Consider the following 72,089-nt stretch of genomic DNA (forward strand, 5'->3'; position numbering starts at 1 on the left):
CAGAAACAGGATGATTTTTAAAGAGAGCATGACATGCTGAGTGCACGTGTGGAGAGAAAGGGACACTCCTTCCAGTCCAAGGACAGCATCCTGGTCTCTGAGATGGTTGCTCAGTTTGGTTTCCTTTGTCAGCCTCCACTAGACTGAACCAACTTTTGGATGTGCCAGATACAGATTCTACTGGCCTCTTGAGCATCTGCAGATACCTCAGAAATAAATTAGAAGAGACATTTGAGGTAGGTTGTTTAACAATCACAAATTCCTCCTCTTCCTCTGTGTGTGCCCTGTGCTTTTCTGCTCCTTCCTTCAAGAGATAGAGTATGTCTGGGACTTCCCTGGTGGTCCAGTGGCTAAGACTTGGCACTCCCAATGCAGGGGGCCCAGATTCATTTGATCCCTGGTCAGGGTACTAGATCCCACATGCTGCAACTAAGAATTCACGTACCACAACTAAAGATCCTGCATGCTGCAATTAAGACCCAGTTCAGCCAAAGATCTTAAAAAAAGAGAGAGAGAGTATGTTTGCTCCCTCCTGAAATAGAGATATGGCCATACGACTTGCTTAAGCTCGTGGGACATTAGCACACGGGACACAGGTTGGCTCAAAAAGCACTTGTGCATCAGAGTTCGGTCTTTCCTGCTCCCCTAGACCTCCCCTAGACCTCCATGTACAGAAATCTGGACTGGTCTCCTTAAGATTGAACGAGCACACGGAGAACGGCAGACAGACATGTGAAGCTACCATGGAGGAATCATGCCAAACAATCCATCAGATGACTGGGCCTCGTGAGTGACTCTAGGTGAGACCAGCAGAAGACCTAGCTGAGCCCAGCTCAAGTTGCCAACCAGAGAGTCATGAATAACCCACAAAGTTCTGATATTTGGTTATACAGCAATAGACAACTGATACAATAAGGGGAATCTCACTGTTAAGAAGATCACAACTGATGCTAGTACAGAAGAAATCATCAATAGAAACATAACAACCCTGCCTCCATTCACTCAGAACTCCCAGTGATGCCACAGAGCAGCTGCTAATATTCTGTTTGAATATATGGGTTTATTTTTCCACAAAGCTGAATGGAAATAATTTCCTTTAGTCACTCCAGTTTTGTTTCTATTATTTTTTTGTCCTTCTATTTTTGTCCCTTCTCTTCTTTTTAGTTTCTCTTGTGAGGATAGTCTTATTAGATATTTTAACTCCACATAAATTCCTCTCTGTACTTGGGGTAACACCAGAATGTTGAAATTTCCTTTGCTTTGTGGATGCTCATGGTTCTTCCACATGTAGCTTCAGTTACTTCTTCTTTTCAATTTCTTGGAGTTTGCACTTAATTAAGAAAGAAGAATCTTCTTTAGATTTCTTAAAGTTTTCCTTGATTTCTCTCCCAAATTAAATATGTAATCTTTGCATTACAATTATCTGAAATTCTCAATATTATTTATATAAATCTCTGTATAGAACCCTGTCTCCTATATGACAGCAATTGGTAATATGAAAAAAAAATTCAGAATTGCACGATAGGGAAAGTTATTAGCTATAAAACACTTGCTCACCAATGGTTCTTTAAATTTCATGAATAGAATGCATTTCTTATTAAAGATTCATCTTTTCTATCTGAAAAGTCATATCTTTCAGTCAAAACTTTAACATCATTGTGGTTTTTCTGTGACATTCCTGCATTTAGTCACTAAATATTCAATATAAGTTTTCTGTATACTTGGCTGGGGCTTAGAGATATAAAGATGAATACAGAACTCTGCCTTCAAGATAGAAAGCATGTTGATAGATAATAATACTACTTCAACAAGCTAAGTGTCATAATAGACACACACAGGGCGTTCCAGGAGTTCAGAGGTTTATGTGTGTGTTTGGGGCCAGTTGTGAATAAGAAAAGGTCTGAAGAAGGAGATACTGGATTAGGTTGTAGGTTACAAATAGGAGTAAGTCATGAGATGCATGTGTGATGTCAATGGGTTGCTGAAGTTGGGGCCCACAGGCTGAGACACAGTTATGGGAGGAAAACACACAGTGTGAAGTAGGGCATGATGAGGAGGCAGATGCACAGAGCCTGGACACTGGTCAGAGACTCTAAAGAACCAGGTTGAGGAAGGGACTTCATTGCGTAAAGCAGAGAGAGCCGCTGGAGGAGTTCAAGTAAGATATGATGGTGGGTTTGGAAGGACAAGGAGACCATCAGAGCCCATTACCCTTGCATATCTGATAGAGAACAAAGAACTGAAATAGGATAGTGCCAGCTTTGCTGTTGTTATGGGGCAAAGAATTTACTAACTTTGTTGCAAACTTTATTCCCAGGCTTCTTCAGCCTAGTTGGCTGTAAAGAATAAATTTTATAAACGAAAGGTGAAAAGAAGTGCAATGTCCAAGGGGCAGGAATGATAAGAGATAAATGAAGAAATGGTTAGAAAGTTGAGTTGGGAGAACTTGCAGTCGACTGGCTGTGGAGGTAAGAGAGAAGGAGTGAAGGGTAACTTCCGGGCTCTTGTTTGGTGAGGGAGTGGGTGGCAGAGCCCTGACATGGGGACACAGGAAGGGGCGCGGGTCACCACTACCAGCCTTGGAGGAGACTGCTCCAGCCTTGGCAGAACCCTCTTAGCGTGACACCAGAGTCATTAGTCATTGGTTTGGTTTGCTGGACAGATGACCAGTCAAGTTCATCCTGTTGGAATTGGGCTTTCCCTTCTTGATTTTTGTGCAAGGTGAGGATTTTGGCTGAAGGATGAGGAAGAGAATCAAGCCTTGCTCAAAAACGTGACACCATCATTTGAAAAGTTGTCAGTTTACAGCAAGTGATAGATACATGGCCCAGAGGAAATTTCGCAGAAGTTGTTATTGCCGTGTGCGGAGACTAAGCCTCACTTCACGATCAGACTGGCCTGGCGGGCTTCTCTCCCTGCTTCAGAGGAAGGGAACCCGTCTGCTGCTCTTTGAGGGTGGTCATTGACACAATGGAATATGTAGTTGGCATAACAATTTTGCTTAATGGGCTGTACACTTTTTAACACAGGCAGCTCTTCGTGTAAATATTAGTCAGGAAAGAGGTTTTTTTTGTTTGTTTTTTTTTAATGTTCAAGAGAAGCTGTTTTAGTTAAACAAAGGGCAGGGAGTTCCTTCCTGAATGGTTAAAGTCCTCCTGATTGTATTAGCAATGTGCTGAATACAAACTGCTCCTTGGCTACTTTCATGACATTTATCAGAATTCTTGTTAAATAGCATTTTCCCAAAAATGATGTGAGGAAAATCAAACAATGGAGCATACAGGTGATTAACCAGGAAAAACACAATGAATAGAAAAGTTTTTATGCTTCTTCACTTTGACATAAAGGGAAAAAATATACACTTTTCTCTTTAAAGATATAATTTGTAGGTAAAAACTCAGTTTCATTGTCACTATTATGTATGTTAACTTTTCATGCTCAATGCAATCTTTTAAAAAAGTAACATATTTTAAATAGATGCTTATATTATAGAACATTCAGACAATACAGGTAAGAACAAAGAAGAAAATACTCATCTCTCACAATTACTCCATCAGTTTTCTTTCCTTATATGAAGAGAACAGCATTCACCAGTTTGTTGCGGGGAGAACATGGTCTGTGACTGGAAGGAACATACAGATGGTTTGATCACTGGAGGCCATGAAGGATAAACTCAAATACAGACACCCAGTCTGCTGGGGGCCCCTAAGCAGAGATGAGTTGGAGGATGGAGGTGTGTCATTTTGTGCTTCAAGTTGCAATGAATGGAATCTGCACTTCCAGATTCACGGGATCAAAAGCTGAACTCTTCTATGTAAAAGAGGGGAGAGGATTCTGAGGTCTCTTTTGGGAAGGAGCAAGATGCCAAACTAGGAGGAGGAAAATAGGATCAAGAGAGGTGACTGTGGCAGGAGGGACAGGGAGATGAGAAATTTCTCAAAGCTGTAGTGTCTGGAGAGGACTTCTGGTTTAGTGTGAGATACATGGTGCATCCCGTGTCCTCTGAGATTCTTCCCCAAAACCCAGGATATTCTTCATCAGTCACTAATGCTTTTGAGGGAGTAGGTTTTTTCTTCTTTAAACATAGGATCCTTGCTACCTGGCTATTTATTATGAGTCCCTCCAGTTACTGTTTCTTTTCTTTTCCACTATGGTTTATCTCAGGATATTGAATATAGTTCCCTGTGCTATACAGTAGGACCTTATTGTTTATCCATCTTATATATAATAGTTTGCATCTGCTAACCCCAAACTCTTAATCCATCCCCCCTTCCCTCCTTCTTGGTGACCATAAGTCTGTTCTCTATGTTTGTGAGTCTGTTTCATAGACAAGTTCATTTGAGTCATATTTTAGATTTTGCATGTAAGTGATATCATATAATATTTGTCTTTCTCTGTCTGGCTTACTTCATTTGGTATGATAATTTCTAGGTCCATCCATGTTGTTACAAATGTCATTATTGCATTCTTTCTTGTGGCTGAGTAGTATTTTATTGCGTGTGTGTATACACACACACACATATATATATACACACACATACATATACATATATATATATATATATAATCACATCTTCTTTATCCATTCATTTATTGTTGGATATTTAGGCTGTTTCCATGTCTTGGTTATTGTGAATAGTACTGCTATGAATTTAGGGCTGCATGTAGCTTTTTGAATCATAGTTTTGTCTGAATATATGCCCAGGAATGGGATTGAAGGAGTAGATGGCACCCAGTTGCCTGTTTGTTGAAGGAAGTCCAAGCTAACTAGCGTTAACATTCCCTAATGCAGTGGCCAGAGAGAATCAGTCAATGCTAAACCACCTCTCCCCATTTTTCACTCCAGAATTATGTTTTGTATTTTGTCTTAAGTAGGCATTTTCTTTCTACCTAAAATGAAGAAGTAGAGTTGATCCCCACCCATTTTTCTCTTTTTCTACGTGATTGATGTGGTCAACTTCCGGAGAGTGTGACCTCAACAGAATGCACATCACTGCAAAGTGGATTTCAACTCTTGCAAAAGAGGTTGGGATTTCATGAAAGTTTGCAAGTGGTATTGGAAGAACTACTCAAAACATCTGCCAAGTCACTGACACGTGAGGACCTGGCTGCATTAGAGCAGTTGGTAATAGAAACCAACAAAGAAGACCTCAGATGCTGCATCAATGAGTGTGACTTTACTATCAAAGAATTAGGGAAGGCTCCTGGGGAAAGGGATGAAACACTTGCACTGGGCAAAAGCACCCAACTAGCTTTCTGGATTCACTGTGAAACTCAAGAGTGCAGCAAAGCACATCATAGATCTATCTAGGATTAACTCTGTTCTTTCGGAAAATTGGTGCGTGGATAGTTTTAACCTACATCATGTAGGGCTGGATTCCCTGGTGGCTCAGGTGGTAAAGAATCCACCTGCAATGCAGGAGATCTAGGTTTGATCTCTGGGTCAGGAAGTTCCTCTGGAGAAGGGAATGGCAACCGACTCCAGTATTCTTGCCTGGAGGATTCCATGGACAGAGGAGCCTGGCTGGCTACAGTCCATGGGGGTTGCAGAGTTGCACATGAACTTTGTTGGATTTATGAACAGATTATGAACGACTAGCACTTTGCTTTTGTTAAGTGTCAAATAAACTTGTTTTTGCCTTTGTTAGTTTAGTTTTCCCAGATAAAGTTTGAGTCAAACCTCATTTTCAGACTCTTGACTATAAAAATTTTAGCTCATAATAGAAAATCTAAAACATGAACGAATATAGAGGTAATTGTGTAATAACATCCCTTGTATCCATTATCCAGCTTGAACAGTTAAGTCCCCTACATACAAACCTTCAGGTTGCAAATGTTCAAATGTGTGTTCCATCAACGTCAGGCATGAGTGAAACTGCATCTCGCCCTCCGTCTCCTATTGCTGATGACCCTTCAGCTCTACCATCTCCCACCTCCTCTCCCTCCTCCAGTCAGTAACTCTTCTTGCCTGTCCACTCGATGCCAGCCCTGTGTGCCAGCTGTTGTACTCTAGTACTGTACTTCAAGGTACTGTACTGGCAGATTAAAAATGTTTTCCTTGTTTGTTTTTTATGTATTATTTGTGTGAAAAGTATTGTAAACCTATTACAGTACAGTACTGTATAGCCGAACATGTTAGTTGGGTAGGTTAACTTTGTTGGATTTATGAATAGATTAGACTTATGAACATGCTCTTGGAATGGAACTGGTTCAGTTGTAGAGGGCTTAACTGTATACATATAATACACTCACTCTACTCTCCTCATCCCCAACTCTGTATCCTCTTGCCAATGAAAAATTAATCAGTTGATCTAGGAAAGAAACAGGAAATTTTACTTGAGCCAAATACATGTATATATTTGTATGCACATATATATATATATGTGTGTGTGTGTGTGTGTGTGATCAGTCTTGTCTGACTCTTTGTGACCCCATGGACTGTAGCCTGCCAGGCTCCTCTGCCCAAGGGATTCTCCAGGCAGGAATACTGGAATGGATTGCTATTTCCTTCTCCAGGAGATCTTGACCCAGGGATCAAACCCACGTCTCCTGTGTCTCCTGTATTGGCAGGCAGATTTTTTACCACTGCACCACCATGGAGTATAAAACATGTAAATCATATCTGCACAGCTTGTAAATTTCCACCAATTTAAAATTATATTTATTAATCATACAAACCAAGAGATGCAGTATCACCAGCACCCCAGAGGCATGCTTGGGCTCACTCCAATCACTTTCCTCCCAAAGGAATGACCATCCTGACTTTTAGCACTGTACACGAGGGCCGCACAGCCAATTTTGTCCCCTCCCAGCCCACTCCACCCTCCTCCGCCCAACTCTGTATCTTCTTGCCAACAAAAAATTAATCAGGTGGCCTAGGAAAGAAATGGAAATTTTTACTTGAGCCATATTGAGGATTCTAACCCAGGAAGAGCCTCTCAGAAAGGTTTGAGAACTGTTCCACCCATTAGAGGTCAAAGCACAGTTGTCTGAGTTTTTGGAGACCGAAGGCGGCACATTGGATGACATGTGATTGACAGTTTACACAGCCCAGATCTGTAAGTACAAAGTGATGGGTCATTGCGGCCCCTATAATATGGAGGAGGAATGTTTTCTTTAAGGAGTTGTCTTGTTGGTGCTGGGAGAAGGTTGCCCTTTGCGGTTAAACAGGTATTTCTGCTGATGGGGGAGTCTGCCTGATGCATAACGCAGATACAAAATGCACAATGTGGGGAGAGAGTGGGCCAAAGGGCAGAGAAAATTCTTTCATGTTTAAATTTTTCTTGTCTTGCCATAAAAATGAATTTTATTTCATGCTACCATTTCATCTGAAAATATTTCAGTATGTAAGTCTAAAACACAGAGACCTAAAATATAAGCATGATGCCATAATAACATTTTAAAGCTTAACCATAATAACTGGCAGCAAATATCCTGAAGATAGAAATTTCCTTGCTTGTCTCATAGGCGTGTGTATTCAGTTGTGTCTGACTCTTTGCAGCCCCATGGACTGTAACCCACCAGGCTCCTCTGTCCATAGAATTTTCAGGCAAGAATACTGGAGTGGGTTGCCCTTACCTCCTCCAGGGGATCTTCCCGACCCAGGGATCAAACCCAAGTCTCTGGTGTCTCCTGCTTTGGCAGGAGAATTCTTTACCACTGCGCAACCAGGGAAGTCCTGGTTTGTCTCAAAGATTTAAGATATTGGAAGTTGCTTGAATTATGATCTAAATAAGATCCACAGGGGTTCTGAAATGTTTTTTTAACCTGAAGGTTCCCCTTCTCCCTTTCCCAGTTCCTAGCACTTTTCCCTCCTGTTTTCTCTCTTCCTCACTGAAATATTATTTTATTTTTTTGGTTGTTGAACTGGATATTTATTCTACAGAACTTCCCATGGTCTGACCTTCATCACTGCATGCTGTGGTGGTGTTTATTACCTCTTTCTGTCTCATTTTGATTCTGTAACTTGGTAGTTGTTGGGTTTGATCCGATTCAATTTTGATATTTTGGCAAGAATCCTTCATAGGTGGAGTGGAGTTCTTCTAGACACACAAGGCTGGTTGTCTCCTAGTTGTGATGTTTGCAGCCATAGATTATCATTGTTTAGACCCACTGTCATTATGGATTTGTAAAATGGTAATATTCTATTATTTCTTTTTCATTTATTAGACATAATGCTTCTAAAAAGAGAAAATTACCCTGAGGGTCAGTTTATATAGGAAATGAAGAATAAACGCTCAATTTTTACCTTTTTATTTACAGCAAAATAAAAATGAGTTGGTGGCCTACTACCTTTGACAGGTGACTTTTGATTCCTGGGTCGGGAAGATATCCTGGAGAAGGGAGCGGCTATCCGTTCCAGTATTATTGCCTAGAGAATTCCATAGACAGAGGAGCCTGGTGGGCTGCAGTCCATGGGATCTCAAAGCCTTGGATACAACTGAGTGACTAACATTTGCACTTTCCCTTTTCATGAACTCTTGTCATGCTTTGAAACATTTTTTAAAAATGTAAACCTACTTAAAAATTAAAAAAATTTTTTTCCGATGTTGGGGGTCAAAAAGGGAGGGGGCGCCAACCTACAATATGTCTTGCCAACCTCTTAGAGACCTTGGCACTGGAATCCATCTTGGCTAAAAGATGTGCACATACATCAGGAAGGACTTTGAGTCAGATCAGAAATGCGCAACGAGCAAGATGATTGGCCAGAGGGAACCTAGAGAGCTGCCCTACAGAGACAATACAAGCCATCCTAAAAGCACGACGTCCTCCAAGCCCACTCATCCGCATGTACTTTCTCCTGATAAACACTTAACCTGTTACACTACTCAGTCTTTTAGTTGAATTTTTAAATCCTTTTTATTTTAGATTGGAGTAGAGGTGATTACTCTTGCCTGGAAAATCCCATGGATGGAGGAGCCTGGTAGGCTGAAGTCTATGGGGTTGCAAAGAGTCGGACACGACTGAGTGACTTCACTTTCACTTTTCACTTTCATGCACTGGAGAAGGAAATGGCAACCCACTCCAGTGTTCTTGCCTGGAGAATCCCAGGGACGGGGGAGCCTGGTGGGCTGCCGTCTATGGGGTTGCACAGAGTCGGACACGACTGAAGTGACTTAGCAGCAGCAGCAGCAGCAGAGGTGATTAACCATGTTTCAGGTGTATAGCAAGTGATTCAATTATACATATACATGCATCTATTCTTTTTCAAATTATTTTTCCATTTAGGTTCTTACATAATATTGAGCAGAGTTCCCGGTGCTACACAGTAAGTCCTTATTTTAAATATAGCAGTGTGTACATGTCCATCCCCAAATCCTGATCTATCTCTTCTCCCCCACCCTTCCCTCAGGTAATCGTAAATTTGTTCTCTAAGTCTGTGAGTCTATTTCTGTTTGTAAATAAGCCAAGGGATCTATGTTGAATTTTTTTTCTCCAAAGAAGACAAGGACCAGGGAGAGACTTACATCACACCCAGAGGCCCTCATCGACTAGTGGCTAGGATTTGGCACTCTAAGTGCCACAGTCTGGGCTTGATTCCAAGATAGGGAACTGAGATCCGGATTTGAGCTGCTGTACCCCAAGCCCCACCCATCAATCAGAACTAGCTTGCAAGGCAGAGCAGCTGGAAGGCTTTGAATGGATGTTTCCGATTCTCTGTCAATATGAAGATTTGAATCTCAAAGGTGGGCTTCCTGTGCCTCCCCTTTCTCTGGCAGGAGACCACCCCCTGCCAGAGAAAGTGATGGGGAAATGTTTGTAGAAGAGAGACTTCATTGAGATTTCATTTTCAAAAAGACTATGATTTACTGAGCTTGGACGATGTGCTTTTATTCATTACCCACTTATCTCTGGATATCACCTGGGTTTGATCCCTGGTCGAGAAGATCCTTTGGAGAAGGGAATGGCAATCCACTCCAGTATTCTTGACTGGAGAATCCCATGGATAGAGAAGCCTTTGTGGGCTACAGTCCAGGGGGTCACAAAGGGTCAGACACGACTGAGTAACTAACACACACCCACTTATCTCAGAAACATTGTGATGATATGAACTCAGATCCCTTTTTATAGAAGAAGAAAATGAGGTTAGCAAAGCCAGAAGCTCATCGGGACCACCTGGCTTGTCAGAAGCCCACAGGGCCTCTCATCTGTCTGTGTGGCTTCTAGGCAAAGTGGTTTCATATCCCCCTGTTCACAGCCCTCTGTGCTGGGCTTTCTGGGGCACAGAGCCCTGCCTGCTCCACAAGACACCTGCGACACCCTTTGAGGACCACATTTCAGGCTTCCTCTTGACATGATACCTCTCCCACCTCCCTCCCCCCAAGAAAGGAGGCCTTCTAGGACCCTCTACGTAAAATGGCAGCCCCCACTTCCTTGTCCTGCCCCCTTTCCTGGTTTTGCATTAGTGCTTTCTTCTATATAAATATTTTGCATATTTATTGTGTTTGTTGCTTGCCTGTCTCCCCATTAGAATTTATGCTCCACGGGAGCAGGGATTTCGGCCTGTTTTGTCCACTGCTGTGTCTCTGTGTAGAATAGTCTCTCAGAGTGCACGCAGAGCTGTGTACCCAGGGCTCCGGGTTGTCTGCTACCTGTGTGGGTTGGAGATGCGTCTAACCTTCAGGTGGACTCCCCATCAGCATTTTATCACGGTGATGCCTTCGGGGCCCGAATGATCTGCATTTCCCGGTTCCTACCAGGAGGTGGCAGTGTACTCGCTCAGCCGGAACCGGCTCTGCTGAGGTTTCCCTGATGCAGCAGCGGCTTGGTGCCTCTGGCCCAGGACTGCCCCCATTGCTGCTGCTGCTGCTGCTAAGTCACTTCAGTCGTGTCCGACTCTGTGCGACCCCATAGACGGCAGCCCATCAGGCTCCGCCGTCCCTGGGAGTCTCCAGGCAAACACACTGGAGTGGGTTGCCATTCTCTTCTCCAATGCGTGAAAGTGAAAAGTGAAAGTGAACTCGCTCAGTCGTGTCCGACCCCTCAGCGACCCCATGGACTACAGCCTTCCAGGCTCCTCTGTCCATGGGATTTTCCAGGCAAGAGTACTGGAGAGAGAATTCTCTGTCGATCTACGCCTGAAAGACCTGTCATAAAACCAGATGAAAAGCCCTTCTCTATTTATCCTGCTGAAGTCAGAACAAATCGTTAGTAACACTTAAACATAGATCACGGGGCCTGGTCAAGTATACATTGAAATTACCTGCAAGAAATTCTTGGGGGGCACTTTCATTTATCTTGGGATGTTTCTTCGTTGTGATTGTTTAAATATCTCCCCTCCCCCACCTTCCCAAACACCTCTATGCCAGTTGTTTACTGAGCTAAATTGAACAACTATTTCTTATGTGCCAGACAATTTGGGGAAAACATAGAAATTTTCTTTTGGGAAAATGTTCTTTGTTAAAAATTAAAAAGCAGAAAAATAGGAGCACAGTTCATGTAGCTTTCAACATGAGTAAATATATTTTGATGCTACTGCTGCTGCTGCTAAGTTGTTTCAGTTGTGTCTGACCCTGTGCGACCCCACAAGAGGGCAGCCCCCAGGCTGCCCCGTCCCTGGGATTCTCCAGGCAAGAACACTGGAGTGGGTTGCCATTTCCTTCTCCAATGCATGAAAGTGAAAAGTGAAAGTGAAGTTGCTCAGTCGTGTCCAACTCTTAGTGACCCCATGGACTGTAGCCTACCAGGCTCCTCCATCCATGGGATTTTCCAGGCAAGAGTACTGGAGTGGGATGCTAGGCATGTTTAATAATCATGCAAGAAGTATTACAGATTAAAGAGCAAGACAATTTAATAAACATTTCTTGGGCACCTCCTGTGTGTCTGGCACTAAGTTCAGTTCAGGGAAATAAAATATGAATCAAAAAAGGTCATTGCTTCCAAGGAACCTAATCCCTAGTGAGAGTCAAAGATATTTGTACAATAAATTATGATACAAACAGAATAAAATATATGATAAAAAAATAAACTGAAAGTGTTCATAGACTATTCACCAAGATTTTTTCTTTTTTTTTCCGTGCAGTCATGTCTGACTCTTTGTGACCCCATGGAATTCTCCAGGCCAGAATACCGGAGTGGGTAGGGAATCTTCCCAACCCAGGGATCAAACCCAGGTCTCTCACATTGCAGGCAGATTCTTTACCAGCTGAGCCACATGGAAAGCCCAAGAATACTGGAATGGGTAGCCTATCCCTTCTCTAGGGGATCTTCCAGACCAAGGAATTGAAAGTCATCTCTCAAAGATACTACGGGACCAACTCATTTTTATTATGCTGTAAATAACAAGGTAAAACTTGAGCATTTATTCTGTATTTTCTGTATAAAGCAGAGTCTCCTGCATTACAGGTTGATTCTTTACCAGCTGAGCAATGAGGGAAGCTCGTTCACCAGGATAGACTGTATATATTCTGAGTCATACAGAGACTTCACTTCAGGTGAAAGAATAAACTTGGATCTGTTACAACTGATTGCTATAAGAAAAACTAGTTCCTCATTGATATCAAAAGGTGTTATGTCATTAAAAACTTTGGTATGAATACAGTGATAAAATTAAAAACAGAAAAATTAGGATCTAAAAGAAAGTACTTAAGGATTCCAAGGCTAAAGTGTATGTGTGTTTTGTGAGTCAATCAACTCCCAAAGAAGTCTATCAATAATAGATAGATGATGTTTTGCTGATGTTTTGATGATGGTATTTATGTAAATCTACAGTTATATATGTGGAGTTAATAAATAAATAAATATTGATTAAAAATAAAGTTGATACCAGCAATGTTGCACAGGAATGTAGAAGCTGGAAGAAATAATTTTGGTCAGGGAAATCAGAGAAGACTTCCTGGAAGAGGTGGCTTTTACACCATCCCTTGAAAGATGAGCAGGACTTTGGTAGAATGAGAATGGGAAAGAAGTGTATTCCAAGCTAAGACACAGGCAAAACCAGAAGCCCAGAAGTGTGATCATTTCGTGCTCTTGTGTATTTGGAGTGTGGGGCTGGGGTTAAATGTGGATTGTGTGGATCTAGGAATGTCCAGTTCCTAAACAGGCAGGAAGCCCAAAAAGGAAGAAAGAATAAAGGGGAAAAAAAGGGTCAAGGTCTGGCAAATAGATGCTTACTGTGGATTATGAGAACCAAGAAGTAAATCAGAACGTGTGACAGCAGTGGCCCTCTTCCCACCTCCCAGTTCTTCCCATTTAAACAAAAATTCTTCCTTTACTTATTTTCGGCTGTGCTGGGTCTTTGTTGCCACACAGGCTTTTCTGTGGTTGCGGCAAGTGGGGGCTGCCCTCTAGTTGCGGTGTGTGGGCTCCTCACTGCGGTGGTCTCTCTTGTTTTGGAGCACGGGCTCTAGGGCGTGTGGGCTTCAGTAGTTCTGGCACATGAGATTCGTTGCCCTGCAGCATGTGAGATCTTCCTGGGAGAGGGATCAAACCTGTGTCCCCTGCATTGGCAGGCAGAGTCTTAACCACTGGACTGCCAGGGAAGTCCTCCCTTCTTATTCCAGTTTTACTGGAAGAATAAAATGGAAATAGCAAAATATTATCCCTTCTTCTTCCACCTCTTGACTGTCTGGAAAGAGTAGTTAATAACTAAAACTACAGGCAATGTTCTGTTGTTTGGATGTACAGTTTATCTCTCCATTCCCCTACTAGAGGGCATCTTGATTTCTTTCAAGATTTTAAAATTATGAATAAAAGTAGTATAAACATTCATGTTCAGGTTTTTGTGTGGACATAAAAGTTCAGCCCTTCTGGGTAAATACCAAGGAGTTTGATTGCTGGATTGTATTGTAAGAGTACGTTAAGCTTTGTAAGAAACTGCCAACTGACTTCTCAAGTGTCTGTACTATTTTGCATTTTCACCAGCAATGAATGATAGTTCCTCTTGCTCTGCATCCTCACCAGCATGTCAGCATTTTGAATTTTGGCCATTCTAATAGGTGTGTAGTGGTATTTCACTATTGTTTTCATTTGCAATTCCCTGATGACATAAGGTGTTGAACAATTTTTCATATATTTATTTGCCACTTATCTCTCTTTGGTAAGCTATATGTTCAAGTCTTTTATCTTTTTTAAAATTAAGGGTTTTTTTTTAATTGTCGATTTTTAAGTATTCTGTATATATTTTGGATAATAGTCATTTATCAGAGATGTCTTTTACAAATACATTATCTCAGTCTACAGATAGTCTTTTTCTTTTGACAGTGTTTTTCTCAGAGCAGTTTTTAATTTTAACGAGGTCCTGCTAACCAATTATTTATTTCATGGATTGGGCTTTTGGTGTTATATCTAAAAAATCATCAGCTTAACCAGAGTTATTTAGATTTTCTCCTACTTTTATAATTTTGCATTTTAAATATAGATCTGTGCATGAGAACAGACTTGTGGTTGCCAAGGGGGAGGGGGTGATGGTTTGGAAGTTTGGGGGTAACGGATGCAAACTCTTATATGTAGAATGGATAAGCAACACATTTCTACTGTATAGCATAGGGAATTATATTCAATACCCCATGATAAGCCATACTAGAGAATAATATGAAAATGAATGTATATTTATGTATAATTGAGTCACTTTGCTATACAATAGAAATTAACACAAAGTTGTAAATCAACTGTACTTGAATAAAAAATAAACAGAGGTATATGATCCATTTGGATTAATTTTTGTGAAGTGTGTGAGGGTGTGACAGAGATCTAGATTCATATTTTTGCACTTGAATGTCCAATTTTTCTAGCAACATTTGTTGAAAAGATTGTGTTTGTCTGTACTGCTCAATACATGAATGTGGGTCTATTTCTGGGCTCTCAGTTCTGTCCCATTGATCTATTTGTCTGTGTCTTGAATTCAAGTAGCTACCATCCTTCAACTTTGTTCTCCTTCAGTATTTGGTTGGCTATTCTGAATCCTTTGCTTCTCCATACAAAGTTTAGAATCAAGTTGTCAATATCCATAAGATAACTCTCTGAGATTTTTATTGGGATTGCATTCAATCTTTAGACCAAGTTGGGAAGAATAGACATCTTGACAGCATTGACTCTTTTTGTTCATGAACATGGAATATTTCTCCAGTTATTTAGTTATTCTTTGGCCTGTTTAATCGGAGTTTTGTAGTGTTTTCAAATAGATTTTGTATGTATTGCTATATTTATACCTAAGTATTTCATTTTTAGATGCTAATGTAAATGGTATTGTGTTTTTAAATTCAAATTTGATTTGTTCATTACTGGTATGTAGAAACTGACTTTTATATATCAATCTTACATCCTTCGGCTTCGCTGTAACTATTTGTTAGTCTAAGGAATTTGCTGTTGTTGACTCCTTTGGGATATATAGACAATCCTGTCATCTACAAAGACTGTTGTTTTCCTTCCCTGTCCAGTCCATACACTTTTTGTTTCTCTTTCTTGTCTTATTGCACTGGCCAGAATTCTAGTATGATGTTGAAAAGGAGTAATGAGAAGGGATACCCTTTTCTTGTCTCTGGTGGAGCCATTTTTAAGATTTCATTTTTATACTGTTCATTGCAAATGTATAGAAATACACTTGATTTTTGTATACTGGTCTTGTATCCTGACCACTCCATATGCAGTCTTCACATTTATCATTTTAATGGTTGCACACGATTTCATCAAGTAATACCCTATAATTTCCTTAATCTTCTCAACCGGTTAGATTTATATGCTGTTTATAAGGTTCTTACGTTTATAAACACTCCTGCTGGAAATAATTTTGCACATTCAACTATTTTCTTTGTAATTATTTCTTTAGACTAAAGGGTTAAAGGGAATGGATATTTTGTATGTTTCAAATTTTTATTGCCAAATTGGCCTTCAATGGAGTGTTAAAGCCTGAAGCTGATGCATACATGTGCTTATTACCTACAGCTCATCTAGCATCTCATGACAGCTTATCCAGTCTACCACAGTACAGCTGTTTTGTGAGATCACCAAAATATGAATAAGTTAGAAGGAACAGATGGCCCTTTGGCATGATGGTGTCCTGTTTTGTGTTGCGTCACTTTGACTTCCTTTAACTGTCGCCATTAATTCTCTTGTAGACATGCACAAGGCTACTGACTTGGTGAGAAAGGTGGGTATAAGCCTTTGGGAATCACCATCACTCCCATCAGAGCTAGAAACACGTCTTGGAGCACCCGCCCCGTTGATGGTAAGTTGGTATCATCCTCTGCGTTGCACAAAGCAAATGACTGTCATCAAAATCATCAACATGGATGGTGCTTATCCCTCGCTCACTATGTACAGGGAACTGTGTTATGCGCCTAACATCTCCTTTAGTCTTCACAACCCTGTGAGGTAGGTAATGTTAATATTCCCATTTCATAGGTGAGTTAACTAAGTCTTTGAGAGAGTAAATAACCATTCAAGCTCTCTCCAGTAATAAGTATTGAACCAAGGGTTGAAGGTAGGTTTGTGTGGTCAGCGTCCTTGCACTAAAGCATCATGACGTATCTGAGAAACTGAAAGACTGTGCTTTGCAGAGACAATAGCAATAGTTTTATAAAGATACTAACATCTAAATCATTTGCTCCACCTCAAAAATAGCTCTGAGACATCACAGCACTGCAATGAAATGTTTAACCACCAAGTAAACAGCTTCAGACCAGCAGATGAAATAATTTGATTGTCCAGTTAACTTTCAGGGAAACTGGCCAGGTCTGCCTGTGGTCCACTCTGGCCATACGAGCTGGCCTTGCTGTTCACAAGTTCTGCACCTGTTTGGTATGCTAAGTCACTTCAGTCGTGTTCGACTCTGTGTGACCCCATAGACGGCAGCCCACCAGGCTCCCCTGTCCCTGGGATTCTCCAGGCAAGAACACTGGAGTGGGTTGCCATTTCCTTCTCCAGTGCAGGAAAGTGAAAAGTGAAAGTGAAGTCACTCAGTCATGTCTGACCCTCAGCGACCCAATGGACTGCAGCCCCCCAGGCTCCTCTGTCCATGGAATTTTCCAGGCAAGAGTACTGGAGTGGGGTGCCATTCTGCTTTCAAACCCTTCCTTTCCTTGTGCCAGCTCCCTCACAGATATGAAAATAATAGCTTTCTAGTAGGCTCCAAAACCTCCTGCTTTTCTTATAAGATGTGGAAATGATAAGACCATGCAGAAAAGTTGATGAAACTAGCGCTGAAATTTAGTAATGTTTCTAAAAATAGAGCTCTGAAAGATTTAACATTATAAGTCACTGTGATCCCCAGAGAAAAAGCGATGGTGGTGGAGGTGTCTTCCAGTAAGTGTGAAAGTGTTTTTTTCTTACCCCCTCAAGAACATTTTCCTTTGTAATGTGGGGTCGCCTGGCATTTTTCAAAGGACACAGATAGTGCTAGTGAATTCAGATGACAGTGAAGTTGTGGGGGGGTGGGGACCCTGGGGCAGTGACGGCAGGAACTTAGGATCAGGTCCTGACTCTGTTGGGTGACCTTGGACAGATCATGAGCCTCTGGGTTTAGTTTGCTTGTATGTGAAATAGGAGGTCACAATACCTTGCATCACAGAACTGCTGTGAAAAACAGCTCTAAGTGAGATACTATTTGGAAAAGAACTTTGGAAATAACAGAATTACCCAAATGTCAAGTAGCGGTTGCACCACCCACTTTCAGCTTGTTTGAGTTGAGAGAGATTCAATCAGCTGAAGTGCCAGGGGCAAAGATCCTGTGTTTAATTTGATTTTCTGATATTTTCCAAGATTCAGTTAAAAGTTCTTACTGACACAAACCTTCTTAGAGATTTTTCCAAGCTTCACGTGGCCTCTTGCTTGTTTTATCCTTCTCCACCATGCTGAACGAACTTCCTCTTTAGTTAACGTGGTGTCTACCAGGTTTCTCTTTCATGAAGTTTCAAATTTCTCCTTTCTGATTAAAAAGTAATTTGTGGGGAGATACTTTGAGACTGCATAAGTATCCTGTTCCTATCAAGCCTTAACCGTTTGTTTTAATGGATTCTGATTCCCTTGTTCCTTCTACATCCCTTGGTGACTCTACTATAAGAAAGGGCTATCTCTTTCCCCCATTTATTATTATTATTTTTTATTGTGTGTGTGTGCTCAGTTGTGTCTAACTCTTTGTGGCCCCATGGACTGCAGCCTGCCAGGCTCCTCTGCCTGTCAGGCTCTTCTGTCCTTGGAACTTTCCAGGCAAGAATATTGGAGTGGGTTGCCGTTTCCTACTCTAGGGGATCTTCCCAACCCAGAGATGGAACCCACATCTCTGGCATCTCCTGCATTGTCAGGTGGATTCTTTACCAGTAGTGCTACTTGGGAAGCCCATTTTGTTTATGAAAACTCACAAACTCATGGATTGTCATTCAGTGCAATGGGGCATAATCTATCATTATGATTACTTTGATGGTCAGTTGTCTCCACTTTGATCAGAGGCAGGGGTTTAAGGGTGGCCAAGATTGTTTTTGGAGAAGGCAATGGCACCCCACTCCAGTACTCTTGCCTGGAAAATCCCATGGATGGAGCCTGGTAGGCTGCAGTCCATGGGGTCGCTAAGAGTCGGACACGACTGAGTGACTTCACTTTCACTTTTCACTTTCATGCATTGGAGAAGGAAATGGCAACCCACTCCAGTGTTCTTGCCTGGAGAATCTCAGGGACTGGGGAGCCTGATGGGCTGCGGTCTATGGGGTTGCACAGAGTCAGACACGACTGAAATGACTTAGCAGCAGCAGCAGGATTGTTTTAATCAGGTATGGTGGGATGTACAGATATGACAATGACTATCATGAAAGGAGACCTGTGTCTTCCTCATGGATCCCTAGACATGGGAGGATGCTCACGAGACCATGTGGGGAAGCACCATACAGGGCCAGTCAGGAGACAGAGGAAGTGGGGGGAGAATGTGGGAGCCTTTATTATCATTTCCACAGGAAGGAATGGGTGAGGTGCGGTGGGTAGGGTCAGGATGGGCTGGTTTCACCCTTTCAGCAGGCTCTGAGCCCCAAGGACTGCCCTTCCTTGTCGAGAGCCTGGCCTTGGGGTGATTCAGGCAGGAGAATAGGGACCCTGACGCTGAGAGCCCAATAGAGGATGTGGTTGGGGTATGGGCTCCAGAATGGTTGATTTGCATAAGAAATGGTTGATTTTCATATGATTGCATATGAAAAACAGGCTCTGGAGGAGTTATTGACTATCTCTAGGAATTAGCTAACCCTGGGAGGGACAGTCCCTCCAAAGTCAGCAAGGCCACAGATGTCAGTGCACCAACTACAGAAACAGGGAAATGGCTCTTACAGGGAATCCCAAGCTAGCATCTATATCCTTTTGACATATCCCTGCCATTCTCTTGAGTTTTCCTTATTTTCTGGCACAAGAAGTCTGCCCTTCTTGTTTTGATATGAAGATCCATTTTGTCTGGCTTGTGAGCTTAGAATTGTTTTAACTTTCAAAAATCCAAAAGGAGAAAAACCAACAACCCTTAATTTCAAGTCCGTGTTGTTGTGTCACTCAGTTGTGTCCAACTCTTCTCAACACGATGGACTGCAGCACACCAGGCTTCCCTGTCCTCCACTACCTCCTGGAGTTTGCTCAGACTCATTGAGTTGGTGATGCCATCCAACCATCTCAAGCTCCTAAAGGATTTCTAAATTCTGGCAACTGTGGGTTGGAGGTAGGCAGTCTTGTCTCCTCTGAGGATGTGGGTCTCGGACGCCAGAGAAAGGATCTAGGAAAAACTATGGGAGCATTAAGTCTCTGTGATCCTGTGTTTTCCTCATGGGTCGCCTCATTATTTCATCTATAGGGCATCTTAGGGAGCAAACTGGTTCTACTCCACTGGGTCTGGACCTAGTCTTTTCTTGGGAGTTTGGGTAAAGTCGTATTTAGGTCTGGAGATGTTGACCTACTGGATAGGACACTGGTTCATTAGACTGTGTTTGCGGGGAGCCCTCAAAGTGGGGAAGCAATTATAGTATATTAACACATGTATATGGAATCTAGAAAGATGGTTCTGATGAACCTGTTTGCAAGGGCAGCCATGGAGACACGGACATAGAGACCAGACCTTGGAACACGGCAGGGGTGGGGGGAGGAAGGAGCGGGCGGGATGTGAGGAGAGCGTAACATGGAAATGTACACTCCATATGTAAAATAGATAGCCAGTGGGAATTTGCTGTGTGACTCAGGGAGCTCAAACCTGGGCTCTCTAACAATCTAGAGGGGATGGATGGGGAGGGAGGTGAGAGGGAGGTTCAAGAGGGAGGGGACACATGTATACCTATGGCTGATTCACGCTGATGCTTGGCAGAAACCAACACAATGTTGTAGGACAATCATCCTTCAATTAAAAATAAATAAATTAAATTATATATTAAAAAAGGAGGGAGGGGGGAACCAGTACTGAGATCTAATGTGAAAGCGACAGCCATTGAGCTAGACCCGAGATCACATCAATTATGGGTGGACAGCCTGACTTCTTGTTTCTCCAAGTATGGAGCACAGACCAGCAACCCTGGCACCCTCCAGAAACTTGGTAGAAATGCAGACTCTTGGGCTCTGCCCCAGACTTGCTGAATCAGAATCCTTGTTTGAACATGATCCTGGAGGTTCCTGGGTGTCTTACAGTTTGAGGAACACTACTCCAACAGCCCAAACTACTGATCTAGAGCTTTGGGAGTGACAGGAGAGTGAGTCTGTTCTGACAACCAGGTGAAGAAACCCAGCAGAACCTTTGAATCTTTCCACCTGGCTTCAGAAGGGTCCCCAGCACCAAGAGCAGAGGAAGAATGGAGGGGAAATGAAAGAACTATCATTCTGTGTCATGTGGAGTCTGTTCAAGGTGCTGGGCACTTTGTTTTCTTAAAATAGATTCCTATAAAACCACATACAATCCTGTTCATAAAAGCATGTGGGGATAGGATTAGTGCTCTTAGAGAATAGACCCCAGAGAGCTGCCTGCCCCTGCCACCACTTGAAGACACAGCAGGAGATTCCATCTAGGAACCAGGAAGCTGGTCCTTGCTAGACCCCCAATCTGCTGACACATTGACCTCGGACTGCCCAGCCCTGAGGACCGTGAGAAACAGATGCTTGTTTAAGTCGCCAGTTTGCCATTCTTTTGTTATAACAGCCCAAGGTAGATTGCGCATCTCACCTGCAACACAGTCGTGTTTCTGGAGGCCAGTGGTGGTGGCCATTGAGGCAGGACCTCCTCCCTGGGCCTCACCCATGTACAGTGGGGAAGATGTCTGTAAAATCAAACCACCTCTCTCTTCTTCCAGATGAAAGTTTCTCAGTCATGTCTGACTCTTTGCCACCCCATGGACTGTAGCCCACTAGGCTCCGCTGTCCATGGAATTCTCCAGCGAGAATACTAGAGTGGGTGGCTATGCCCTTCTCCAGGGGATCTTCCCAACCCATGGATCAAACCCAGCTCTCCCACATTGCAGGCAGATTCTTTACTGTTTGAATCACCAGGGAAGCCCTTCTTCCAGAGCCTTAGGACAAATCATGCCTTTGGGGCCAGACAGTGGACATCCTCACCAGGCGATTTGGCCCTGGGGAAGCTTGGTGAGGGATTAGCTTTTGGAAACTTCTTCTCATTTGTCTAGGCTGAGATCCCTTTTAACAATTGGGTCACCCAACCCAAGTATAATTTGTACGAGTCAGAAAAACCCTTGGTGTCCCCCAACTCATGAAGTACACCTGCTTTGCAAAAACAGCTTCATCGTTCTTAGGTTGTGGAGATTCCATCTTTCCTGCTAAACCCATGTTTGTCTCACTCTCCCCACCAGGGCCCCTGCCTCCCCGTGCTATGTCATCTGCTTCCACCTGCCAGTCTCACAGGATGCTGTCCCCTCTGCAGCACGCATGGCTCAGTTCTGCAAGTCTGTGGTTTCCCACCACTACCCAAGAGGAAAAGGAACAGGGTCCGGCAGACGACACTTCACCCCACATCCACTTGGTCTGTTCTGTCCAGTGGACTTTCCACAAAACTTTGGCTTGTTTTTCTTTCAGTTTCCCTGTCTACCAGCCAGGGCTCCTTCATGACCTTGTAGCATGGATTCCTGCTCGCCTTAATGGGTCTTTGTGAAACACAATACAGAACAAGAATTCTTCCATTTATCCTGCATTCTTTCTCTGCTCTTAGCACTGGTGAACTTTCTGAAGCCGGGTGGAAAGATTCAAAAGTTCTACTGGATTTCTTCACCAGGTTGTCAGAAATGGAAACTTCTGGGTGGACCCGGGTGCTCTTGTTAGTTTTTGAAACTCTAGTAAATTCCAGCGTGCCCCTGCCTTCCTGGCCGTGATGGCAGCAAGGACTCTTATCTAGATTCCAGGGGCCATGAAGCCAGAGATGGATCTAGAAGGTAGAAGGATGGTCTAGGGAGTTACAAAAAGCAGATATCCTGGAGCAGTGATACAGGTGGGGCATGGAGCCTTTGGAGCCCGGGCATGGAGCTCTGCGTAGGGGATGGAGGGGGAAACATCTGCCCTGGCTGCCCCAGGGGTCTTTCTCAGCTGGGGAGGGAGCGGGTGGTTCCCTGGGGCCCGAGCTGGAGGGAAGGTAAGTTCAGGTTAGTGGGGAGTGCTAGGGGACTCCCCTGCGGGCTGCACTCAAAGCTGGCTGCTGCTTTGTTATTTTCATTCATTGGTTTTGTTTTAGATTCCACGGAATAGAAACAGACTCACAGATGCAGAGAACAAACTAGTGGTTTTCCCAGGGGAGGTGGGGAAAGGGGCTGATCAGGGAGGGGGATTTAGAGGTAAAGCTGCTGTGCTGTGCTTCGCTTAGTCACTCAGTCGCGTCCGACTCTTTGTGACCCCATGGACTGTAGCCCACAGGCTCCTCTGTCTGTGGGAATTCTCCAGGCAAGAATACTGGAGTGGGTTGTCATGCCCTCCTACAAACTACTAGGTATAAAATAAATAGGTAACAAACAAGTAATGTACAGCACAGGGAATATAGCCAATATTGTATAACTGTATTTGAGGTATATAATCTATAAAAATATCAAATCACTATATTGTATACTTGAAACTATGTAACATTATAAATCAACTAGGCTTCAATTACAAAATAGGAAAAACTGGTTGTTGCTGGGAACCAGGCCTGATGCCAGAGGTGCCTTGAGAGGGGTCCCTGCAGCCTCTGGGACCCTTGCAGAGAAGGGCTGGCTCCTGGGAGTACATGTGGCAGGGGGCACAGCCCAGGAGACCCCTGAGGGCTGAAGGCTGGGAATACCAGTTGTGACAGGGGCTAATCAGACCCAGAGCCCCTGTTTGATAATAGGGTACTTGTTAAAAACTCTTTTTCTATCTCAAAATGAATGGTTAATAGAACCTCCTTCACTCGAAGCTCATTTTTATGTCTACAAGATGGATGATACCATGGATGGTATCAATGCCCCTCTGCTCAAAGCCACCAGGAATTCACCTGCTCCCACGTGGATGGACAGAGGTACTTAGTGTGGGTGACTCATTGACTGTAGTGTAGACTCAACGTGATTAATGAGATTTTACAAAATTGTCAACAACTCTTAGCAAAGTAAAAAATAGCACAGAAAACTATCTTCCTTTGATTAGCAACAACATGTACTAGAACATCCAGAGTATTTGTAACCATGTGGAAAATGCTCGCACTTGTGTGTGAAATGGAATTATGTTCCGGGCTGGGCAATGCTGGGTTTGTCAGCTTCATGAATGTTCAGTTATTTGACAACCATACAGGGCCATGGGGTGATTTTAATGTCGAGGGGCTGAAGGGAGCAAAATAGTGTCTGGTACCCTAGACCATCATTTTTCATTACTGCTTCCCCTGTTGTTATGACAACCCCACCATCCCACCGCAGGGAGGAGGGGAGAGAGGGGCCATATTTTGTTGATCAGCTCTAGGAACCAAGTTATAGGTGTAGTGGTTTATATACATCTTTTAATAGAGATAAATTTGATGAATAATATTATGTAAGTCACAGGTGTACACTATAACAATTCACAAAATTTCAAGGTTATACTCTTTTTGTTATTGTTGTTGTGTAGTTGCTAAGTTATGTCTCTTTTGTGACCCCATGGACTGTAGCCCGCCAGGCTCCGCTGTCCATGGAATTTTCCAGGCAAGAATACTGGAGTGGATTGCCATTTCTTTCTTCAGGGGTTCTTCTTGACCCAGGGATTGAATCTGCATCTCCTGCATTTGCAGGCAGATTCTTTACCACTGAGTCGCCAGGGAAATTCCTTTTACATTTATTAAAAAATATTGACTACATTGCCTGTGTTGTACAATAGAGCCTCGTAACTTATCTGTTTTAAACTTTAGTGGTTGGTCCTTCGTAATCCTTCCCCTATTGTGCCCCTCCCGCCTCCCCTCTTTCCAATTGTAATCTCTACTTTGTTCTCTTTTAAACTTTGTTTCTTTTTCGTTATATTCATTAGCTTTTCTTTATTCAAGCCTTGAAACGCCTTTAATTGGGGTGTATTCTAACAGTGGTTTTACAAATGGAGAAAGCGAGGTTCAGAGAGGGCAGGTAACTTGCTTTTAAACTCACACAGCCAGAGAGTAGAGGAGCCTGAATATGAGTTAAGTCTGTTTCAATTCACAGCTGAACATGAACAAAAAGGTGCAGACAGTGAAGACAGAGAGGCAGAGGACCTATCTGGTTAGATCTCCCCTGGAAGCTCAGTGAAAAGGAAAGGGTGTTTGGTTTGTCCCTTTACAGTTTTGGGCATGGCTTAGGAGCTGCTCTGCCTGGAGATGTGGAATTAACCAGGTGAGTTATTAGGATTCATCCCAACTCTATGAATTCTTTTGTTACGAAAGCTCCTTCATTTTTTAAAAAAGAAATTTCAACAGTGAACACTTTGGATTGTCAAGTACACTTTTTTTCTCTGAATTGCATATTCAGTTCAGTTCAGTTCAGTTGAGTCACTCAGTCATGTCCGACTTTTTGCGACCCCATGAATCGCAGCATGCCAGGCCTCCCTGTCCGTTACCAACTCCCGGAGTTCACTCAGACTCATGTCCATCGAGTCGGTGATGCCATCCAGCCATCTCATCCTCTGTCGTCCCCTTCTCCTCCTTTCCCCAATCCCTCCCAGCATCAGAGTCTTTTCCAATGAGTCAACTCTTCGCATGAGGTGGCCAAAGTACTGGAGTTTCAGCTTTAGCATCATTCCTTCCAAAGAAATCCCAGGGCTGATCTCCTTCAGAATGGACTGGTTGGATCTCCTTGCAGTCCATGGGACTCTCAAGAGTCTTCTCCAACACCACAGTTCAAAAGCATCAATTCTTCAGCGCTCAGCTTTCTTCACAGTCCAACTCTCACATCCACACATGACTACTGGAAAAACCACAGCCTTGACTAGACGGACCTTTGTTGGCAAAGTAATTCAAAGTAATTCAAAGTCTCTGCTTTTGAATATGCTATCTAGGTTGGTCATAAATTTCCTTCCAAGGAGTAAGCATCTTTTAATTTCATGGCTACAATCACCATCTGCAGTCATTTTGGAGCCCCCCAAAAATAAAGTTTGACACTGTTTCCACTGTTTCCCTATCTATTTCCCATGAAGTGATGGGACCAGATGCCATGATCTTAGTTGTCTGAATGTTGAGCTTTAAGCCAACTTTTTCACTCTCCTCTTTCACTTTCATCAAGAGGCCTTTTAGTTCCTCTTCACTTAGTAAGGTTTTAAGTGGGCAAACCAGCAGGAGGACATTCATCCCTGAAACCGGAAGTTTGTCCTTTGGATCCTTGGCCCTGGTTTTACCAGGTCCATCACTGCGGCTGAGGAGCTGGCTGTCCTCAGGTGTGGCTGACCTTGGATGTGAGGACTGCTTCTTCCTTTGGGATATTGGTTCCAAGAGGCTTCTGGCCTCGGTGCCTTGTTCAGTACTCAGGTCTCTCTGGGGAAGTGGACCCAGGTGGTCCCAGCCTAAGCTACTACACTACAGGCCTGCACTGGCGCAGAAACCCTGGGTCCAGCAATCCACACCCATCGCAGCAGAGATGTGGCCTCATTTAAGGACCTGTGATTCCCATGGTGGCTCCGCTGCAGTCAGAGCAATTCACCCAGCACCTCTAATACCTGCTCTGTGTCAGGCCCCAGACCCTTACGGCACTGACAGTGCCCAGAGCAGCCAGCCCAGGGGAGGAGACACCCACACAAGGCTCTCCCACAAGTGTGCAGCTCCAGGAAGTATCATTGACTTACAAATAGTAGGTCCAAAGGTTAGGAGCTGCTAGGCAAGTACAGAACAGTCAAAATGAACACTGCATTGAAACCTATCAGCAAACACCGTTCAGATTACAAAACTGAATTTGCCCCGCTTTTCTGGAGTCTGTATATTCAGGGAATTTTAGAACTTAAGAGACTTAAGAAATCACCTATTGCATTGGCATGTATTGCTTAAAACAAGGCATCCATACTGGTGCTGTGACTGTGAACTAGCAAAAATGTACCCCAGGTAAGCTGTAGATCTGGTGTGGTTTCAGAATTCTAGGCAGAATTTGAATCGGATTTTTGTTAAGTGGTTGGTTATATGCAAGAATTCCTTCTTAGTTTTTTTCTTCATATTTTACATGTATGCTCTTATGATGCTGTATTTTAACACATTATTGACTAGAGATGTATCGATACATTTTCAGAGAGTGATACAGTTAACATCACTGTCTGAAGGTGTTAGAGATTAAAATTGATCAAAGGTTCACTGTATAACTTACGATTGTTGTTACCATTCACATTTTGCTCTGTTGGGTTTTTGTTCTAACTTTATGTATATTATAAACACAAGCTTATTGCCATAAAAATTTCAAAAATGATACACCACAAAATTTTGAGTGAAGAAGAATTTTTTGGTGAATTTTAAGCAGATACTTTCTCTAATTGTCTGAGCGACCTATATACTAGTGTCTCGAAAAATGATAGCTCTTCAGAATATAGTTCTGATTCAGACAATGTGAATATTAGACCAACAAAAAGACAAAAACCTTAGTGACTGATTCTGATACAGAGAGTGAAAATGAAACAGTGATGGAGACGACTTTGCAGATGTGGCAGTAACTAATATAATAACCTGCAAGTGTTAGTGAAAAACCTAATTTTTAGCCAGCCAAAATAAAAATCGCCTGCCACAGGTCTTATTTTCGACAGAAACCCCTCTGTCAATAATGAGTTTAAAAGTGATGTTTGCTTTGGAATCTTGAATCTGGTCCTTTTGAGTTTTTAATGGGCTCAACTTATTAAATCCGATCATTTTATCTTTGCTTTCCTAGGCTGCCATCTACAGGCCAATCAGGGTAATAACACCTCAGCAGAGAAGCTGGAGAGGAGGAAGGGGTTGCAGGGAGAGCAAAAATAATTGATTCTTCTTTCTCTGCTTTACTTTCTAAGGGATGCTTACACATATTATGTTTGTGTCTCTACACATATTTTGATTCTGGTGTTGAAAGTTTAAATGGTCTTTCTGTGCTCTTCTCTGGCTTCCTCACTTTAACATAACAGGAGGTCCCATTTGTCTCCAGTCCTGGAACCTTATTTAATTCATTAACTAAAATAATATAAAGACAATCAGCTTCTGGGGACACAGCCTGGCCTCAGGAGCCCAGACTGCAGTATTGCAGGCGGCTTCGTCTCTGGCCGCCTGCCCCCACGGCCCTCTGCTGAATGGGAGAAGGGGTCCCTTTGCATAATCTCAAACACTTAAAGTTGGAGGGGGCATTAGTGATTGTCTAGCAGTGATTCTGGTCTTCCCAGATGACTCAGTGGTAAAGAACCTGCCTTCCAAGGCAGAAGACATGGGTTCCATCCCTGGGTTGGGAGGAGCCCCTGAAGAAGGAAATGGCTATCCTCTTCAGTATTCTTGCTTGGAAAATCCCATGGACAGAGGAGCCTGGCAGGCTACACACAGTCCATGGGGTCGCAGAGCTGGACACAACTTAGTAACTAAACAATAAACCAGTGATTCTAGCCTAGAAAACTAGCTTACTGTGGCTAGAATTGCTCCAGAACTGTAATTCTTGATGGTTGAACTTTTCCCCAAGTCCTGGGGAAAAAAATAATGAGTAGAATGTTCTCAACTTACAGTCTTCTCCCATGCAGTCTTCTTAAATCTTTTTATCTACTGCCTGTGTCTAACTGAACAGGCAACAAGACTTGAGATGGAGACTCTGGGGGTGGATGAATGGGGGTCAGCAGCTGCTCTCTTCCTCCCCCCCCCCAAAACTCAAATAAAACGCAGAGATTTCAACCAGTCTAATAAGACTATGGAGATAAGATCTACTTTTCCTTTTTTTTTTTTTTCGCTTGAATTTTAAAACAATTTCTTATGATAAAATGAAATCTATCAGAACTCCATGAGGAGCTCACATGGCTGGCTGCACTTCAGGACTCAGGAGAATCTCTCAGCCCAAACCCCTCATTTCACAGAGGAAGCAGCCCAGGCCCAGAAAGGTGAGGTGAGAGAGCAGAGCAACAGGGCTGGTAACTGGAAGAGCTGGGCCCTTCTCCCATCAGCTCCCGTCACATCCGGTCCAGCCTGTGTCACATCCGGTCCAGCCTGTGTCACTTCTGGTCCAGCCTGTGCTGCTTCCAGGACTACAGACGAGTTCTCCCAGGTGAAAGTCCATCCATGCAAACATTCTCCTTTGACTGAGACATGCCATGTCCGGAAGCCATCTGTTCAGGTGTGCAGGGCGGCTGCCACTCGGGGCACTTTGTCCCCCCTCCCATTCCCCCACTCCCCCCCTTCCCCCTGCAGGGGGTGACTTGGTGACTTGTCCTAGTGGAAGACTCTCCCTGCAGGGGAGTTCAGGTCATTCAGTGCTGCTTGGGAAGGCAGGTGTATGGACCTGTCTAGGGTCCTGGGGCGGAGAGGGAGCACCCCCATGTAGGAGGGGTGGTGGGCTCTTCGTGTCCGACTCTTTGCAACCCTATGGACCATAGCCCACCAGGCTCCTCTGGCCATGGAATTTTCCAGGCAAGAATACTGGAGCAGGTTGCCATTTCCTTCTCCAGGGGATCTTCCCGACCCAGGAATCAAACCCAGGCCTCCCGCATTGCAGGCAGATTCTTAACTGAGTCACCAGGGAAGCCCCAGAGGGAAGACAAGGACCATCTTTTTCCTTAACTGTCACTAATGACCTCTGACCTCCATGTTGCTAAATTAGTGGCGGCTCTCAGCCTTCAGCTTGCTTGACCTCAGGGGCCTGTCACCCCCACTCACAGTCTTCACTTGGCTTCCCTCTCTTGTTTTCGCTTTCCCATTGGTCCTGCCTCTTCCATGCTGGGTCTCCCTCTGCTACCGACAGTCTGTCTTGGAATCCCTGGCCTCTTCCCTCTTTGTCCCCACTTGCTCCCTTGAGGTTTCACCTGCCCCCTGTCTGTAAACAGCATCCATATAGTAACTCCCAAATGTCTAGCCCAGCCCAGACCTCTCTCCCAAAGCACACATACGTGTATCCAACTCCCTACTGGATACCTTCACATGAATGCTCAGGAGACAGCAACCTGGATGTGTACAAATTCCCTCCATATCTGCCCCACCTACAACCTTCCCCCATCCCAGGCATCGGCAGCTGTACGAGTCCAGCTTCTTAGGCAAAATCTTTGACTCCTCTTCTCACATCTCACCTCCAATGCTCCAGGAATTCCAAAGGCTCTGCCTTCAACCTATGCTCTGAATCAGATCACTCCTTACCTCCTGGCTGCCTGCTGTTACCAGACTCAGGTTTGGCTACTTCCCGCTCTTGAGAAATGATTGTGAGTTGGAAAGGAAAGCCTGCTTCATTCAGGAGGCCAGAAACCTGGGAGAAGGTGAACTCCTGTCAGAAACCCAACTTCAAAGATTCTGCTCCAACATGAAAGTTTTTAAAGGGAGAATTGTTTGGGGGAGGGAATCAGAGTCTCCCTTATCTTCCACTGTCTGTAGACTTTCTTCTGATTGGTTGGTGGTAAGGTAAGAGGGTGATGCTCCAGGAATCTCGTACTTAGCATGCATTCACCATCCTCCACCTGGGTGGGGGCCTTAGTTCCTACAGAAGAACCCAAAGATATTGCTATGTGTATTTCTTGAGGAGGAGACAGAACCCTGTCCCATGACTGCACCATTTTTTTTTAAGGTTTGTATTTGCTTTTTTTTTTAATTGAAGTATAGTTGATTTACAATGTCATGTTAGTTTCAGTTACATAAAATTATACACACACACACACATAAATGGGCTTCCCTGGTGGCTCAGATGGTAAAGAATCTGCCTGCAATTCGGGAGACCTGGGTTTGATCCCTGGGTTGGGAAGGTCCCCTGGATGAGGGCATGGCAACCCACTCCATTATTCTTGCTTAGAGAATCCCCATGGACAGAGGAGCCTGGTGGGCTACAGTCCTTAGGGTGGCAAAGAGTCGGACGTGACTGGGGGACTAAGCACACCATAGCATATATTCAGATTCTTTTCCTTACAGGTTATTATAAAATATTGAGTAGAGTTCCCTGTGGTCTATAGTAGGTCCTTGTTGGTTATCTATTTGATACATAGTAAGGTTTGTATGTTAATCTGATCCTCCTAATGTATCCCTCCCCTACTCTCCCTTTGGTAGCCATAAATTTGTTTTCTATGTCTGTGGGTCCCTTTGTGCTTTGTAAATGAGTTCATTTGTGTAACTTTTTTTCAGACTCCACATGTGAGTGGTATCATATGATTATTTGTCTTTTTCTGTCTGATTTATTCACTTAGTATGATAATCTCCAGGTCCATCCATGTTGCTGCAAATGGCAATATTTCCTTCTTTTTAATAGCTTAGTAGCATTCCATTGTACATATGCACCGCATCTTCTTTATCTGCTGATGGACGTGAAGGTTGCTTTCATGTCTTGGCTATTGTAAATAGTGCTGCTATGAACATAAGGGTGCATGTATCTTTTCCAATTATAGTTTTCTCCGGCTAGATCCCAGGAGTGAGATTGCTAGATCTTACGGTAACTCTATTTTTAGTTTTTTTAAAGAACATCCATGCTGTTCTCTGCAGTGTCTGCACCCATTTGCATTCTTATCAGCAGTGTAGGAGGTTCCCCTTTCTCCGCACCCTCTCCAGCATTTATTATTTGTAGACTTTTTTGGGCAGACTTTTTGATGCACTTTGTTTCTTGTCAGCTCCTCCCTTGTCTCTGTATCCCCTCCCTTCCCTGATTAGCAACTGTGTGAACCTTCCCTTTGGAACTCAGGGAAGATCAAGGGGTCTGAATGAACTCTTATTTCCTCCAAGCAAGAAGTGGTGGTGCAGGGGTGGGGGAGACATGGAGAGGATTTGTGCTGGGACCCGCAGAGTCCCGCCATGTTTCACCCCAGCCCCCACCAGCCTCAGGCTGCCTGGATCACCGCGGGGCTTCCGCTCGGCCTCATTTCCACTTTTATTTCTCCCAGGGGTTTGTCTCCTGAGATGCTGACACCAAGGTGGCATTAAATGAGGGAAGATTTTGTGAGGGAATCTGCCCATGAGGAAACATCGGGAAAGGGAAGAGGACGCAGGGAAAGCCATGAAGCTGCCAAGTGAGTCACCCCCAGGTGAAGAGGAGAGGGAGATGGACAGATGCCAGGAGGACACTGGCTCTGAAGGTACGCATATCTCTGGCAACCCCCTCCCCGCTCCTGTCCTGCAGAGGGGTTCGTGTTTCCCAGACCAGTGTGTGCCTCGGAGCCCTTCTCTGCTTCGTCATTGGTCAGGAGCAGCCTTCAGAATCACAGCCTCAGCACAGACCTGGGTCTCACATTCTGGCAGTAATACAGATATATAAAAGAATATATATACCCATGCACGCACAATGGGTGTATACATATTCTTTTATATAACTGAAAATTCCCTTGTAGGTTATTATAAAAGATTGAGTTCCTTGTGCTCTACAGTTGCACAGTTTCACCCTCATGGAATGGGAGTCTGGGAGGCCCCCGCTAAACCACCACCCCACATGATCTTGTCCCACCCCGGGACTTTTCTCTTTGACTTTCACGCCCAAGTCGTCTTCCCATCACAGGTGAGAGGTAATCTCCCTGTGAAGCCTGCACCTGCCACTTGCTCCACCTGGGTCGCTTTCCCTGAAGATTAGCTTGGCTTCGGTCCCTCATCAAACCCCTTCTCCACTTCCTGTTTCAGGGAGGCCGATCCCAGCTCCATGTTTTTAGTATGTCTACCTGCATCTCCCATACGTGCTCTACTACTGTGTGTCCTCCCTTGTTTGTGACAGGCTGCGTAACTACTGACTTACTATGTCTGTTTTAGTGGCCCGTGTCCCTCCCTGGAATGTCAGCTGCATGAGCACAGTGGTCTTGGTTTTGTGTATTAATATGATCCAAGTTCCCCGAACAGTGTCAGGCACATGCTGCTGCTGCTGCTGCTAAGTCGCTTCAGTCGTGTCCGACTCTGTGCAACCCCATAGACGGCAGCCCACCAGGCCCCGCCATCCCTGGGATTCTCCAGGCAAGAACCCTGGACTGGGTTGCCATTTCCTCCTCCAATGCCTGAAAGTGAAAAGTGAAAGTGAAGTCGCTCAGTTGTGTCCGACTCTTAGCGACCCCATGGACTGCAGCCCACCAGGCTCCTCCGTCCATGGGATTTTCCAGGCAAGAGTACTGGAGTGGGGTGCCATTGCCTTTGGCTGAATGAGTGTTGCCTCTCACTTGCCCCTTTCTGTATATGTTTCTCTATCAGTTCCCTGTCTCTGCTGTTGGTTGAGGGTCAACACTCGCTTCCAAGGCCCCATTCTGGGGGCAGGGCTGGTGGCCTCTACCACACCCCCATGACCCCTGCCCCCTGGGCTTCAAGCGTTTGTAGCCTCCCCATCTCTTATCTTCTCCAGGTGGGTCTGTGTGGCCAAGAGGTCACAGCAGAAGTGATTTCCGAGGTCATTTCCGAGGTTTCAGCATAGAGACATGGTGGCTTCTTTGTGCTGTCCCTCAGATCACCTACCCTGGGGGATGCCAGTTGCCATGTCATGAAAACACCTAGATGGCTCAGGAGAGGCCCACAGCGAAGGAACTGAGGCTTGGGGGTGCATGGCCCCAGGAGGGACCCGTGTGTGGGGAGGCAGAGCACCGGCCCAAGTCGAGCCTTCAGAAGAAGCGGCTCCAGCCCACACCTGCCCTGTGGGAAGTCCTGAACCCGTACATCCCTGCTGAACTGCTCTTGATGCCTGACCTTCAGAAAATGTGGGATATTATCCATGTCTGGGGTTCTAAGCGGCTAAGTTTTGGTAATTCGCTCAGGCATCAATAGATAACGAGTACACTGAGTATTAATATCATTCACTCGATTTCAGAGATAATGAACCTGAAACTCATAGAAACTGACCTGCCTAAGTTCCTGCACCACAGATGGAACAGGCAGGGCTTCACTCTCTGGAAGGGCCAGAGTCCACTAGTCCCCACAAATCACTTTCAGCTCTGCATTTTGTATGTTGGAGGTGAAAAGTCATGGCAGAGGGAGACTAGCATAGGCTTGTTAATTAAATCAGGAAGATGAGTTGTTGTTCAGTTGCCAAGTCATGTCCTACTCTTTGCGACCCCATGGACCGCAGCACACCAGGCTTCCCTGTCCTTCACTGTTTCCCGGAGTTTGCTTAAACTCATGTCCATTGAGTCGGTGATGCTATCTAACCATCTCATTCTCTGTCTCCCCCTTCTGCTCCTGCCCTCAGTCTTTCCCAGCATCAGGGTCTTTTCTTCGCATCAGGTTGCCAAAGTATTGGAGCTTCAGCTTCAACATCAGTCCTTCCAATGAATATTCAGACGAGGCTCAGCTACAAAAAACCAGAGAGTGGGTCACTAGGTAATGAGACCTCCAGAAGAGCTGAAAAACAGAAACACATGCCTGGGCGATCTGCATCCGTATCCTTTGGCTCAGAACGTCCAACCCCACGTCTGTCTAAAAAACGACATCAGGCCAGAGGAATGCGAAAGCTGTCTGCCCCACGAATTGTACCTCTTTACCCGTCTGTAATAAAGCCAACCTCGCATCCATTTCAACTTGGCCAGGCTTTCCATCAGGTTTGCGGCTGTGTTTGCTTGCAGTAACCAAGGCTTTAAAATCTCGGTGATGCAATCTTGCCCGCTGCACCTCTCATTTTAAAAATGCGTGGATGTGGCAAAGCAATTAAGTCATTTTGTTTCAGCTCCTGATTTGACTTCTCTGCTCCCCAACTCTTTCACAATATTCATTCCACTGAGTTAAAAAGAAACCTGGTTGGAACCGCCTTTTTATTACAGCGGTCAGCAGCTCCCCTTTGTTGTGCTTTATCTGTAGGATGGGGGCCAGGGTTTACCGGTTGATCAGTGAGAACTGGCGTGCATCACCCCCTCCTCCCCCGGAGTCTGGGCTCAGCGGGAGGCCACTGGGCCGTGGCAACTCCCCAATGACATTATTTCTATTAAATGACAGCCGAGGGTTTATGGGGTGTTTCTGGCCCCAGCTCAGTGGAACCAGCAGGGGTGGGGGCGGGGCTGCTTCCTGTCTCCTTACCTAGTGGTTCCTGCTTCACCAGGAAAGATCACAAGACTATTTGATGTCGGTTCTTGGAACAGCAGTCAGTTAATTAAAACTGCTGAGTGTTTGAACACATGGAAGGTGCGGGGCACATCATTGCCAGCGCATGCTGGTGTCAGACAGACAGAGGCCCTCAGAGGAGCAGGGGGGTGGGGGAGACAGACATACGGCAGCATCTTCTCCTGGACAAATGCCCCTGACTCTCCTGCCAGTGAGTCTCTCAACCTGAGAACTAACTGTGGAAACAAAGTGACCAGTTTGATTTCAGCTTTTCATCTTTCCCATCTGAAGGCAGCCTCACGGGAAGGGGAGAGGGGCAAACAGGACATCAGGGGTTCTGAGTGACCTCTGAACTTGGCCATTGTCATGACTAATGCTGTCCCCAAACGCACGTATGTTAAGATTGTTGGAAATGGAGACACATGGTCACCAAATCGTGTCTTTTTTGAGAGACTCCTCTGTTTGGAGGCCTGGCTTCCTGTGCCAGACTGACCCCTGCATGTTGTCAGGCCCTGAAGGAGCCAGAAGGGACCAGTATACTGGTGCTTTCTTAGGTCTTGGGAGGTAGTAGGGTTTGTTCTCTGCTTGTTTATGCCACTCAATTCAAAGCTGTTTATTAAGTGGCCCTGGGACCTGCTATCAGCTAATCTAGGTGCAGGGGCCTGAGGCTCCTGAAAATATAGATAAAGACATTAAGATGTCTCTGCATCGAGACAACAAAGATCCCACTTCCCTCCATGGCAGGGGCCGAACCCACTCCTGCCAAGGGCTTCATGGCCTGAGGTTTATGATATTCACAAACTAGAAAACTGTGGGTTTCTGTTGAGTAAATTGTAAGGATGTAGTCAATACTTCTTGTATTAAAATGGGCCTATTAAACATGGTCTGGCCTTAATGAAAGTCATCCAAATATATTTTCTACAATAATCAAGATTGTAGAATCTTGTATATAGGGCTTCCCTGGTGGCTCAGTTGGTAAAAAGTCTACCTGCAATGCAGGAGACCTGAATTTAATCATTGGGTCGGGAAAATCTCCTGGAGAAGGAAATGTCAGCCCACTCCAGTATTCCTTCCTGGAGACTCCCACGGACAGAGGAGCCTGGCAGGCTACAGTCCATGGGGTTGCAAGACTCAGACATGACTTAGCAACTAAACCTACCTACCTATAAACACACATACACACACACACACACACACACATAGAGAGACTGTTTACTCTATGCCTGAATATCTTCACATGCATACAAATTCTCTGTTATAATTAGGTAGATGATTTATAAATCTAAGTATTAACCTCATGTTTGGAACAGGGCTATACTAGAATCACACTACCCAGTGTTCAGGCATGGAAATATGAAGACTCAACTGGGGAATAATGGGTAGATGGTGATCCCTGCCACTACTTCAGGTGCAGAAGGAAGACAGTCTTCACTTACATATCAGCCACACTAGTGAGTGACTGCTTTGAACCGGCTGCACTTTATCAGATGCATTCATCTGCTGATGTCCGATTGCAAGGCTGGTTACTATTTCAAAGAAAATTACATAAACACACTTAATCTGTATAATTCCTTCCCTTGCAGTCTGGAGATCTGAGAGGCTCAAGCTGGGGAATGGAGAAAACTTCTGTATAGTTCTCCCTTTTACTCAGTAGGCTGTATAGGTGAGAAGTGTGAGAATGAGCGAAGGCAGGAAGGGGCCCAGAGCACATGGCTTGTCTGGGATGGAGGGCATGAGGAAGTCAGTTTTTCCTCCTGGGCTTACAGCTAGCCTCTCTCTCCCTACTGGCTGTTTCCCTCCACCTATAAACACCATCAGATCATTTTCTCCCCATGGAAACAAACAAACAAAAAACCAAACCCAAAATAAAAATCACCAGAAATAAAACCTCCAGCCCTTCTTCCCCAGGGACCCTCAGTGCCCTCCTAGGACCGCCCACCGCACATCTCTTCTCTTCTCACACATGCACCTTAAAGGACCCCTGCGTTGGGCCATCTCTCTTACTGTCACCCCGATCATCCCAGAGCAACTGTCAAGGGGCTTCTTCCTATTGCAAATCCAAGGGCCATTTTTCCATCTTCTTGGTGGCTTTCTTGCTTTGTCCTTTCATGTTTCTGGACACTCCCCTGCCCTGCTTCTGACCACGGTCCCCTGAGTTGCCCTCCTGACTCTGAGACCCTCTGCTCTTGCTGGACACCCACATCCCAGAGCCCGTCTGCTGCTCATAGCGCTTCTCACTTTACACCCAGTCCTGGGCCGTGTGTTGCCCGCTTACAATCGGCTACAACCTGGGATGTCTGCCCAGTTACAATCTACAGTCTGAACGTCACTTCAAAGCTTAGATCTGAATATCCAGCTCCACCTGGAAGCACCATAGAAACCTCACATTAGCAAGTTCAAGGTGATTTCATGATCAGGGTAGGGACTATGTCCCGGTCATCTTTGTATCTCCAGCACTGAGCATACAGGAGGCACTCAGTAGTAAAGTAAGTCAGACAGAGAAGGAGAAATATCGTATCAGTCAGTCAGTCAGTCAGTTCAGTCGCTCAGTCGTGTCCAACTCTTTGCAACCCCACGAATTGCAGCACTCCAGGCCTCCCTGTCCATCACCAATTCCCGGAGTTCACTCAAACTCACGTCCATCGAGTCGGTGATGCCATCCAGCCATCTCATCCTCTGTCGTCCCCTTCTCTTCCTGCCCCCAATTCCTCCCAGCATCAGGGTCTTTTCCAATGAGTCAACTCTTCGCATGAGGTGGCCAAAGTACTGGAGTTTCAGCTTTAGCATCATTCCTTCCAAAGAACACCCAGGACTGATGTCTTTTAGAATGGACTGGTTGGATCTCCTTGCAGTCCAAGGGACTCTCAAGAGTCTTCTCCAACACCACAGTTCAAAAGCATCAATTCTTCAGCGCTCAGCTTTCTTCACAGTCCAACTCTCAAATCCATACATGACCACAGGAAAAACCATAGCCTTGACTAGATGGACCTTTGTCGGCAAAGTAATGCCTCTTTTAATATGCCATCTAGTTGGTCATAAGTTTCCTTCCAAGGAGTAAGCGTCTTTTAATTTCATGGCTGCAGTCACCATCTACAGTCATTTTGGAGCCCCCAAAATAAAGTCTGACACTATTTCCACTGTTTCCCCATCTATTTCCCATGAAGTGATGGGACCAGATGCCATTATCTTAGTTTTCTGAATGTTGAACTTTAAGTCAACTTTTTCACTCTTCTCTTTCACTTTCATCAAGAGGCTCTTTAGTTCCTCTTCACTTTCTGCCATAAGGGTGGTGTCTTCTGCATATCTGAGGTTATTAATATTTCTCCCGGCAATCTTGATTCCAGCTTGTGCTTCATCCAGCCCAGCGTTTCTCATGATGTACTCTGCATATAAGTTAAATATATGAAATATCGTATAACAAATCTTATATATGGAATCTAAAAAGAAATGATACAAATGAACTTCCTTACAAAACAGAAAGAGACTCACAGACTTAGAGAATGAACTTATAGTTGCCAGGAGGAAGGATGGGGTAAAGGGATAGTTAGGGAGTTTGGGATGGACATGAACACACTGCTGCTGCTATTGTTAAGTCGCTTCAGTCGTGTCCGACTCTGTGCGACCCCATAGATGGCATCCCACCGGGCTCCCCCATCCCTGGGATCCTCCAGGCAAGAACAATGGAGTGGGTTGCCATTTCCCTCTCCAATGCATGAAAGTGAAAAGTGAAAGTGAAGTCACTCAGTCGTGTCCCACTCTTAGCGACCCCATGGTAGCCCACCAGGCTCCTCTGTCCGTGGGATTTTCCAGACAAGAGTACTGGAGTGGGGTACCATTGCCTTCTCCTATGAACACACTGCTATTTAATTTAAATGAATAACCAACAAGGTCCTACTGAATAGCACAGGGAACTCTGCTCAATGTTATGTGACAGCCTGGAGGGGAGGGAAGTTTGGGGTAGAATGGATACATGTATATGTATGGCTGAGTCCCTTTGCTGTTCACCTGACTCTATCACAACATTGTTAATTGGCTATACTCCAAAACAAAACTGAAAGTTCAAAAGAAAAAAAAAAAAGAGGCACTCAGTACTTGTTTGTTGGCTGAGTGAAGATCTTACTCAGAAAGCAGGGTCAAGCAGAAACGTTTGAGAACCTAAAGAGCAGGTGTCAGTTCCAAAGGGATGTGGAATGTGTCTAGCCCATTAGGCAGTGCTTCCTAGCACCAGCCAGTGGGTATCCCAGGTCAGCCAGCATGGTTGTCTTTTAATTCAAAATGATGCCACACTTGAAGAAATGCACTGTCATCGCACTTGCCAAACATTTTGCATAAATTGCCTCATTTAATCACTACAACAACATAAATATTAATTTCCCCATCTCATGGGTTTGCAAACTAAACCTTAGAAAGTTTAAGGAACTTGAATGTGGTCACACAACTGTCCCCAACACTAACCTTCACCACTCAGCTTTGGACGTCTGTACCTTTGTTCTATTTGTTTTATGTAGTCATTGTTATTTTAGATCATCTGTTAAAGAACATGAGCCAGCAATGTATGGGTCTCTTAGACTATGTCAGAGGCACTCTAGTAGTAAAAGTAATGCCAACAGGACAAACAACCACAAAAACAGGGCACATGCTGGATACACAGGCTGTTGTGGTGTTTCCCAAGTATCAGGTTTATTGCTGCAGCCGCCCTTCAAGCAACCACTCTTATCAGGCCTATTTCACTTTCCCAAGGACAGCAGCTGGTCTTGATGGAGCCTGAATTCAACCAGGTGGTCGCACTCCAGAGTCAGGCTCTTAATCCCATCAGAACGAACAACATCCGGAAGAAGCTCCAAGGTTCCAAAGTACATGGATGTAGGTTCTCTCATTTAAGTTCTGTGATCCTAGAGCCATCCCATCCATCCTCTCAGTGCCCAGTGTGGACTTTCTAAAAATGGAATTTCAGACACCGCTTATTGAATGAATGACCCTGTGTGAAGGTGATATTGGGTGATGATGGCTTCATGCATCCATCACCCAAGTACTTTCTTTTCCTTTTATTAAGAACTTTCAGGAGACAAGCTGCCTTAATCCAAAGAAAGTATTCCCAGTTGTCGGGGGCTGGGGGAAAGTTCTTTTCAGTACATGGAGCTGTCCTCACCCCAGCCCATGGTGACTCACTTTTGAAAAATTTATCTATTTGACAGCATCGGATCTTAGTTGTGGCATGCAGGATCTTTCATTGCAGTGTACAGACTTGTGGCACACATGCTCCGAGGCATATGAGATCTTAATTCCTCCCACCCCGACCACCCAACCAGGGATCCAACTCTCCATTCATACATGACTACTGGAAAAACCACAGCTTTGACTAGATGGACCTTTGTCCGCAAAGTATCATAAGGTAAGCTGAGCGCTGAAGAATTGATGCTTTTGAACTGTGGTGTTGGAGAAGATTCTTGAGAGTCCCTTGGACTGCAAGGAGATCAAACCAGTCAATCCTAAAGGAAATCAGTCCTGAATATTCATTGGAAGGACTGATGCGGAAGCTCCAATACTTTGGCCACCTGATGCTTCAAAGAACTGACTCCTTGGAAAAGACCCTGATGCTGGGAAAGATTGAAGGCAGGAGGAGAAGGGGACAACAGAGAATGAGATGGTTGGATGGCATTCCCGACTCAGTGGAAACGAGTTTGAGTAAGCTCCAGAAGTTGGCGATGGACCGGGAAGCCTGGTGTGCTGCAGCCCATGGGGTGGCAAAAAGTCGGACATGACTGAGTGACTGAACTGAACTGACTGCCAGGGATCAAACCCATGTCTCCTGCATTGCAAGGTGGATTCTTAACAACTGGACCACATTGAAGTCCCACCCACTTGTGAAATTTATGTTGAATGTGGGTACAGGGCTACATCCCCGTGTACTTTCTGTTTCAGCTTTTGCACTTAGTTCTGGGTGGCCCACGGGCCCAGTCCTTCTGTTGAATTATTTGGTACATGACTGAACAGCCCTGATTTGACAGCCATGCCATTTGTACCATAAGGTTTCAGTTTTGTGTGAGCAACTTGCTCCCCTTCTGAGAGCTCACAGCTACAAGCTGGGAGATGCTTTCCAAGCGACCTCTGTCACGCTTAGACTTGCTTTTATGTTACAGATAGCAAGCAAAGCAGTTTCAAATGGTGTGTCTACTTTTGAAGAATTTATAAAGAAGGAAAACCTAAAAAAGGAGTATTCTTAGTGGAAATTGTCCTTCATAATAGGGTCAATTGTGAGAGATCTTAGGTGAAAAAGACTCCCTGAGATATTTGGCCAACGTGTGAGGTAGTGAAACAAAACTTTGGATGTAAATTTTAACTTTTGAACTGAAAAATCGAAAACAGTGTGTGCTACTGAAGATCAATGCCTCCATTCACGTATTGGCTAGCTTAGCATTTTTCAAGATCTTTCCTGCTCACCCTCAACGAATCAAGGTTTATACTATACATCTTTTGTATTTTTTCCTATTAGTCATCCCTGGGCCCTCAGCCTGAGATGTAATTTCCAGGGACCAAATATTTCTATGTAATTTAAATTTGTCTGCTCTGATTAATTTACATTTTATAAACGGATCATTTTGCTTCCTTCCATCCATCTCACTTTCTGTCAGTGGCGGGATTCCTCAAGCTTCCAAAAGGCAACATTACCTGAGCTTAATGTGAACTTCTGGCTCCCTGAGGTATAGCTCAGGGACATGCATTCCCGCTTGACTTTTACTGGAAAGAGCACCTGAGGAAACACAGAAATGGTTTCAGATTTGACTTGCTTTACTAGATGAAGATCTGGTTTGGAGGGGTAATTATCTTAAAAAGAGTTTCCTTCCTGGCTCAGTGATAAAGAATCCACCTGCCGGTGCAGGAGATACAGAAGATACAGGTTCAATCCCTGGGTCAGAAAGATTGCTTGGAGAAGGAAATGGCAACCCACTTCAGTATTCTTGCCTGGAAGATTCCAGGAACAGAGGAGCCTGACGGGCTACAGTCCATAGGGTCGCAAAGAGACAAACATGACTTAGCGGTGAGCACCTTAAAAGGCCAGGTCTGAATGGTGAGGACAGAAATACTGAGAGGGAGATGAGTTTAAAAGGGATTTGGTTTCTCAAATAGTAGATAGTTTTTATCATAAGGATTAGATAAGAGAAGAATATTGTGGTGACCTAAACTGTCCCCCCACCCACTAAATTCATATGCTGAAACCTTAAGCCCTGATGTGACTGTACTTGGAGATGGGCCCTTTGGCAGGTAATTAGAGGCTTTATGAGAAGATGAGGCTAAGACTGCTCTCTTCCTGCTGTGTGAGGACTAGAAAGGAAGTGATTCCCTGAAAGCCAGGAAGAGGGTCCTTACCAGGTACCACATTGTCCAGCACTTTAATCTTGGACTTCCAGCATCCAGACCTGTGAGAAACAAATGTCTGCTGTTGAAACTACCCAGTCTATTGTATTTTGGTACAGCAACCCAAGCAGACTAAGACAAATATGATTTAGAAAAGAGTTATTGATTGCTTTTTCCAGTGATTTTAAACACACGAGATGTGTTTGTGACCCCCCATGGACTGTAGCCCACCAGGCTCCTCTGTCCATGGGATTCTCCAGGCAAGAGTACTGGAGTGGATAGCAATTTCCTCTTCCTCTTCCCGGGGATCTTCCCAACCTTAAGACTGAGCCTACGTCTCTTATGTCTCCTGCATTGGCAGGCAGATTCTTTACCACTAGCACCACTTGGGAAGCCCAAACACATGAGATAAACATGACATTTTGGCTTTTTACAAAATAGTGTGTTTTTCTCCTTGTGGTCTCATGGTCAGGCATGGCATCTTGCGTTTCTCAAAATGAGTCTTAGTTTGGTTCAGCAGAAACTCTTTATCATACCTGTGCAGATTGCACCCATCAATAGGGCTGGGCATATTACAAGGAAGGAAACAAGTACGTATCAAAAGGTCAAGAGAATTGTTTTGCTCACCCCTGAATCTCTAGACCCAGAATAATGCATGGAAATGTCGCTGATACTCAAAACTCTTCTGCTGAATGAGTAGGTGGAGTGAGGACATGGAGCCTAGGGCTGGAGATGGAAAGAACTGGCTTGGGACGCACTTGGGTCAGGATCTGCGTCTTCCAGGGAATAAAGAGATGCAAGGTGATGAGTTCCATTTAGCCTCATTTTCCTCTTCAAAATGGGCATCCTAACACCAGGATTGCAAGGTGCTGGTGAAGATTCAGGACAAAAAGTACACAGTGTGGGGCAAGGGCCCAGAGGTGGACAGGGCCCTCTGTGCTATTGCAGCTCATTTCAAAAAACCGCATGGGTTGGAGGTGGCAGAAAAGAGCTCATGGAAGAGCCAGAGCTTGATCAGCATTCTAAAGGAATAAGGATAAAGAGAGACAGAAAGATTTCTCATACCATTAAGGGAAATAGATGATAAATACGTACAAAACATGAAAATCCAATCCAATTCAATCTGCTCCAATTCAGTCAAGAGAAGGCAAACCTAAGCCAGTTCAATCCAATCCAATCTAATCTAGTTCAGTCCAGGCTAGTCCAGTTCAATCTGGGACAGTCCAATAAATTTCAGGCCAGGCCAATCCAATCATGGCCAGGCCGATACAGTTCAATACAGGCCATTTGAATCCAATCCAATCCAGGTCAAGACAGGCCAGTCTAATCCAGGCTAGTGAAATGCATGCCAATCCAATCCAGTCCAATCCAATCCAATCCACCCTAGGCCAGTGCAATCCAGTCTAGTCCAATGGAATTCAATCCAGCACAATCCAATCCACTCCATGAAATCACAATCAAATCCAGGCCAGGACAGAGCAGTTCAAAATAGGCCAGACTAGGCCAGTCCAGGCCAGGCGAGGCCAGTTCAGTTCAGTTCAGTCACTCAGTCATGTCTGACTCTTTGCAACCCCAGGCCTCCCTCCCCATCACCAACTCCCAGAGTTTACTCAAACTCATGGCCATTGAATCAGTGATGCCATCCAATCATCTCATCCTCTGTCATCGCCTTCTCCTCCCACCTTCAATCTTTCCCAGCATCAGGGTCTTTTCCAATGAGTCAGTTCTTGCATCAGGTGGCCAAAGTATTGGAGTTTCAGCTTTAGCATCAGTCCTTCCAATGAATATTCAAGACTGATTTCCTTTAGGAAGGACTGGTTGGATTTCCTTGCAGTCCAAGAGACTCTCAAGAGTATTCTCCAACACCACAGTTCAAAAGCATCCATTCTTTGCTGCTCAGCTTTCTTTATGGGCCAACTCACATCCATACATGACTACTGGAAAAACCATAGCCTTGACTAGATGGACCTTTGTTGGCAAAGTAATGTCTCTGCTTTTGAATATGCTATCTAGGTTGGTCATAACTTTCCTTCCAAGGAGCAAGCGTCTTTTAATTTCATGGCTGCAATCACCATCTGCAGTGATTTTGGAGCCCCCCAAAACAAAGTCTGTCACTATTTCCACGGTTTCCCCATCTATTTGTCATGAAGTGATGGGACCAGATGCCATGATCTTAGTTTTCTGAATGTTGACCTTTAAGCCAACTTTTTCACTCTCCTCTTTCACTTTCATCAAGAGGCTTTAGTTCTTCTTCACTTTCTGCCATAAGGGTGGTGTCATCTGCATATCGGAGGTTATTGATATTTCTCCCGGCAATCTTGATTGCAGCCTGTGCTTCATCCAGCCCAGCGTTTCTCGTGATATACTCTGCATGTAAGTTAAATAAGCAAGGTGACAATATACAGCCTTGATGTATTCCTTTTCCTATTTGGAAGCAGTCTGTTGTTCCATGTCCAGTTCTAACTGTTGCTTCCTGACCTGCATACAGATTTTCTCAAGAGGCAGGTCAGGTAGTCTGGTATTCCCATCTCTTGAAGAATTTTCCACAGTTTGTTGTGATATACACAAAAGCTTTGGCGTAGTCAATAAAGCAGAAGTAGGTGTTTTTCTGGAACTCTCTTGCTTTTTTGATGATCCAATGGATGTTGGCAATTTGATTTCTGGTTCCTTTGCCTTTTATAAATCCAGCTTGAACATCTGGAAGTTCACAATTCACGTACTGTTGAAACCTGGCTTGGAGAATTTTGAGCATTACTTTGCTAGCATGTGAGATGAGTGCAATTGTCCAGTAGTTTGAACATTCTTTGGCATTGTGTTTCTTTGGGATTGGAATGAAAACTGACCTTTCCCAGTCCTGTGGGCACGGCTGAGTTTTCCACATTTGCTGGCATATTGAATGCAGCACTTTCACAGCATCATCTTTTAGGATTTGAAATAGGTCAACTGGAATTCCATCACCTCCACTAGCTTTATTCATAGTGATGCTTTCTAAGGCCCACTTGACTTCACATTCCAGGATGTCTGGCTGTAGGTGAGTGATCACACCATCGTGATTATCTGGGTCATGAAAATCTTTTTGTACAGTTTTTCTGTGTATTCTTGCTACCTCTTCTTAATATCTTCTGCTTCTGTTAGGTCCATATCATTTCTGTCCTTTATCGTGCCCAATTTTGCATGAAATGTTCCCTTGGTATCTCTTATATTCTTGAAGAGATCTCTAGTCTTTCCCATTCTATTGTTTTCCTCTGTTTCTTTGCATGGATCACCAGGAAGGCTTTCTTACTTCGCCTTGCTATTCTTTGGAACTCTGCATTCAAATGGATATATCTTTCCTTTTCTCCTTTGCCTTTCGCTTCTCTTCTTTTCCCAGCTATTTGTAAGGCCTCCTCAGACAACCATTTGGCCTTTTTGCATTTCTTTTCCTTGGGAATGGTCTTGATCACCGCCTCCTGTACAATGTCAGGAACCTCCATCCATAGTTCTTCAGTTCAGTTCAGTCCAGTTCAATACAATGCAATCCAAACCAGTTCAATACAGTCCAATACAATTCAATCCAAGCTAGGCCAGTCTAATTAAACTCAGTGCAATGCAATGCAATACAATCAAATCCGGTCCCATCCAGGCCAGTCCAATCCAGTCAATCTCATCCAGTCCAATGTCAGGCAGTCCAATCCATTCCAATCCATATAATTCAGTCCAGTCAAATACAATTCAATCCAACCCAAAATCGACAGTATGATATCAATAATAGTTTATTGTTGTTGTTATTGTTTTTTAAACTTGACCCTAAGGGCATTCACATTTCTGATTGTATAGATATGCTGTTGCAGTAAATTACCTTTGGCTAAAAGAGGGGTAAATTTGGAAGGGTGACCATAGGTCTTCAATTGTATTTTTTCTATCATATTGTTTATACTTCTAAAAATAAAAGAATGCAAAAGAACAAGAGGTGGCATTCTACTAGATTGAAAGGGGAGGGGATTCCAAGTCAGAGGCATACATTACATATCTATCGCCTAATTTTTTTTTACATTAGCAAGACTGCTTTTAAAAAAGACATCAATCAGAAATGTTTTCCTGACTTCCCCTCCTCCATCTTTCCTCCCCACATCAGTTAAAGGGTGTTTCCCAGATCTCCCTTTTCTGAACCTGTGGTTTAAGTAGGTAGAAATCTTATATCCTGAGCTATCTCACTGGATTTTGACTCTCATATCCAATACTTGTGTATGAAACAGAAAAGGGTGAAGTTTCTGGAATATGTGATTACCTGCCTTCCTCATCCCCTTACTCCCTCTTGGCTATTTAATCATGGGGGTGGGGGGAAGAAAAGAGCAGGCTGACCTTTGTGCTGAGTGTCACAGACAGGACACAGAACACAAGACATACTACACCCTGTCAAAGACAGTTTTTCAACATTGACAACCCTTCCTTCAGAAACCCAGAGATCGCCCTTTAATTCCACATCCTTCACCTCCAAATAGCACCATCATTGGCTCCTTGACCCTTAAAGCTTGCAGGAAACCTGGGGAGAGACAAAGAGCCCTGGGCCACAGAATGAATTGGCATCAAAAAGGGTGGCAGATTCATTTCGATATTTGGCAAAACTAATACAATATTGTAAAGTTTAAAAATAAAATAAAATTAAAAAAAAAAAAGGGGGGGTGGAACCCAGATCTCCTAACAGCGAGTAAAAACCTCCACCTTCCCTGACCTTACCATCTGTTCCTGTGCTGAGAAAGGTCAACGTCACGATCTGCTGTCTGAGCCTAAGGCTTTTTGCAGCATTGAATGAGTTTGTTTCCCTTTGTGTTTTCAAGGCTGCACATTCCCTGCAAACAGTGCCCTGGTAAGGATCTGTCACCATTAGTAATAATAACAGGCAGCATTACATGGAGCAGGCGGACTTGACATCAATCAGAGCTGCCCTCTGGCCGTGATGGGAGAGCAGAGCCCGGGTAGTTCTGAACCAAGAATATGATGTGACTGCAATGCTATTTCTGGTATATACGCCTCTCCAGGGACCCAAGAGTGTACAGAGGGTAGGAGAGCTGATTTTATTGGAATGTCAATCTGTTTCACTTTTTATCACACATGGCGTTTCTCTGAGCTCATTTCCTCTACCAAGTCTGGAGCTGTTGTGATTTATGTGGACCGAGGGCTCCCAATCGTGGGATCACACAACCCACGCGGCCAGGCTGGAGCCTGACCTGTTGCCTGCCCGAGTGTGTTGGGTTTGGCAGCAAAGCCGCCAACCTTTGGATGATGTGTGAGGCAAATGTGTTCAGGCTTTCAGAAGAGGTGTAAATCCTCGCTCCGACCTGGCTTCCCCGGGAAATGTTCATTTGGATGCGTTTTCTGGTAGCTCCTTCTCCCTAACCCAGCTTTGAGGCTCATGGAGAGTGGTTTTGGTCACATCTTAAAACACAATTTCTGAAAAACTGAATCATGGGTTTCAGAGATTGCTCAGGGAAACTGAAATTGGTGGAACTTCGCAGGGTCCTCTCCAGGCCTCCATCTGCAGATCCTTCTCCCTTTCAGACAGCCTCCTCCAGGGCCTCCTCCATTTCAAATATCTGCCCCATCTTAAAATAAAAAAGAACTGTCCCGTTTGTCCCCAAAGCATCCCTCTCTGTGTCACTGTCTTCCCCAGGATGTGTCTGTACTGAGTGCCACTGGCTGCTCTGTGACAGTGCTTGGCACCTGCAGTCTTAGTGAATCCTTGCCCCTAGCCCCAAAGATGTGCCACCTTTTCCTTCATGAAAGATGGGGAAACCAAGACTTGTGGAGGCGAAACACCCTGCCCAAGGCCATAGGCTAAGAGCCCACATCCTGGCTCCAAAGAGAGTTCTCTCAGTGGTGAGCTCAGATCCCCCCAGAGCTGGCGTGGACGTGCCTCATTTGATGAGTCACTAGGGAGAGGAAAGGCCATGATTTGGAACAACTTTGCAGGACATTGGGTCGTGGGCATATCATAGGATTGGCTGAGGTCTTCGTTGTGTTGGTGGCAAGCCCACTTCCCCCTCTGCTCAGTTCCGCTCTCTACATCCTCACAGGTGTTGATCTGACAGTCCTTCTCTGTGAACTGCCGACATGCCGGCCTGCATTCCAGAGCTGACTTGGGGTTCATGGGGGTTGTTTGCCACAGTGTATCTGCACCAGGAGACCCTGACCCACAGAAAGGCCAAGGTTATTTCCTCATCTTCAAGGTAAAACCCTCCTCCCAAACCACAATTCCTGTGCCAGGATTGGCTCTCAGGCTGATGGACAGTGGGATCATCTTCTCTCTGGCCTCTAAAGGCAATTTCTCAAAAAATGCAGAGCCCCATCAGGAGTTTGTTCTGGGATGTTAGGTCTTAAATACAAATTAACAAGGGCATCAGCAGCCCCACCCTCACCCCATTTAGGACACATTACCTTCCAAGGAAGGGGCAGTAGTGAAGACGGTTCCTGTAAGCTTACCCTGAATTCAACTACTTTGTGTGTCTCTTGAGAACAATTAATTGAAATTTGACAAAAACAATCAACACTTTAATTTTAGGCACAACTAATAGTTTCTTCCTTCCCAAATCAAGAAATTCTTAAGAGATCACAAAACTAAGGGCAACCCCCAGAACACCAGAACAAAGACATTTCATCGGGTCCAGAATGTGAGATCAGGTCATCTCTTGCTAATTTGAAAAACACACATGTGGCTTTTCATTTATGAATGTTTTGAGATTTAATTTATCAAGCTTTAAAAAAGAAAGATTTGGGGTCCAGTCTCAAAAAGGTCATCTGGTTACACTGCAGAGACATTGATGAATGACCTCATTACAAAGGGATGTGGAAGGACCTCATTGGAAACTTCCCACTTACATCTTATTACTGTGAACAGCTCTGAGTTCTTGGAACAGCTGATCTGTTTTTATCTCGTGGACTTGCCAAATTGCAGAGCTCGAGGAGATGGCATCAGAGCACAGGTCTAGGGATAAGATTGGTTTTGGAAAGAAGAGATAGGACCATGGATGTGCTAAGTCACTTCAGTCATGTCCAACTCTTTGTGACCCTGTGGACTGTAACCCACCAGGCTCCTCTGTCCATGGGATTCTCCAGGCAAGAACACTGGAGTGGGTTACCATTTCCTTCTCCAAGGACCAAGGATCCTGAAGGTTAATTAGGATTCCAAGCAAGTTGGATGTTTGCGGCAGCCCCACCTGTGTGGCCCCAAGCATGTGTGGGATGAAGGTTGTGTTGACTTAAAAAACAGTGACAACCTAAAAGTTGAGGATTATGAGAGAATTTTGTTCCCAGGAAGAGTCAGGTTATACAGAAGTTTGCAACAAAAGGGCAAGTAGTCTGAACATGAACAGTGTTTTTGTTAATTAAAGAAAAGCAGATATCCCCAGATAACGAATTTAGTGCTGTCCTGTGTAAGGAAAGATGCAAGAGTCTGGGCTCACTGAAATCATTCCTTTCCTATGCATCTCAGCTATGTGGGTCAGGCATCCTGTGTTTTTCACATCCTTAGTTGCTCAGGGCTCCCCATAGGGAGTGGCTGCAGCCTGATGTCTGCCAAGCTCAGGGATCCTCCTCCTTCTTGAGTGTTATGGAGGGCTGGAATCGCTGATGACTGTGACATCCTTGTGTATTGCTATGGCAGGAAATACTCTATGTCACAGCTGACACCTGGATTGCCTCCACTGGAAAGGAAAGGCCCTGAGGGAGAGAGAGCCTGTCCTTCCAGGAGGGAAGGTCCCCTGGGGAAGATGAGGAGTCTAATCCTGAGGATGTTCTGCACCAGATCAGTGTGGATGAAGGTGAAGGCAGCACACAGAACCCAGTGGCCTTGAAGGGAATTGTTCAGGACAGTGGGTCTTACAACTCTCATTTCAGTTCAGTACAGTCGCTCAGTCATGTCCAACTCTTTGCGACCCCATGAACCTCAGCATGCCAGGCCTCCCTGTCCATCACCAACTCCTGGAGTTCACCCAAACTCATGTCCATTGAGTTGGTGATGCCATCAAACCATCTCATCCTCTGTCGTCTCCTTCTCCTCCTGCCCCCAATCCCTCCCAACATCAGAGTCTTTGCCAATGAGTCAACTCTTCGCATGAGGTTGCCAAAGTATTGGAGTTTCAGCTTCAACATCAGTCCTTCCAATGAACACCCAGGACTGATCTCCTTTAGGATGGACTGGTTGGATCTTCTTGTAGTCCAAGGGACTCTCAAGAGTCTTCTCCAACACCACAGTTCAAAAGCATCAATTCTTCAGTGCTCAGCTTTCTTTATAGTCCAACTCTCACATCCATACATGACTACTGGAAAAATCATAGCCTTGACTAGATGGATCTTTGTTGACAAAGTAATGTCTCTGCTTTTGAATATGCTGTCTAGGTTGGTCACTAACTTTTCTTCCAGGGAGTAAGCGTCTTTTAATTTCATGGCTGCAATCACCATCTGCAGTGATTTTGGAGCCCCCCAAAATAAAGTCTGTCACTGTTTCCACAGTTTCCTGATCTATTTGCCATGAAGTAATGGGACCAGATGCCATGATCTTTGTTTTCTGAATGTTGACCTTTAAGCCAACTTTTTCATTCTCCTCTTTCACTTTCATCAAGAGGCTCTTTAGTTCTTTTTCACTTTCTGCCATAAGAGTGGTGTTATCTGCATATCTGAGGTTATTGATATTTCTTCTGGCAATCTTGATTCCAGCTTGTGCTTCATCCAGCCCAGCGTTTCTCATGATGTACTCTGCATATAAGTTAAATAAGCAGGGTGACAATATGCAGCCTTGATGTATTCTTTTTCCTATTTGGAACCAGTCTGTTGTTCCATGTCCAGTTCTAACTGTTGCTTCCTGACCTGCATACAGGTTTCTCAAGAGGCAACCCTCACATTCTGCTTTTCTTTTTTTTTTTTTCATCTTCTAAGAATGAAGTCATTACCTTCTCCTGTCCGCTTTGCTCTGTTCCTGCTGATCCTTGCTTATAGCCTCCCATCTTGGTATCCTGGCCTCTCCTGAGAGCTGGGTGCTGATGGGGGACACATGACTTTTATGGCACCTATGACCTTCTCAGGTAACTCCTACCCATCTTTTTTTTCAAGAAAGCTTGAAGACTTTTTAAATTGACAGTTCTTCATATATACAGAAGTCCTTGTAATTTCTCCTCTCAAGTGTAAATAAAGCAATAGCACTTTATTCACATATCTCAACAGGACACAGGACCCCAAGGAAGGGCGTCTACCATGTCCAGCCTGATTCTCCAGGGACTTGTCCCCCTGGGCCTGAAGCAGGCCCCTGGCTCCTAGACTGGTTGGCCTGGAGAAACCTGGGATGACCCCTAGGATGGACCTAGGTTGACCCCTGTCTCCCAACCTGCCTTCTTGGGTCCCTGCTTGGAGTATAGATGCATCTTCACCTCCCAGAGTTCTGAGTCCCAAGTTGCCCATGAGTCCAGGGAATTGTCCCAGCACAGGAGAAGTCCCCCACCCTCCTTATCCTGTTCCCTGTGCCCCAGGTTTCCAGGAACCATGAAATAAATAAATGCTTCAAGAAAGCAGGGAAGCTCCTGGGCAAGGAAGGGCTGACTGAGCCTACTCATGGCTTAGGGAGAGACACTGTGCCCCTAAGAAACTGTGGACATGGAACTGTCAGAGACGGGATGGGGACCCCAGTTGGCCTTACGCCGTAACTGAGACTGTCCTGCTGAAGAGCAGGCCTGGAATAGGAGACCCAGCCCAGCAAGATCCCACACTTCCCAGGCCCCCAAAGCACTCCCACTCATCTTAAACTCACAAGGTGGTGGACTTTGAGAGTATAAGCCCTCACTCTCCCCGCTGGCTCTCGGAGAGGAAAGTGTTTACATCTGCTAACCCCACCTCCCTCTGCCGCCCCCTCCCCATGAGCAACCACAAGTCTGTTCTCTCTGTGAGCGTGTTTCTGTTTCATAGATAAGTTCATTTGTGTCTTATTTTAGATTCCACATGTTCGAGATATCACATGGCCTTAATTACATTTTTGAAGTGAATCTGTCTGCTGAATGAATTTTAGTGTGAAGACCAGTTATTTTCTTTTTAATCCAAATTAGGGAAGAAGAAAATGAAGTTGTAGTCGTAATTTTTTTCTAATCAGTGGCTTTCAATACACGTGTGAAACTGCCTATTGTGAAAACAGTATTTTCTTTTCCAGACAGGGGCAATTAACTGGAAGTATTGAAGTCTAGGCTATGAATATTCTCACCAACCTGAGGTTTTTATTTCAGCTCTTAAGAGGAAGGTCATAAACATTAGAGTTGAGATCAGGCTTCCATAATTGAAAGAACCTCTGCATAAATTTTTATGTGTGTGAATAACCACCCCATTTGTTGGTTCCTAACCCTGGATTTTACGATGAGGTTTTGAATCCACTTTCTGTTTTTTGTCCAAAATGGAAGGGAATGTGTTACATTCAAGAATCAGCTACAAATGGACTGTTACTCCTGAGTGATCATTGATGACACATGTCTTGATGTGCTTTTTTCCTCAATCTCAAGTCATAGTAACCTGCCCCTGGTTCATTCCTGCTTCTTCATTAAGAGCATCTCACTCTTACAACCTTTTCCCCTCCTGTTACTATTTGGGGCCTCAAGTTAACCACTCAGCTCAACATCTGATATAACCTGCTTTTGTCTCATCTTTCTCTCTGCCCTGTCCACTAACCTTCCTGAACAGTAGTCCTCTGGCATTTTGTTCAATTCCCCCTAAAATGATTTAGAAAAATTATATATCTGCTGGCCCATCTTTAGGTTGACACCTAAAATTTAAGTGATTACAAAAGATGTAAATCTCTAGTCTAAACCCTGGCATTGAAAAATAAACCTGTTATAGTTCTCTTTAAATATATCTAGTAGAATCTGAATAGTACAGTTATTTGATACCTGTTCATTAAAAAAATGCATGGGCAAGCATGAGTGGGAAATTTTATTTAAAATCATATTTTTATCCCATTTTCTTCCCTAAATATCACCTTACAGGCATGCTAAGTTACTTCAATTATTTCCAACTCTTTGTGACCTTATGGACTGCAGCCTGCCAGGCTCCTCTGTCCATGGGATTCTCCAAGCAAGAATACTGGGTTGCCATGCCCTCCTCCAAGGGATCTTCCCAACCCAGGGATCGAACTTGAGTCTCCCGTGGCTCCTGCATTGCAGGTGGATTCTTTACCTCCGAGTCAGTAGAGAAGCCCAAATACCACCTTGGAATACTTTCATTAGAAAATTTCATATTGGTAACCCTCCTGCTTCTCTGAAGCAAAAATATGATTACAAAATCAAAGCTTAAAAATGCTTTCATTTCTTTTCTTCAATGCAACTGTCATTAGTGAGATGTCTATGAAAGTATCATAACTATCTTACATACTTTTATAAGTAATTATTAAACTTAATAGTAAAAATGTATTGGAACCATGCCTCTTAATGGGGTGGCTGCAAAGGGAGTAGATTTGGGGTATTGATTAACAAGAAGCCTCACCTACCCCAAAGATTATATTTTAATTTTTTAAATTGAAGCATAGTTGATTTACAACGTTGTGTTAATTTCTTCTGTACAGCAAAGTGACTCAGTTATACACATATGTACATCCTCTTTTATATCCTTTACCCCTATATTTTAAATGATCCTGTGTTTGATATACATTGTTATACCTTAGGGCAATGCATACCTACAAAGATGTGAAATGGGAGGAAGCAAGAGTTACCTTAGTCAAATGAGAAAAGAGTGACTGTGAAAGAGGAGACAGAAAAAGAGAATCAGAAAATGCAAAATGCTCATGGGTGGTTTTAAGGAAGAATACATCGTGGAAGCTGAGAATCTGAGAATGGATCCCCTTTAACTCTCCTCCCTGCCCCCAGAGCTGCACAAACCCAGTTCTGAGATGATCGCCCTAAAGTACTATCATACCATGACCGGTAGGTGGAGTTTCTTCTGCCTTTCTTCTTTCAGGGAAAACTCTTCTGAAAGAACTAGTTACAAATATTTTGAATGTATTGAACATCAAGTTTTGGTGGGCAGGGGAGACTTTATCTCCTGATAATATTAATGTAGTTACAAATACATTTTCTATTAAACTATTGTATTTCCACTATGATTCTCTGTGACTTTGTTGAATGAATGTATATTTTGTGTCTATTACCCCAACTGAGCTCTGCGTTCAGACCCAGGGCAGGTGCTGGCTTGGGCCAGGACCCAGTGATGAAGGCGGGTCCCTGGGGATTTCATTCCTTCACTCTGGTCTCAGTGCTGCAAAAGCATTGCCTGGATAAGTTGACATGGGCTTGTCAGCTTAACCTGGCATATTTCAAATACATGTTAATTAGTGCCAATTTACTACCATTTCATTTCAGGGGAAAAGACAAAGACAGGCAAAATAATAAATGTAAAATTATTAATAAAATGTCACCATGAGATTTTATCTAAGGCTCATTATATATCATTTTGGATATAACTTATGATGAATCATGAAAATATTATATAGATGCTGTATAGCTTAGATATATTAACAGCTTTTAAAAGCTATCTTAGTTCTCGTCCAACCTATTATGCTTTTTGAAACTGCCCTTATTTCCTTTGGTAATTAGGGCAGTTTTTTTGTTTTTTTCCTGAGAATCCCATTGGTCTTTAGACTGATTGTTAATTATTTGTCTGCCAAATAATAAGTAATGAACCATTTGAATTTGCCATCACTGTGCTAAAAAGTTAAGGTCTGTTATCCAAAAATGCATTTTTTTCTAGATTAAGAGTTATATCAAGGTTGAGTAGACTGAGAAAATAAACCTTACTCTCATTCCTGCTTTTCTGCCCTTTAGTATGAAAAGCTTTTTTCCAGCAGCTATCTGTACTATTCAGGTTCACAGAGTCACAGTCATGAATTAACTGAACTTGATTTCAAGGCCAATTGATCCATCATCGAGGTTTTGGCATGAAAGTTTCCTTTCTTCTTCTGGTGGAATCAAAGAGCTGGAGGGGATTGTGAGAGAGTTGGGAAGAGGTGGGGAGATGCACAGATGATAGTGTCGTAAGACCTAGGTTAGGAATGTGGGTGTTTTCAGCCCAGGAACACCCTTTGGCTGCTGCTGTATTACATTTTCTCCCACTGGGGGAAATTATCTTGAGGTGGAGCTATGTGGTTTGGCACATCTGATTTGTTCTAAGTCTGAAATTAAATGTGCCCTATGTGTTTAATTCCATATGGGAATACCAGAACATGCTGAAATAGAAATGCCAAGTACTCTGTAGGACTGAGCAAAGACATAATTCGATTTTGGCCTCATCTATGTTTCTCTGGACTATATTGTGATGGGAATATGGAAGCATTTTGCTCCTTTTGTTTTTTAATCTTGACAATGAGAAGTAAGAGTTTCTTTAGGGCCTTGAGTGGGATTGTTGCCACTTTGCTCAAGCTACACCTCACAGAAGGAGTGTACATTTCTGCTGTCTGTCTGCATAAACTTTCCACAGATCGGAGTACAATTAGTGGGAAGATCTCAAATTGGGAATTGGAAGTCGGGACCCTCAGGTCTGCTTCCAAAAAGTCAGCTGACCTTGGGCAGGTTGCTTCCTACCTCTAGTCTTCAACATCATCTTTAAAATGAGTGTTGTTGTTTTTTTTTAAATTGGAGTATAATTCATTTACAATGTGTTAGTTTTTGCTGTACAATGAAGTGAATCAGTTATATGTATACATATTTCTCCTCCCTCTTGAGTCTCCTGCCCCATCCAATGCCTAATCCCACCCCCTAGGTAGATCATCACTGAGCACCAGGCTAAGCTCCCCGTTCAGTTCAGTTCAGTTCAGTTAGTCATGTCCAACTCTTTGCCACCCCATGGACTGCAGCATGCCAGGCTTACCTGTCCATCACCAACTCCTGGAGCCTGCTCGAACTCATGTCCATCAAGTCGGGGGTACCATCCAACTATCTCACCCTCTGTTGACCCCTTCTCCTCCCACCCTCAATCTTTCCCAAGATCAGGGTCCTTTCCAATGAGTCAGTTCTTTGCATCAGGTGGCCAAAGTATAGGAGTTTCAGCTTCAGCATCAGTCCTTCCAATGAATATTCAGGACTGATTTCCTTTACGATGGACTGGTTGGATCTCCTTGCAGTCCAAGGGACTCTCAAGAGTCTTCTCTAACACCACAGTTCAAAAGCATCAATTCTTCAGTGCTCAGCCTTCTTTATGGTCCAACTCTCACATCTATATGTGACTACTGGAAAAACCATAGCCTTGACTAGATGGACCTTTGTTGGCAAAGTAACGTCTCTGCTTTTTAATATGCTGTCTAGGTTGGTCATAGTGTTCTTCCAAGGAGTAAGCATCTTTTAATTTCATGGCTGCAGTCACCATCTGCAGTGATTTTGGAGCCCCCCAAAATAAAGGCTGTCACTGTTTCAACTCATTCCCAATCTACTTGTCATGAAGTGATGGGACCAGATGCCATGATCTTAGTTTTCTGAATGTTGATTTTTAAGCCAGCTTTTTCACTCTCTTTCACTTTCATCAAGAGGCTCTTTAGTTCCTCTTCACTTTCTACCATAAGGGTGGTGTCATCTGCATGTCTGAGGTTATTGGTATTTCTCCTGGCAATCTTGATTCCAGCTTGTGCTTCATCCAGCCCGGCATTTTACATGATGTACTCTGCATATAAGTTAAATAAGCAGGGTGACAATATATAGCCTTGATGTACTCTTTTCCCAGTTTGGAACCAGTCTGTTCCATGTCTGGTTCTAACTGTTGCTTCTTGACCTGCATACTGATTTCTCAAGAGGCAGGTCAGGTGGTCTGGTATTCCCATCTCTTGAAGAGTTTGTTGTGATATACACAGTCAAAGGCTTTGGCATAGTCAATAAAGCAGAAGTAGATGTTTTTCTGGAACTCTCTTGCTTTTTCTATGATCCAGTGGATGTTGGCAATTTGATTTCTGGTTCCTCTGCCTTTTATAAATCCAGCTTGAACATCTGGAAGTTCTCGGCTCACGTACTGTTGAAGCCTCACTTGGAGAATTTTGAGCATTACTTTACTAGCGTGTGAGATGAGTGCAATTGTGCAGTAGTTGGAACATTCTTCGGCATTGCCTTTCTTTGGGATTGGAATGAAAACTGACCTTTTCCAGTCCTGTGGCCACGACTGAGTTTTCCACATTTGCTGGCCTCTTGATGAAAGTGAAAGTGGAGAGTGAAAAAGTTGGCTTAAAGCTCAACATTCAGAAAACAAAGATCATGGCATCTGGTCCCATCACTTCATGGGAAATAGATGGGGAAACAGTGGAAACAGTGTCAGACTTTATTCTGGGGGGCTCCAAAATCACTGCAGATGGTGACTGCAGCCATGAAGTTAAAAGACGCTTACTCCTTGGAAGGAAAGTTATGACCAACCTAGACAGCATATTCAAAAGCAGAGACATTACTTTGTCAACAAAGGTCCATCTAGTCAAGGCTATGGTTTTTCCTGTGGTCATGTATGGATGCGAGAGTTGGACTGTGAAGAAGGCTGAGCACCGAAGAATTGATGCTTTTGAACTGTGGTGTTGGAGAAGACTCTTGAGAGTCCCTTGGACTGCAAGGAGATCTAACCAGTCCATTCTGAAGGAGATCAGCCCTGGGTGTTCTTTGGAAGGAAAGATGCTAAAGCTGGAACTCCAATGTGTTGGCAACCTCATGAGAAGAGTTGACTCATTGGCAAAGACTCTGATGCTGGGAGGGATTGGGGGCAGGAGGAGAAGGGGACGACAGAGGATGAGATGGCTGCATGGCATCACTGACTCGATGGACATGAGTCTGAGTGAACTCCGGGAGTTGGTGATGGACAGGGAGGCCTGGCGTGCTGCAATTCATAGGGTCGCAAAGAGTCGGACAAGACTGAGTGACTGAACTGAACTGAACTGAGTGCAGCACTTTCACAGCATCATCTTTTAGGATTTGAAATAGCTCAACTGGAATTCCATCACCTCTACTAGCTTTGTTTGTAGTGATGCTTTGTAAGGCCCACTTTGACTTTGCATTCCAGGATGTCTGGCTCTAGGTAAGTGATCACACCATCGTGGTTATCTGGATCATGGAAATCGTTTTTCTATAGTTTTTCTGTGTATTCTTGCTACCTCTTCTTAATATCGTCTGCTTCTGTTAGGTCCATACCATTTCTGTCTTTTATTGTGCCCATATTTGCCTGAAATGTTCCCTTGGTATCTCTAATTTTCTTGAAGAGATCTCTAGTCTTTCCCATTCTATTGTTTTCCTCTATTTCTTTGCACTGATTGCTGAGGAAGGCTTTCTTATCTCTCCTTGCTATTCTTTGGAACTCTACATTCAGGTGGGTATAACTTTCCTTTTCTCCTTTGCCTTTAACTTCTCTTCTTTTCCCAGCTATTTGTAAGGCCTCCTCAGACAACCATCTGGCCTTTTTTCATTTCTTTTCCTTGGGGATGGTCTTGATTACTGCCTCCTGTACAATGTCACGAACCTCCATCCGTAGTTCTTCAAGCACTCTATCAGATCTAGTCCCTTGAATCTATTTGTCACTTCCACTATATAATCATAGGGGATTTGATAAAGGTCATATCTGAATGGTCTAGTGGTTTTCCCTACTTTCTTCAATTTAAGTCTGAATTTTGCAATAAGGAATCCATGATCTGATGAGCCTCAAGAGGGAGGGGCTACATGTATGTATACTTACATTTTTCCATGGGTTGGAGTGCAATTAGTGGGAAGATCTCAAGTTGGGAATTGGAAGTCAGGACCCTCAAATCTGTCTCCAACAAGCCAGGTGACCTTGGGCAGGTGGCTTCCCACCGCTGGTCTTCAACAACCATCTTTAAAATGAGGGTTGTTGTTTTTTTTTTCAATTAAATTGGAGTATAATTACCTTACAATGTTGTGTTAGTTTCTGCTGTGCAATGAAGTGAATCAGCTACATGTATACATGTTTCCCCTCCCTCTTGAGTCTCCTGCCCACCCCTCCCCCAACCCACCCCTCTAGTTCATCAGAGAGCACCAGGCTGAGTTCCCTGTGCTGTATAGCAGCTTCCCACTAGCATCTGTTTTACACATAGCAGTGTATGTATGTCAATGTGTGTGCATGCTCAGTTGTTCAGTCTTATCCAACTCTGTGACCCATAGACTGAAGCCCACCAGGCTCCTCTGTCCATGGGATTTTCCCAGCAAGAATACTAGAATGGGTTGTCATTTCATCCTCCAGGGGATCTTCCTGACCAGAGACCAAACCCATGTCTCAAACCCGAGTCTTCTGCATTTCAGATGGACTGTTTTCCACTGAGCCACCAGGGAAGCCCCATATTTTCCGTTGGGGTCAATTAAATTGCTTTCTCTTCACCCTGTAGTAAACCTCCAAAATTTCCTTATAACTAGTTGTTGTTTTATGGTTTGGCTGCTGATGGCATGCAAGTTCCATGACACCAGGGATCCTGTGTCACAATTGCTATGTCACTATTTCATAATGACTGTTATGGAATGGATGAATGAACTGTGTTAGGACTAATGAGCAGATAAGGAGAAGCATTGCTGTGCAATGCAACACAGAATTGTTGCATGCAACAAAGAATGAAAAAGGACATTGAAGCTATTATGTCAAAGAGCTGGTCTCAGCTGAGAAAAGCCTACAAGGAAATGACACGTGTGAGCAAAAGTTCTGTGAAAACAGGGCTCAGGGGGTCAACTTCTTTAGCTGTCTCAGTATTCTCATACTTCAGGGACTCTTGGGATGCTGGGAGCATGGAGAAGCTGGATAGCATATCTTTTTTTCCTTTGTTTTAATCTGTCTGTGTACTTCAGTCATCCTCCTAGAACCCTCCCAGAGTCCTTCTAGATTGTAGCATTCCTGACAGGAGATGCAAAAGTCTTTTGAAAAGTAAAGTGAATATATTAGTTGCTCAGCTGTGTCTGACTTTTGCATCTCCATGGACTGTAGCCCACCAGGCTGCTCCTCTGTCCAGAGGATTCTCCAAGCAAGAATACTGGAGTGGGCTGCCATTTCCTTCTCCAGGGGATGTTCTGGACCTGGAGATCGAACCCGGGTCTCTGCATTGCAGGAAGATTCTTTACAGTCTGAGCCACCAGGGAAGCTCTAAGAAGCAGAACATTAAATGAGGGACCAAACTTGATCCTGAGATGACTGAAATTCAGGGAAAATGTTTATTTTTAGTTCTTCTCCCAAAAATGGACCAAAGGAAAAAAAATCTCTCAGTATGTTAGCGACTAGATAAAAAGTTAATTATTAAAATGAAGATTTTTTGTTTTATGGCTCAGCTTCCCATTTGGAAAGAAAACATCTTTGAAATTCAATTTCCTGTGGAAAATTCTTCTAAAAAAAAAAGAAAATGGCTTTTCACAGGCCAAATCTTGAACTTAAAAATGTATTTTATACATATACAAATAGATGTATTTATATAAGTGTACATGTGAATGTATATAAATATTTAGTATATACATTTACATTATAAATCATTTTAGGGGGAACTGAACAAAAAGCTAACACAGCATATTAGTTTAGGAGAGTTGCCCTGGCCAATATTCCAGTCCCAACAATAAAGATTTCTGGTGGGGGGAGGAGGTCCCTAGCCCACAGCCTTAGTTATCCTATTGAAGTCCCTTTTAACTGGGTGAAAGAGGTTGCCAGTAAATATAATCCCAAGATCTACCTCTGAGAAAGTGGATCTTTGCCCATCCTAAGTGAAGATGGAGTTTGTATTTGAAAAGGTCTTTGAGGAGATCATAGGAACAATCTAGAGTCCTACCTCCTCTGTCTGCCAAGTCTTTCCCCCAGAAATCTTGCCTTCACATTGATCTTAATTTGAATCACTTTCTGCGGATTTACAGAGGTGGGCATAGTGCACACCTTCCTTTTAACCATCTTCTAAGTTAAATCCAGGGCTTCCCTGGTGCTCTGATGGTAATGAGTCTGCCTGTAATGCAGATTCCTGGTTTGGGAAGATCCCCTGGAGGAGGACATGGCAATCCACTCCAGTATCCTTGCCTGGAGAATTCCATGGACAGAGAAAGCTAGTAAGCTATATAGTCCATGGGGTTGCATAGAGCTGGACACAATTGAGCAACTAACACTTCCAACTTTCAAGTAAAATCCACTCCAACTTCTTTAATATAATACCTGCACATTCAGGAGCACTTGCCACATTTCAACTATGTCCCAGGCATGAGTAAGACACGGGGAACCCAAATGCCAAGGACGTGGCCTCAGTCCCCAGTAGCCTCGCCCTGCTCTGGAATGGCCGTGTAAACACCCACCATTGTGGCTCATGGGGACATAGCCTGTCATCCGGAGGCCTGGAGAAGGGATCCTGCCCTTATCTTCTCCATATTTTGCAAACAAATTTGTTTTCACTTCTGTCTCCCCACATCCCTCAGTTTTATTTTTTTTCTGTTTGATTTCACCCTTAGGAGAATTTACCAAGGGGCAATTTACCAACCAGCTGCAGTAAAGGAAGCAGAGGCCTGAGCATCTCTCCGGCACAGGCTGTCAGAGGAGCAGAGGAGACAACCTGCAGGAGGCATTTCCTGCCCGAAGCACCTGCAGACTCTTGTGTTCAGAGTCAGCCCCAGGTTGACCCCTGAAACTCCATCTCATTGAGTGCATCTCCTGGCAGGAGACTTTGGGAAATCCCACCAAAGTCATGGGCATCTGCCTTCTGAGAACGTAGGCCTGTGGGCCTGGGAAGGCCGAGGGCCTTGGGGAGATATCCTTTCAGACTCATTTCCCTATTTTTTTTTAGTGTATAACAAGGGTCCCCATCTCCGGGATCTAAGGCCTGATGATCTGAGGTGGAGCTGATGTAATAATAACAGAAATAAAGTGCACAATAACGGTAATGTGCTTGAATCATCCGGAAACCATCCCCCTGCCCAGGTCCATGGGAAAACTGTCTTCCATGAAATGGGTCCCTGGTGCCAAAAAGGTTGGGGACTGCTGATATATAGGTTCACAGGATTGTATTTGTTTATTTATTTATTTGCTTATTTATTTTTGGCTGAGGCATGTGGGATCTTAGTTCCCTGACCAGTGATTGAATCCTCACCCTCTGCAGTGGGAGGGTAGAGTCTCAACCACTGGACCACCAGGGAAGTCTCTCATTTCCTTCTTTTGTTTTGGAAATTTCTTTTTAAATTTAAGAGACTCTGCAGTGGCCCGGGGGCGGGAACAACTCTGGCATCTCGGTGTGTGGCTACTTTTTGTAACTTCACCCCTGAATCCCTCTTGTTCAGTTCCGTGACCTCTGTGTCATTCTTGCCACGAAATCCTGTTGCTCTCTGCTCTCGCTCCCAGTGTTATTTCTAAGATGTGAGCTGGCACTATGGAATGCCACCAAATAACCAGAGTGTCCTAGTCAGCCCAGCCTGGCCAGATGGAGTCCCCAAATGGGAACCTGATAGCTGATGAATTAAAATGTCACCCCAGTTGAATTTTGCCTTCATCCCTTTCTCTAAAAATGATGATGGAAGTGCAATGATTCCTATACAATCTGCCCAAGGCTTAGTGTGCATCTTTTTTTGATCAGATGTTAAGCATTTAAAATATTCATGGAGTTTTCATACATACTAGTTTCAGTGATGTTAAACTTTCTGGGCATTTCATTTTGCACAAGTAGGATCTCCCTTTGCGCACTGGTAATGGTTGCTAAGCAGCGGGTGACTAGAATTCCTCCACAGTGCTAGTTTAGGGCTTAGCATTGGTTTTTCTCAGAAAGAGTTCAAACCCTGACTCTCAGATCCTGGGATCTTCTGAAAAATGAAGTTAATCCACAGCTTGATATGACAGGAGGTCATTTCAGTCTTTTATAGCCATACTTAGAAAGCACTGTGCTATTAACATTATTAATTCCAAAGAACATTTCTATACCTGACAGATTAAAGTTTATTTCCCAGTATTGAAAGCAAAATCTTGTCCCCCCGGTGATTCCTGAAACTCTGCCTGGGGTGGGCGTGTAAGTCCCTTCATACTAAAATTAAGCTTATTTTCACATTCTTTAGGTGGGAAGGAACATGGGATAAATCAGTTGTGCCCATAGCTTGAGGTTTGCATTTCTGGAACTTGCCTGATTTTTTTTTTTTAAAACCAATTAAGTAATATATTTCTGCTTGGGAACCCTGGGCTTAGTGGAGGACCTGATTCAGCTATTCAAGTTTTAAGGGAAGAATGGATTTCTGATTTCTCATGGTGACTTTTGACCAGAGATGCCAATGTTTTTTGAGCATATGGTCCCTTTTAAAAGTAAAAATACAAATGTGCACACATGCCATATTATAAAGCTGTATTCTTAACAGCCTTTGATGGGAAAATTCACAAGTTACCACGGATTCTAGGACCCTGGTCATAAATCTCTTGTGCTCTCCGTCTCAGTCTTTGGATAGGGAATCAGGGCTGGAAAAGAAGGAAACCAAGTTCCTGCTGGTTTAACTCACTCCCCGTAGGTCCCTAGTAAGGATTTCAAAGGGGGTCAGACCTGATTCCTCCATGGCCTGAAGGATACACACCCCCCAGTGAGCAGAGAGAACTTGGACCTGAATCCGGCTCCTTTCCCTGCTTGAAACTTCCCTTGAAAGCCCCTGGGTCCCCCAGCCTGTGGGTGGCATTGTTGGAAGATGAAGGCGATGCACAAGCCAGTGATTCACGTCCGTGTGGGTGGCCCCTGAAGGCCATTTGCAGAGGACGTGAGATTGTTTTAAAGCTTCATAAATGAGCAGCACAGGGCTCTCTGGGGGCCTATCTGGGGTTTACTCTTTCAAAGAGATGCAAGCCAAGTCCAGCTACCCAAGGTGAAGCCAAGGTTAGGTTGCTCTGGCCGCTTCTCCAAGGCGGGGAAATGATGGATTTCTCAAATGAGGACCTCCCAGTGGCCTTCTGGAAGGTTCTTTGTAGTCGTGGGAGCCATGGGTACAAAGGGAAGCCCTAGCCTCTTCTGGGTAGGGCGACCGCAGAGGCGCGGGAGGATGGTGAGCACCAGTCTTCCTCTATGCATCCTGATGGTTCACATCTGGACCCTTTGGATGCTCCCCTTTCCTTTGGTGGTTTCAGAGGTCAGCGGGGCTCCCCCTCTGTGGTTGGGCCCACCTACACGGGGTCCGGAGGCAAACTCACCCCAGAGGCCCGGCGGAGAGTGGATAAGTGGGGAGGGTGTTTGGCAACTTCCCCGCAGCGCTGTGGACTCTCAGAGATACAAGTGGATTCTGTGCCAGACATGGGGGCCGCCCTTCTCCAGGGCAAGGAGCCTGGCCATCCGGGTCTGAGGGGGCAGCTGCCCAAGCTGAATAGAGACCCCGGGGTGGGAAGAAGACCCCCCAAAGGGCCCCGCTTTCCCAAACTCCAGCTTGGACCCCGCAGGGCGGTGAGGGCTGCCCCCAGCCTCCCTCATTATGTAAAACCAGCCCTCCACCATCACTCACCCCAGCTTCCTGTTTTGAAGCGGCAACATAATGGAGCCTCTGTAGCTCGTTTGTTTGACTAAGGAATCTAATTCTGCCGTGTGGCTGGCTCCCAGAGTGGAAAGACAAAATTCAAACTGTCAGGAACTGTCAGGGTTTTTTTTTTTTTTTTTAGGCCACAGGAAGTGGGAATGAAAAAAACACATCTCTTTCAAGTTAGGTTTGAGCATAATTGTAAGTCTATGATCAGAAAGGTTTTATAAGCCCACCTGGACACAGGAAGGAAGGATTCCTATCCTGCTCTGTCAGGTCAGGGGGGTCCTCACAGGAAATGTGCTTGGCTAACTCTGTACTTAAGAGTGGATTTCTGGGAGGCATCAACTTTTGCAAGTCAGCATGCAGCCAGCTTGTACTAAGTGGGAAATGGAGCATTTGGAGAGAAAAAATAAATTAGCCTTGGCACCACACCTTGACTTTTTCTTCCCCAGGCTGTAGAAAAAAGTCCCAGGGAATGGGCCAAAGATTATAGAGGAGAATGGAATTGAGGAAAACAAAAGCTTTGGAAATACAAAGATGAGATTTTGACCCGAGACACTCAACAAACACAGTCACAACATCCCTATCAATATGGTAACAAAGTCATTATGCCATTTATTCTGGGGGCTTGCTTTTCATATGATTTGGGTACAAACTGGCTGGAAAGGAGACTTGGGAAGGCTTAGGGACACCTGTGGTTGATATTAGAAGCTGAGATGCCTCAGCCCTGGGCTAGTTTCCCTGAAGACAGAGGCAAGGGAAAGGTGACTACAAAATCTTTATCAACCTGCAGTTCTTTATGTTCAGAGATGCAGAGCATTCTTGGCATGAGAGAGGCCAAAAATCTTTACAATTCCAGTCTCTGGGGAATGGCATGCGCTGAACCACGAGGCACTGAAGAAGGTCTCATCCATGTGCCATGTTTTCAGGGGGTTTTCCAGGAGAAGACTTGTTTGTGGGGCGTGTGTGGGTGAAATGGTTGGATTACTTCTGATCCTCTCCCTTCCTCCACTTCTCTCCTGGCTTTTGTTATTAGGACTTAGAGTCTAAAACTACAGAGAAGTTACATCCAGTCTTCTCATTCCTATTTCCTCAATTCCCTTAATTCACCTGGACCTTGATGTCAAAGAATGACATCTCCCTTTGTTAAGGGTTAACCCTCCTCCCAGCATCTCAACAGATCCAGCACTTTTGGGAGATGATGACCTATACTTACTTCATCTATAATTCCTCAGCCTCCAAGATCTCAGCGATACCTTATATATTTCTTTCAGAGTTGAGAAGCAGCAAGGAACCCAATGGGTCCTCATTTTCCTGCCTTAAACACTATAAACTCCCACGAAAAGATGTGTACATCTGTCAGTGACATGAGCCCTAAGAGCCCACCCCTCGATGAGCCACATTGGCACATGGCAAAGCCAGGAGACCTGCCTTCTGCCCCTGTGGCCCCATCTTGACATGATGGGCAGCAGGATGCTGTGGGAAATGACCAAGTCTGGAATTCCCAAGCTCAGATTGGGACCATGGCCTTGACACTGACTACTTGTGTGATTTGGGGCAAGTCACTGAACACTTACAAACTCTCCGAGTCTCGGATTCCTCTTCTGTGACAGGGTCATATCTACCTCACCGGGTTTCCGGAGGATGGAATGCTCTATGAAAACCTGTTCAGATGTAAGTTGTTTCCACACTCATAAGCTGAATGATGAAGCTGCTTATTGCCTTGATCTTCTAGTAAATATCATCATATTCATCAATATTTACAGAATGTTCACAACACACTGGTCTCTGTACTGGGTTATAGGAAACCAATATTTAATATGTCTAACACTACAACATTATCATCCTTCCCATCTTTCCCTTCTCGAACCTGTTCCCCTCTGCTGGACCTTGATTAGTTGCATCCCCATCCACCTACTAGTTCAACCAGAAACTTTAATGGCACGCCACTCATTTCCCTCACTAATCACATTCAATGGGTTCCAAAGCTGATTAAGCAATTTTCTTTTTTTTTCCCAAAACACAGATTTCTATATAGAAGCCTAGATGGCTTTTTGTTTTGACAAACTTAAGTCCGAACGCACTTGCCAAGTGATGCCTGGTCCATCACTATCTGATTCTAATGTAAATTTACTGCGTCCTCTCCCAGACTTCACTCAGCTCCTCTTTGCTGGTAATGCATGACCAGTTGCTTTCCACAAATTTTCCAGCCTCCACGTCCCTCCAGCTGTAGCCTCACCCAGGAGTCTCACAAGCCAGCCTCCCTTCTTTGATGCTCTCATCATTTATCTTTCAGTGTCACAGGTTAAATGTGTCATCTGAGAAGCCTCTCCTTCCATTAGAAGTCATCACTCTGCCTCTGTTCTCCTGCATCTTTTTTTTTTGTTTTTTTTTTTTGGTATTACTATAGGGCAAGAAATGGGACAGCATTACAGCAACGGTGTACACACCAGCCCCTTCCAACTTGGAAGCACTTGAAAGCCCAGATGCTCCAAGTCTAGTAGTTAAATTCCACTTAAGCCCTTTTATTCAAAAACTTACAGACTATGTGGGAGTCAGGCATTAACCATAGAGAGATCAATGACAATGCAACAGACATCAGCTCCACTGGCTCCCAAATGGGTGCTGTCCTGCTGGGTCGTGGTGTCTGGGAGCAGGGGCGCAAACCCAGGATTCCCTAGACCCATGTGTGCAACAAACGCTGCTGAGCAGCGTGGCTTTCTCATCCTGAGAGTGCAGACCCATCAAGGGCAGCTTCTAGAAGGCAGTGCTAGCTTTACACTCAGCCTTTCACTTGTTCATGGGACTTGACTGAGTGTCTGCTACATGCCGGACTCTAGAGAGTGAAACAAACCCAGTCCCTACCTTCAAGGAGCTTCCGTCCTCCAAGCAATGTTGGTGATGTCATTGCCAAGGGAACCAGTGGTTGGAAAGGCCTGAGGATGATAGTGAAACTGACCACTCAGAGCTGACGGTCCCAGATTGAAGGGGTACCTTCTACGTCTGCCTTGATGATCAGAACTCCCAGGGCACCACCAAGAGAGAGAAAGAGGCAGAATCACATTAAGCAACACCATGAAAATGTAACTTCTGATGACATTTTCAACCTTGTTCAACAGATGTAGGGCTGATCTGTAGCTGGAGAACTCTTGGGTACCATTAAAGAGACCCTGGGGACAGCCCAGCCCACGTGGGCTGCAGTGCTAATGACAGCAACCCTCATGACACAGATGACATCACATTGGTTTGGTCAGATGCACAATCAGGAACATCAGGGGAGAATACTTCAATAGAAGGCCGTTTGAAAAACAAAAAAATTTATTGATAAAATCTCAGAGGACAACAAAGGAAAATTTAATTTTTTTTGAAGTAGAGAGCTGACTTTGCTTTTTGATTTTCTTGTAAGGACCTGAAGATCATCTTAATTTAGAAGATTTGGTACAAATAAAAAAATTTTTTTTAAGCACAAAATTATAAAACCATAGAGATGGTTGAGTCAAATTCTGTAGCTTTATAGAAATTTGGGTTACGAGAAATTTTGCCTTGTCCAAAGTCATGTGATGAATTACTGGCTAAACCAGGATGCATTGCTCAGTTTTCCCACATCAGAGGCTTCTCTTGTTGCAGAGCATGGGCTCTAGAGCACCAGGCTCGATTGTTGTGGCACACGGGCTTAGTTTCTCTGCTGCATGTGGAATCTTCCCGGATCAGGGATCAAACCTGTGTCCCCTGCATTGGGGTTCTTTACCACTGAGCCACCAGGGAAGCCCGAAGTGTGTTATTTTTAAATACTTGCTCTGTGCAGGACCCTGGGCTGAGCATTGCAGGGGCTACAGTGATAAACACAATGCTACTTTTAAGGAATTTACAACCTGTGGGAAATCTGACTCATTTAGGGAAAAAAAGACTTGTCCAAAGCAGATTGTGTTTTGTGTCATCACAGAGGTAGAAACTAAATGAAATTATGAGAGGTTCAAAGAGATCACAATTATAATTGTGAAGATGGGGCTGGAGATGGAATCAAAAGAGGCTTCACAAAGGAGCTGCCTTTGACCTGACCTTGAAGGATGGATAGGATTTCAGTAGTTGGCGATGAAGGGAGGGGGTTGTTACGTGAGGGGACCTGAGCCAGATGACCCCTGTCATTACAGACGTTCAAGGCTGAGGTCTGTCACAGACACTCCTCACACAGCAGGGAGTCAATAGCATGTGTTGACTGATTGCTGCTCTGTACTAGGGTTCCTGTCACTCATCTCTGCCTTTGGCAGGTGAGGTTCACAAGCGCTATGAAGTCTCTAAAGACCTTCATCATGTTCATGAAGCTCCTTGCTTCTCTGCTTTGCCTCTGCAATGTACAAAGTGCCTGACTCAAGTATTTGTCCCTTTCCTGCTCTCAGAACACACGTGACTTCCAGTCCACAGTTGTCAGTGTAGATGCTGATGGTGTGCCATTTATCTGGGCAAAATCTAAACCCAGGTTCTGGGGTTTTAGCTCCATCCGCTCCGCGGCTGGAGCTTCCTACTGCCTGGCTCCAGGGAGTGGCTGCAGACCCTGTGGGTGTAATGAAAGTGCTCTTTCTGTTCTGCCTGTCTTCCTTGCAATGGAACAGCTAGGTCGGCTTTGTTAACCTTGATGTATTGTGCCTGCTGGATTTTCCTCTCCTGGCCTTTCCCCAGGAATCTGCCCCAGGAACCCATTAATTAAGCCAGAGTCTCTGCAGTGGCTGTGTCCAACCCTCTCTAGAATTGGCAGCTGATGTTCTTTTGCTGAAATGCTCAGACGCCCCGATCTCAGAAGCTGAGAGCAAAGCCATTGTCTAGAACAGTGTGGAAATTCATTGGGGAGTTCTGTCAGTGGGACTGTGTTGCAAAAATAAAAAATAAATGAAAGTTAATTTAAAAAATAGCTACAAGCAAAAGAACCTTTAAGCTCAAAAATCACTTAGCAAGAAAAATTAGAAAGGATCCAGTATTTTTCCCATGATGATGTCACACTCATTTCATGGCCTGAGGTAGGAGAGAGTGGACTTACAGGGCAGCAGGCTTGGGTAATCCCAACACCTCCACCCTGGCCCACGTGGTCCTGATGGGTCAGGTGCAAGGTGGGGCCCATCTGTGTGGCTATTCAGTGACTCAAATGGTGACCTTCCAGCAAATGACTCTTCAAATATGACCAACTGTGAGCTGGCATCCCAGGTTTAGACAAGGTGGCCTTACTCACTCAACCATTATATCCTAAACCCTGTATCACAGTCGCTCAGTTGTGTCCGACTTTTGCAACCCCATGGACCATATCCCTCCAGGCTCCTCTGTCCTTGGGGATTCTTCAGGCAAGAATACTGGACTGGGTTGCCATGACCTCCTCCAGAGGATCTTCCTGACCCAGGAATCGAATCCAAGTCTCCTGCATTGTAGGCAGATTCTTTACTGTCTGAGCCACCAGGGAATCCCAAGAATGCTGGAGTGGGTAGTCAATCTGTTCTCCAGGGGATATTCCTGACCCAGGAATTGAACCGGTGTCTCCTGCATTGCAGGTGATTATTTACCAGCTGAGCTATGAGGGAAGCCCTGCCTTTTGGAGCTCACAGTGGATTAAGGTCCCTGTGCTATCATCAGTAGCCATAACTTTGGGCCACATGGGGATACAGGCATGGGAGAGGGCACGCCAATTCACAGATGACTTACAACCCTCCCAGACATGATATGAGCAGATCCTTGAAGACTTTGCTCACTGGGTTTTGTACTTGATTGTGTCTTTGCCATAGTAACTCTGTGGCCTTAAACGCTTTCAGGTTCTCTCTCTACGTAGGCTGTGCCCTCTCTTGGGGTGGGATCAGGAGATGCACCTGGTCACTGACTTACCAACCAACCAGAGGTTCCATCTACTCTGTCACTTTTGTGGAGTCCTGCCCCCAGGCCACAGGTGTGAGCCCTTGCACTCAGGACACAAAAGTGGAGTCCAGAACCCAGGTCACCTCCTAAGCTGACTGAGCCCCCTTGTAACTATTGCCAAAAGCCCCCCTGATCATCACTAACAAACTTTTTGACCCCGGATTAGGCAAAAGTGCCCACCCTTTACTTACCCTGTAGCACCCTAACCAATCATCTAATGCCAACCTTCGAGGAGGACTTTTCTATCTCAAGGCTATAAAATTTGGCTGCTGCTGCTGCTAAGTCGCTTCAGTCGTGTCCAACTCTGTGCGACCCCATAGACAGCAGCCCACCAGGCTCCCCTGTACCTGGGATTCTCCAGGCAAGAACACTGGAGTGGGTTGCCATTTCCTTCTCCAATGCGTGAAAGTGAAGTCGCTCAGTCTGTCTGACTCTAGCGACCCCATGGACAGCAGCCTACCAGGCTCCTCCGTCCATGGGATATTCTAGGCAAAAGTACTGGAGTGGGGTGCCATTGCCTACTAACCCACAAAAACTGTCAACTCTCCCTGGTCTGTCAAGAGGTCGTCCCACTGCACTTGGAACACCTTCATTATCTCTGCTCCTTACTCTTAATGAACTCACTCCCTTCTGAAATGCTCTGTGTCTGGAAATTCTTCTCCAACCTGTGCTTTGACTGCCTCCAGAACTTTATCTGTAAGAAGAGATCATGACATTTTGTCCCTTGGGTCAGCATGGAGGCTCTATGATAAGTGAGTTAATATAGGATTTCTCAGGAAGGCAAGTCATACAGTTTCTTGGGGCTGCTGTAACAAATAGCCAAGAACTTGGCAGCTGAAAACAACCACAATTCATTCTTTTCACAGTGCTGGGAGGCAAGAGTCAGAAATCAAGATGTTGGCAAGATTGACTTCCCCTGGAGTTTCTGAGAGACAATTCACTCCAGGCCACTGTCTAGCCTCTGGTGGCTGCTGGCAGCCTCTGGTGCCCCTTGGTTTCTGCCTCTGTCTCCATGCAGGGTTCTTCTCTGGGTCTCTGTTCCTGCTCCTCTTCTGTCTTTATAAAGACAGCTGTCATCAGATTTAGGGGTTGCCCTAATCCAATATGATGACCTTATCTCCAGATCCTTACCTTAATTACATCTGCAAAGACCTTTATTCAAAATAAGGTCAAATTCTGCCATCCTAGGTAGACATATCTTTGGGGACCAGAATTCAACTCACTATGGTAATTTATAGTTTTGGTGATCTTCAAGCATTTACATGGCAGGTAATCCTATCTGGGGCACCCATACTATCTATTTTGAAAATGCAAAAATATTTACTATGATCTGAGGTCAAGTCTTAGGCTCAGAAGAGTCAGGACCTGCCCTCCCCTTCCCTATTTTGTTAGCACCTTGAGGAGTTGGCTAATGGTGATGCTCTTTTTTTCCCTTCCTCCCTCTTAAGATCTCCTGCCAGTAATGTAAAAGAGGAATATATTTGGTTCACATCCATCTTGGCGCTGACCTCCTCTCCCTGCAGAAGAGATTGATGGCCCTTAGCCAGCAGCTTTATATTCCTTCTTGCCTCTCCCTGCATATACAGGTAATGACAACATTTCTGAGGTTCACAGGAGTACAGGAAGGAGGCTGCCCACAGCCAGAGCTGCCAAGGCCAGGAGCAGGATCTCAGCACACCTGGGGTGTGTGCCATGGCCCTTGGTGGATGCCCTGTCATGGGCAGCCATACAGATTGGACCAGAGTGATTGTCCAATTTGCCACCAGCTTATCTGGACCACATTTGCAATGTTTTACCTAGCAGTGTAACCTCAATAAACAGAAACTGCCCCACTGTTTACTTATAAACTGCATCCCCAAGATGTACATCCTTTCAAGATTTTTCTAGTTCTCAAATGCTGGAGAGGGTATGGAGAAAAGGGAACTGTCCTACAC

At 44.4% G+C, this 72,089-nt stretch overlaps 1 long non-coding RNA gene across 1 annotated transcript; it reads left to right on the top strand.

The window, feature by feature from the left end:
- The first annotated feature begins 25,599 nt into the window (after positions 1-25,599).
- LOC133259139 (uncharacterized) lies at positions 25,600-33,948 on the top strand. Its single transcript, XR_009740278.1, has 3 exons — positions 25,600-28,628; positions 31,360-31,551; positions 33,627-33,948. It is a non-coding gene; the product is annotated as an uncharacterized LOC133259139 (long non-coding RNA).
- Positions 33,949-72,089: the final 38,141 nt, after the last annotated feature.

Source organism: Bos javanicus, chromosome 13 (assembly GCF_032452875.1).
Source record: "Bos javanicus breed banteng chromosome 13, ARS-OSU_banteng_1.0, whole genome shotgun sequence".
Classification (NCBI taxonomy): domain Eukaryota; kingdom Metazoa; phylum Chordata; class Mammalia; order Artiodactyla; family Bovidae; genus Bos; species Bos javanicus.